The sequence below is a fragment of the Arachis hypogaea genome, chromosome 20, assembly GCF_003086295.3.
Source record: "Arachis hypogaea cultivar Tifrunner chromosome 20, arahy.Tifrunner.gnm2.J5K5, whole genome shotgun sequence".
In the NCBI taxonomy this organism is placed as follows: Eukaryota; Viridiplantae; Streptophyta; class Magnoliopsida; order Fabales; family Fabaceae; genus Arachis; species Arachis hypogaea.
This window is the reverse complement of record NC_092055.1, coordinates 137,423,763-137,495,851: the sequence shown is the minus strand read 5'-3', so window position 1 is coordinate 137,495,851 and position 72,089 is coordinate 137,423,763. Positions and strand designations below refer to the sequence as shown.

The following is a 72,089-nucleotide window of genomic DNA, read 5'->3' as shown; positions in this document are numbered from 1 at the left end:
TCTATCGTAACTATAAGCATATGTTAGAAAATAGGATGCATCTTATTTATGTCAATGAGAACCAAGTAGAGTTGATGATTGCTAAAGAAAATGTTTCTGGTTACATACTTGATGGATTTGATAACCTGGTAAATCTGAATTTGGATCCTCTAAATTTTAAATTTTTTACTTTAGAGGGTAAAGTGTGATCTCTCACCCTTGAATGATTTCTCTCTTATGTTTTCTCTTGGTCCCACCTATGAAATAAATGGTGAGAGATCACACTTTATCCTCTAAAGTAAAATTCAAAATTTAGATGATCTAAATCCTATTCCTAAACCTCACCATGGCTCCCTTCAGGTAACATTTCCCGCGTTAGGATCACAAATTAATCAGCCATTTGATCAGAATAGCATCTCCCTAGATTTGCCTCAATATCCAACTGCTACTTTGCCAAATGCTTTCTTTTAATCAGACATGTGATGTTCCAACCGTATGTAAAAATAACGATTCAATGTTGGTTTCTCTTAATACTCTGCCTAATAATTCATTACTAGTTATCAATCACAATCAAATTGTCGCTACTTCTCAAATGAAAAACCCAACTCTTTTGCCTTTAGCAACTGTTACTCGCTATCCATTAATTGAAAATTTTCTTCCACCATTTGCTAAGACTGCATATCATAAAAATGGAGTATTGACAAATGTCAAAGATGCATTCCTTTCGGAAACAACACCATTGTCTCGTAAGGTTGATAGTATCAGACATGTAATACTGAATACCAATCTTACACACATAAAAGCAATTGTAATATTAATGTGTTCACCTGCACGAAACTCCTGACATCAACAATTATTAGAAATAGTGCGGTGGTAAGCATTTCAGTTTATATATAATTGCATGTATACATATATTCATTTCAACATTTTTTGCTTTTTAAACTTTCTTATCTTAGATTTATAAATTTAAATAATTGGCTTTATGCATTTCTTATCTTATATTTGATATCTATACCTTCTAATGTTGATTTTCTAATATATGTTTTAAATTTTATAGATTATTCCTATTAAATTTGCACAAAATGCCTTTCCAAATAAGAAGGACAGTGTGAAGATTGTTTTAGAAGATGGTTGCTCTTATCAAATAGGATTGCAATGGAACAAAGGTAAGAAAAAAGCAGTTATTCTTGACAAAGGATTGGAAGAATTTTGCCACCAGTAATAGATTTAGAAATGACACCTTATTGAAGTTTTTTGTATCTCCTGATGATGAGTAGTCCACACTACATGTGAAGATAATGAATATATAGATCATGGTTTATTTTCAATTGAGTGCTCTCTCATGTCTTTCTGAAAGATCCTATGTTAATCATTTCATAAATTATAGTTCATTTTTTTTTCAATTTAATCATGTACTAAAATATGTGTTGCAATGAAATTTAAATTCTTGTTATGTTATATAATTTTAATTAACTAATAATTCAACTTGAGCATAATTCTAATATTAAAGCAAAACAAATAAAAGTTAGTTGAAAAACATATTTCTTTTAATCTAACATTGACTTATATGCGCATAAATGAACCACTGATTAAAGATAATCTGTTCTAAACCTATCAGATGAGGTTTTAGATATGAAAATTGTATCTTAATAACCAGTAAGCAAAAGTTATAATTGTCCTTCAATGGTTCAAGCATCTTTCTATGCTAATAAACTTTAATACATTTTCTTCCATATTACTTTTACGATTCGATTTTGTTTTCAATTATGTTTTTTGAGAGTTATGGCCTTCTGTTTTTGACTCCATACACATTAGTAGGATGATTTTATTTTACAATAAAACCATGATACTTCAATAAAATAGATAGTTTATCCAACTAAAATCAGTCAGTGTATGGAGGAGTATACCTTAGTAAATCTAAGTGTGTGTTTGGTTCAACTTTTGTAAATTGGAATTGAGTTCAACTTTATTCTATTAGAATTCATTTTGATTAAAATTGAGTTTGATTCAAAATTAATTATGATTTATAAAATGTTGTTTAGATAACAAAGACTAAAATCACTTTTAGATATGAAATTATCAAAAAGTTAAATTTTGGATTAAACTTTTAATATTATTACTTTAATAATTTTTATATTACATAATTTTAAATTATAATATATTAATATTATATAAAATTTATCTTAAATATTGTGTATATATTATGTGTAATCTACTTTAATATATATATATATATATATATAATTGATAATGTCTAATAATTATAAACTATAATAATAAAGGACAAACAAGTTAATAAAAATTAAAATAAGGTGCATAAAATACAAAAATACACTATAACATATGAATATAAATATAACACTAATTTAATTGTAAAAATGTTAAAATTAAGATGAAAATAAAATGAAAATAAAACGAAAGTAAAATAAAATGAAGATGAAAAATGAAAAAGATGAAGAAGGGTAGTTATGAAATTAAATTAAAAAAATCACCGTACATGTAGAAAAGATGAGAAAAGTAAAGAAGGGTAATAAAATGAAAAAATTAAAGTTAATACATTTTTCTTTAGTCGAGGATAACTAAATTCAGTAACTTACTCATCTTAAGATTGCACAATAGAATATATATGTATCCTCATTAATTTTGTTTATAGACACGTTAATTTAGTATTTTATATGTTATGTTATTTCCTTAAAAATAAATTTTGGATTAATTTAAATATAAATCATGCTGCATATATATTTTTATGGGTATTATGATATCAAAATTTATCAAAATCAAATCTGTTAATAGTCATATTTTGTTTTATCAGAATTTTATAATTTTTATTCTTTTGATATATTTCATATCATTACAAATTACATCCATCTGTTTACCTTCTAAATTAGTCTGCCATACAAATAACCCAATTGGTCATTATTCTGCTGCTATCTACCTTTCTACTATTTTTTACCTTGCTTATATATGCTATCGCCATATTATTTCATCGTGCCAATCTTTCACACATGCACAGTCAATATTCCATCACTTATATTTGATTGAGTGTGATTGTAAACTTCAAAAGTGGCCTTCCCTTGTACAAATGTTTTATGTTTCCAATGTATTCATTTTCTTTGGGAAGGTTTTCACATGTTCCAATGTATTATAGTGGAACAAAGCTATACCAGGGATAGAACGGCTGCAGGAAATTTATTTTCATGTTGTATATAGTGTAATTCCAAATTGGTCCTTGAGCTAAGAAGGAAAAATACCAAAAGGGTAGTGAAGAAGTGGATAAGCATAGTTGTATTTGGCTATAAACAGCTCTAAGCCGATGAGCTGAATGACATTGGATCATTATGAATTGGGCTTGTATGTTTGAAACAGGGAGTAGTGTTCAAGTGATAGAATATTGATTTTTCTTTTACCCAACTCTTTTTTTCTGTGGAACACATGAAGACTTCGTAATTGGTAAAAGCCCATGGTGTAGGAAGAAGTCTTTGTTCCTTCAATGTATTCAAGAGTATTGTTACAAGTTAGCAGCAGCTGCAGAGAAGGCAGGGGAGGCGAAGCTTCAACCAATACCAGAAATCGGGACACTAGAACGAAGGAAGCAAAGACGAACGGGTTAAGTACTGAAATCGTCCCTAACGTCTTGGGTAAAAATCAAAATCGTCCCCGACCTTTTTTCGTTATTAAAATCATCCTCAACGTTCAAAAACGCTTTAAAATCATCCTTTTTACCAATTTTATTTTTTTATTACCAAACTACCCCTCGTTAAAAAAATTATAAAATAAAATAAATATAATTATAAAATAAAATATATATATAAATTAAATTAAAAAAGAAAAAGAGGGAAAGAAAGGGATACAGAGAGAAACGGGGGGAGAGAAAGAAGGGGGGTGGGGCGCGAGAAGGGGGGGTGGGGGGAGGGGGAGGGAAGGGAAGCCGGGGGACGGCGGCTGCCAGGCACGGCGCCTCCTCCGTCTCGGCCTTGGCTCGCATCTTCTTCTCCCGCTCCTGCTCGCGACTCCAACGGCGGCGGCAAGGACGGGTTCGACGGCCAGATCCGGCGAAGCTGGCGGCAAGGATGCGACGGTGGCAGTGCGGCTTCTCTGCAGCGACGGTGGCCACCCCTCCGCCTCGGCCTTGGTTCGCATCTTCTTCTCCCGCTCCTGCTCGCGACTCCAACGGCGGCGGCAAGGACGGGTTCGATGGCCAGATCCGGCGAAGCTGACGGCAAGGATGTGACGGTGGCAGTACGGCTTCTCTACAGCGACGGTGGCCACTCATGCGCCTGACGCGACGGCCTCTAGGGACGGCGACCAAGCCGCCTGTGATCTGCCACTGTTCTTCTTTTCTTCTTCTTCTTCTGTCACTGTTCTTTTTGTTGTAGAATTTCTGAATTTTTTGTGAATTGTTGCTGAGTTTTGATTATTGCTGAATTTTGCTAAGTTTTGATTATTGTTGTTGCTGAATTTGTTGATTATTGTTGCTAGAGTTTTGATTATTCTGATTTTTTCAGTTATGATTTTTTGAGTTATGATTTTTGGGGTGGTGGCTCTGAGGTGGGGTGGTGGTGGGTTATGGGGGAAGGGGTTACGGGAGTGGGGTGATGGGTGAGGGATGTTACGGGAGGGGTGAGGGGTGAGGGTTGAGGGGTGGGGGGGTGAGGGAGTGGGCAGAGGGGGTAGGCAGGAGTGAATGAGGGAGGGGGGAGGGCGGAGGGGGAGGGTTGTGGGGTGGGAGGGGAGGGGGTTTTAATTTTTTAATATTATTTTTAATTATTTTTTATTAATAATGAAGGGTAATATGGTAAAAAAAATAAAATTGAAGTGGAAAAGGACGATTTTATAACGTTTTGTAACGTTGAGGATGATTTTAATAACAAAAAAAGGTCGGGGACGATTTTGATTTTCACCCCAGACCTTAGGGACGATTTCAGTACTTAACCCAAGACGAACAAGCTTTGGGGCGAGGAGAACTGTGGACTCAAGCGGTGACTCAACCCCTGAGGCGGAGCTTCTTGCCAAGGTGATGCCAACAAAGAGACCTTATGTAGATCTTATGAACCAAATCACGCCTTGATTCCAAAGCGGAGGATGAACCGGAAAGTGGAATTAAACATGATCATGTCGTGGAGGCCATGGGAGCTTGTCTCTTGGTGCTAGAATTCGACGCTTTGAGAGAGAAGATCAGATTGGGGTTTGGATGGGTTGGGTTATGGGTTCGGGTAGGGTTTTGGGCTTAGCCCAAGACCAAAAAAAAAAGGGTGTTGTTACAATAAAAAAGATAAGGATCTAGTAATGATACCTAGGCGACGACAATTTGTGAAATGAGATGAAACACATTGTCTGTTTGTATGAGAAGATGAAGTACTCAAAATCATCAGTGTAATTATTGTTTTTTCAAGTTTGTTTGTTTGTTGTGAACTTCACAGGCAGATTGGTTGTAATTGGAAAAAATGGAAGCGAGTAGCAGTGTCGCCGAGGACGCATGGTTATGGAGTGGTTCGAGAAAAGTTTCTTTGACGGAAGGCGATTTTGCTGATATTGATATGCAGGTATGTGTGATTTTTAACACGTGGACTTCTGCAAGATACATTCGAGATCTATTTGTTGTTTTGTTACTATTAAACAACATCTCGAGTCCTACAAAGGTTTGAGAATAGTGTTATCATGTATTATCTGAAGACATCCTTTATTTTCATAGGAAGGTTATGCATTGCGAAGGTTGTATCTTTAATTATATTCTATTATTATGTATATATATAACACCACACTAACAATAGTTGTAATGTAGAGTTACAACTTTTTGAAGAGCAAATTCTTAATCTAACTCTTTTCAAGATTGAGGACAAATTACAAGTTAATGGTAGATCACTTAAGGAGTATGATCAGATGCTTCTCCCAACTATTGATGCTCTAGAGGGCATAGATGATCCTCTAATAATGGATGAGGTGAACTTTGATTTATCCCTGCTGAAGGAAGAGTTGGAGAATAACTTACACACCATGAATTTGGAGCAGCGTGAAGCATTTGATAAGGTGATTAGTGCTGTAAATGATGATGTTGGAGGCTTTTTTTTGTATATGGATATGGTGGTACTAGAAAGACGTACCTCTACATGACACTGTCAGCTGCTATACGGAGTTGAGGTGAAATTGTTCTAAATGTGACATCCAGTGGGATTGCATCCTTATTACTCCCCAATGGCCGTACGACTCATTCAAAGTTTAAGATACCACTTGATCTAAATGAAGATTGTGTGTTGTATCAAGCAACGTACTTCGTTAGCCAAGCTGGTATGTAAAGCGAAGTTAACATACCTAAAGACATCCTTATTCATGACAATGAAGATGGTTTCAATTCTTTAGTTAATTTTGTGTATCCAAATTTGTTTCTAAATTTAAACAATGGGTCATACTTTAGAGACAGAACAATACTTGCCCCTACACTTGAGATTGTCAACGATGTTAACAAGCACATAATGAAATCTATAATTGGAGAGGAGAAGACCTACCTTAGCTCTGATTCATTGTGCGTAGAGGAAGGTAACATGGAATCTGAATTAGGTACAATTACTCCAAATGTTCTCAATGCTATCAATTGTTCAGACTTGCCGTCTCACCTGTTGACTCTTAAAGAAGGTGTACTAGTAATGTTACTGCGAAACATTGATCAATCAAATGGGTTAGGCAATGGCACAATATTACATGTACATAGATTAGGTAATCATGTTATTGAATGCATCACATTAACAGGAAATAAAACAGATCGAATGGTTTTGATATCACGGATGAACATGATACCCAATCATGCTACTATTCCTTTTATGTTTCAAAGGAGATAATTTCCATTAGTTGTTTTATTTTCTATGACTATTAACAAGTCTCAGGGTCAAACTTTAACAGCTGTGGGATTGTACTTGTCGAAACTTGTTTTTGCCCACGGTCAACTATATATTGCTCTGTGAAGAATAAAATCAAAATTCAGTTTAAGGGTATTAATTGAGAATAATTCATTCAAGACAAAAGCTACAACCATCAATGTTGTTTATAGAGAAGTATTTAAAAACCTCGGTGACCATGTATAATTCTAAAATTTTGTTGAGAATATATAATAGTTACAAATTTTCCGTCGTCTATTATATTAAAAACCTCGGTGACCATGTATAATTCTAAAATTTTGTTGACAATATATAATAGTCACAAATTTTCTGTCGTCTACTATATTATTACAATATATCCTGCTTATTATTTAACAGAGGCACTTTTATCATAAAATATCTATATTTTTTTTTTTTTGAAAATTAGGAGTGAGATTCGAATCTAAAATCTTTAGATAAAAATGAAAATATTATATCGTATAAAATGTCCACGGTTTAATTATGTATATGTATAAAACTTTATTTTCCATGGGGCACTTACGTAGTACTAAATAATATATAGCTTTAATTTGTTTTTGGACCATTATTTTCTTTTGAAAAAAAAAAATCCTCAGTTCTTACGTGGCACCAATAGAAAAAGCGTGGCATTGACGGAAAAACAGCTTCATTATTAAAAAGCTGGTCACTTTGGGCATAGCCCCACCGCGATCCTCGTCGTCGGTAGTCCACTCTTCGCTTCTTCAATCCCTCAGATCCTCTTCTTCCTTCTCATTATTTCAATATTACGCTTTTGCCACAATTCGGGGTTTTATTTTCTCTCTTTTATTCTATCTATCTCCTACACAAGAAACAAGGGCGGATGGTTATTATTTGAAAAGAAAAGAGGAAAAATTGAAAAGAGGCGAAGGCAATGAAGGCAGGGAGTGCTGCCAAGTTAATCGTTGATGCTCTTCTCCAGCGCTTCCTCCCTCTCGCACGACGTCGTATTGAAACCGCCCAAGCCCAGGTAAGTCTTTTAAGATCCTCACCATCTTCGAATTGACCTAAGCATCTCGTTTTTATTTATTTATTTTTTGCGGGTCTACCGTAGGATGGGCAGTACCTGCGACCATCTGATCCCGCCTATGAGCAAGTCCTCGATTCACTCGCCATGGTTGCGCGCCACACCCCGATGCCTCTATTGGAAGCTCTTTTGAGATGGAGAGAGGGGTTTGTTTTAGTGTCTCTGCACTATGGTTCTACTTTGTTTTCCTGAAATAACTCTAGTAAAAGAAAATTGCTTTTCTTTTTCTTTTTTTTTTTTATTGTAGTGAATCTCCAAAGGGTACGAATGATGCATCTACATTCCAAAGAAAGGTTTGTTACTCTTATCTGTTTGTTACTTGCTCTTTAGTTCTCTTTTGGCTCCGTGTTCAGATGCATGAATGCATACCCTGGAAGAGGTTTTTAAATTGGGTTTGTTCGGAAACTAGGCTTTATGTGTTTATCGCAATATTCTACCTAGAAATGTAGGTAGGTTATATATATATATATTTCATGAATTAAAATTGGTGAAATTCCTATTTTGGCTTCTGAGTTCTTTGTTTCGTTTAGAAAACCTCTGCCGATTGATTCTAAGATTTAATTAATGCATTTTTTTTGGTTTAAATTCAGCTTGCGGTTGAATGCATATTTTGCTCAGCGTGCATTCGCTTCGTGGAGTGTTGTCCGCAAGAAGGGCTTACTGGTTTGTTCATTTTTAACAATACCGTTGGCCTGTTGTGTTATTTTTGTTTCATGCTATGTGCATTTGTTGTTCGACGAGTATTGGCCTTATTATAGCCCTCACTTATTCTTCACTACAGAGAAGCTGTGGTCTGGTCTTGAAAGTTTTGCTTTTGACTGGCTGATAAATGCGGACAGGTAACACTGTAGTTGATAGATGATAGTAATAGGAGCCTTTTCACATGCTACAACATAACTAAAGAAGGAAAGAACTTTAAATGATAGAATTTCAATTATAGCTTGCTAACAACATGCCATTGTTTGGAGAATTTGGTTGGAGTCTAATTCCTTTATCTTCAATGATATTTTTCAGACAAGCAATTTTTCTTGGGGTAGGGATATATGCTTAGTCTACATATTGGGTAAAACCGTAAACGTTGTCGTGTTTTTGCTCTCGTATGGAGAGCTCTTCATCTTAATATCTTCTATTTCCAAAAAAAAAAAAGAAAGGTTAAACATAGTTAGACCCAGAGTAATAACATTATATAGGCATAATATCCTCGTGGAGTCTGTAAGTATGTAATAGTTATGTGATAGGACCCCAAATATTAGTATTGTTAGTAATTTACATTCCAAGTAATTTTGTCCAATATGAGAGTATTTTACTGTTATGCACCTATTAGGAAGAGTAGAAAGTGGACTGGTGTCAAAGGGGACTTAATTGTAATTAAGTGTATAGGTTGGGATGAGTTTTGTAATTGACAGGAGAGAGAATGTTCATTTGGAGGGAAGGTGGATTGTTATATAGGGAAGGGGAGGGACATTGACCGGGATATCTCAGAATTATAATTGGAACATGGGAGAGCAGCTGGGTCTCTTTAATACCTGGCTACTTTTATTCTCTTGATGAGTAATACAAACAGGGATGTTTTGATTTCTTGTTCATCTGATACTAAGTTTCTGTCATTATGTAATACTCAAGCAACTATGTCCTCCCATTTGATTTTTAAGATACTCCACTAGTCAAGATTGTAGTTGTTTTCAATTTAATATTTTGATTAACCCAAGGGACAGAAGATAAATTGAAAGTATTATTGTCCTCATTTGGACTTGACTATGTTATACCAGAAGCACAATATAAATATTTATGATTATTCTTTTATATTCTGATATGGAGATTTGGTTTGAACTTAATAATCTCTTATTGCAGGGTTGTTAGCCAGGTTGAATATCCATCGTTGGTTGATTTAAGGGGGCTTCTTCTGGACTTAGTTGCTCAATTCTTAGGTGCTTTATCCCGCATCAGGTATCTGATTTATTGCTGAACTACTGTTGAAACATGCTCAGCATGATAAGAAATGTCTGACCATCAAGAAAGATTGTTTTAAGAAATGTTTAAAAATTATTAAGTTAAAGAGTTACTCGTAGTGCTTATTTCGTAGATGATGGTAGAAGCTTATCTTTGGTGGTTTGGAAACCTGAAGAGGCTATAAGGAGAGTGGAGCAGATGAAGGCATAATTCAATAGCTAGAGGCAGAGCTAAACCTGGAAAAACCATAAGTTGGTGGTGGAACTATTAATAGAGATTTAGATGTTAATGTTTTAGATAACGATAGATATTTGGTAGAGTATTTCGGTGTTGTCTAATCCGTGTGGCTGATTTGATGTTGTAGGACAAGATTAAGTTATTGTTGGACATGTATAGATGTGTGCTTGACAAGTGGTGTGCACATCTTAAGCTATGTACCTGTGTTTGGTGTATGTTGAGCACAAAGACACACACTTAGGTTGCCATGTCTTTGCTTTGTAGGTTTTGATTCTTGATAAACATAAACTACTGGTTTTAGGAAGGAATTCAATCTTGAGTAAATTGTAGCATCTACACTTGGTGAACTTTGTATCCTATGTCACTGTTCTCATCTTTGTGGGTTTCTGTGACTTCTTAGTTGATGAATCTATAGCATTTGTGGTTTAAGCAATGGTATTATATATTCTGATAAAAGCAATAAGGTTACTGGTACACTTAGATGTTCTGTTGAGACTTGAATCCCCATCTGATGGTGCATGTTTTAGTTCTCATCCTAGAGCTAGCTCATCTTGTTAGGAAAATGACTTTGGATGCTTATGAGTTTACTTTCCTACTTTCTTTTGAGGGTATACTTCTAACTAGGTCTTTCATACTCCCCCTCATTTTGTATTTGGATTTGTATTATTCTTTTACTACCTGCCATCATTTGTCTGCTTAGTTCCAGCAGGGCAGGGACTAAAGAAAAGGACCTTTGTGAGTTGTGTGTGTGTGTGTATTTTATTTTATTTTATTTTTAAAAAATGATTATTGACTAATTAGAAAGAACTTATGTCAGTTCTCCATTTCAGATGTAACTTTCATGTTTTAACCCTGAAAAATAAAGCTTTGTAATTTTTCATGGTTACTAATTTTTCTGCATGTGTCTCTTAGATTTAATGTTTGAGGGTTTTCTTTTCTGGAGCTATATATTAATCACCATTAGATGTGTCAGGTTAATAATGAGAAGTTAAACCATTAGTGTGCACTTTGCCTTGTGTCTAGACTGTGAAATGTCCTGTTAGAGTTAATGGTTTTTCCTGTCTTTCTGTTTCAGATTTAGTTCTGTTACTGAGCGTTTTTTCATGGAACTTAATACCCGTCGAATTGACACCAGTGCAGCAAGAAGTGAAACCCTCAGTATCATTAATGGCATGCGATACCTGAAGCTTGGGGTATGTTTCAGAATTAGTTTTTTTTTTTCCTGCAAGGTATTGCATGATATGTTATTGTTATAATTATGATGTTCTTCTCAGGTGAAAACTGAGGGTGCATTGAATGCATCTGCTTCATTTGTGGCTAAAGCAAACCCTTTAAACCGTGCTCCTCACAAACGAAAAAGTGAGCTTTACCATGCTCTATGCAATATGCTTTCAAATATCCTTGCGCCTCTTGCAGATGGTGGAAAAAGCCAGTGGCCACCTTCTGGTGTGGAGCCAGCGCTTACGTTTTGGTATGAAGCTGTTGGACGTATAAGAGTTATGCTTGTGCATTGGATGGATAAACAGAGCAAGCACATTGCAGTAAGTGGTTCTTCTACAATTTTTGTTATTTTTCCCTCGCCTTAAAATGCTAACCATTTATATCTTATGTTGTCATGTAGGTTGGGTACCCATTGGTCACTCTTCTTCTGTGTCTTGGTGATCCTCTAATATTTAACAACAACTTAAGTCCTCACATGGAGCAACTCTACAAACTTCTCAGGGTAAGTTCAAATTGTGTAGGCTCTGTTTATAATTGAATCATAACTGTGCTGAGTTTATCTTATGATATGTGGATGGAAGAATGCTTATGTTTTCGCACAGTTATTACTTATATTTTTTCAAAGGAGAAGTTCAATCACCCATAATAAAATATTTGCTTAAATTCATTTAGAATTATTGGATATATGTATTTCCTTTCTCTATTTTTTTGACTAATCACATACAGTTTTAACAACTATTATTATATGCCATAGGAAACATAAATACTGAAATACAAGCTGTTTTTACTTTTAACTAGAATCATTTGTAGGCCTTCCCCTAGCAGTATCAGCTTTTGGGTTGAACCGGTAACTTTGAATTGGTGATGTTAGTGTGATTGGTCCTCAGTTTGTATAATTGGGTAACTCACTGGAGTTTGTAGTTACTTTATCATCTCTTTCCATTATGGTTTTTTAGTTATATGACAGTTCGATTCCCTGGTTGGATCATACAGGATAAAAATCATCGATTCATGGCTTTGGATTGTCTCCATCGAGTTTTAAGATTTTACTTAAGTGTCCATGCATTTAATCAGGCTCCAAATCGTATATGGGATTACCTTGACAGTGTAACTTCACAACTCTTAACGGTTCTAAGGAAGGGATTGCTTACACAAGATGTCCAACATGATAAACTTGTTGAATTTTGTGTAACTATTGCTGAACACAACCTTGATTTTGCCATGAACCATATGATACTGGAATTGTTAAAGCAAGATAGCTCTAGTGAAGCAAAGGTTATTGGTCTTCGTGCCTTGCTTGCTATTGTGATGTTGCCTTCAAGTCAGCATTTTGGCTTGGACATTTTTAAAGGTAGGAGCGGTGCTGCACCTAGAATAATTCTACATGGTTATATTTGGTTGAAATAAAATACACTTGTTTCCTGCAGTAAATGTTAACACTCTGGATGAATGAGCAGGTCATGATATTGGTCATTACATTCCAAAAGTGAAAGCTGCAATTGAGGCAATATTGAGGACATGTCATAGAACCTATAGTCAGGCACTTTTGACATCATCAAGGACCACTATAGGTAATTGCTAACTTCTATGATATGCAACTGCAAAGAGAACTTATATTGTAAATAGTGAGAGCAATAGGATAGTTGAATTAAAGCTCAAGTTACATTGTCGAAAGCATGGTTCTTCAATTATTGAATTATTTAGTAATGGTATCACTTCGATCACAAAGTATGCTTGACTTCCTTTAATAATAATCTGATAATTTTAAAATTATGCTTAATTGGTCTTACAGACATATGTACTAGAAGTGAAACCTTTTTTTTAAATTTCTTTCTTGTATAAAAATAATGAAGGTATGACCTACATTCACAGGATTCAAGATTTGTGTTCCTTTGATCCCTTATAGTTAGTTTATTATTTATCAGTTTAGAAAATTCTTTATTTGCTTTTCTGGTGAATCTCTTGTGCATCATGACACACTGTTGACAAATACTATTTTATAGATGCTGTAACCAAGGAAAAGTCACAAGGTTATTTGTTCCGGTCTGTGCTAAAGTGCATCCCATATCTAATTGAAGAAGTTGGGCGAAGTGATAAAATTACTGAAATAATACCACAACATGGCATAAGTATTGACCCCGGTGTACGTGAGGAAGCAGTGCAAGTACTAAACCGTATTGTGAAATACCTACCGCAACGTCGTTTTGCAGTAATGAAGGGGATGGCCAACTTCATATTACGACTTCCTGATGAATTCCCTCTTCTCATCCAAACTTCATTAGGGCGCCTGTTGGAACTAATGCGTTTTTGGAGGTCTTGTCTAATAGATGATAGGATGCAACTCGATGCAGAGGAAAAATCTTTGGGACATGAAACTGAGAGATTTGGAAAACCTTCTTTCCAACAATCAGGTGAAGCAATTGAATTTCGTGCTTCAGAAATTGACGCAGTTGGCCTCATATTCCTTAGTTCTGTTGATAGTCAAATTAGACACACGGCATTGGAATTGTTGCGTTGTGTTCGTGCACTGAGAAATGATATTCGTGATCTGAGGATACAAGAGCAACCAAATCATATTATAAAATATGAAGCTGAACCAATATTTATAATTGATGTTCTGGAAGAACATGGGGTACGCATTTGCCTTTATTTTGTATCTTAGGATACGAATTCGTCAATGTTATTTTTTTTACTTTTGGGGCAGTCTTTTGGTTATTGAGTTTTTTTTTTTTTTCTTTAAATGTTCAATCATGTTAGATTAAGCTTTTATTTTCCCCTTAAAAGTTTAAAATCTTCAGTAATTGCAGGATGAGATTGTTCAGAACTGTTATTGGGACTCGGGGAGGCCTTTTGATTTGAAACGAGAATCTGATGCCATACCTCCTGATATGACGCTTCAATCTATAATATTTGAGAGCCCTGACAAGAACAGGTGGGCTCGCTGTCTAAGTGAACTAGTCAAATATGCTGCCGAGCTTTGTCCGAGCTCTGTTCAGGATGCAAAGTAAGTATACATTTATTTTCTGTTATGCGGTTATCTCTTCATATAAGTCCAAAGTATGTACCACCAGTGCTATTTTAAAGGAAAATAATGAGCTTTAATAGTGGAAGAGGACAAGTCTCGTAATGTTTAAATATATATATATATATCTTGAATCTTTTGTATATACATATGCTGTGTCCATGTCTTCCCGTGTAAAAATGTGGGGCGTCTCCTTGTTAGTGTTGGTGGTGTTGTCAAGTGTCTATGTAAGTGTCGCTTCTTATACATACACTGATACATAGAAAGTAAACTAAGGTGCTTGGTTTGTGTTCCTGTTAGGTACTTGGGTATTTTGGGTGCTGAAAGTCTCGCACTGAGTAGTATGGATGGTTGATGTTATATTTAAAGAGTGTAACTTTTAAGGTGTGGTTCCCCACTTTCCTTAGGTACTTAACGATTTTATCAGAGCTAGGTTTGTCGGCGATACGGAAAGGGGTACCTATAGGCTGGATTAATGTGAATACAGAATACTAATAGCCGAAAGCCGAGGGGTTATGAAGATATCGGGTGTACCAAAAGTACCATATTGAGTAGCATCGAGTGTTTGATGTTGTATTTAAAGAGAGCGGTTATTCCCCTTAATAGATAGCTTTAGGGTGTGGTTCCCCACTTTCCTTAGGTATTGGATAGTTTCATTTTCAGTTTGTTCTGTTATCAAGATTTTCTTTTAAGGTGAATACAACAACAACAAAGCCTTGTCCCACTAGGTGGAATCGGCTACATGGATCAAATGACGCCATTGAGCTCTATCATGTATCATGTCTACAGAGAGACTGTTTACATGTAAATCTCGTTTGACCACCTCATAGATGGTCTTCCTCTGCCTTTCACCCCTTGTCCATCTTCCATCTCATCCACCCTCATTGGGTGCTCTTTCAGTCTTCTTCTCACATGTCCAAACCACCTGAGATGCGATTTTATCATCTTTTCCACAATAGGTGCTACTCCAACTCTCTCTCTTATATCTTCATTTCTTATTCTATACAATCGCGTCTGACCACTCATCCATCTCAATATCTTCGTCTCTACCACACTTAACTTTTCTTTGTGCTCCCTTTTGGCTGCCCAACACTCTGTACCATAAAGCATAGCCGGTCTGATAGCAGTGCGATAGAATTTACCTTTAAGTTTTAAAGGCATTTTTTTGTCACATATAAAACCAGTCACACTTCACCATTTTGACCAACCTGCTTGGATCCTATGATTTACATCCTGTTCAATGTCTCCATTATCCTATATGATGCACCCAATATACTTAAAACTTAAAACTTTTAAGGTGAATGCAATGAAAATAATAAAACCGTGTTTTCTGTTTTTATTTCCTGTTTTCACTTGTTTTCTTCACAAAACAGAGAACTGAGAAGGCTAAACTGTCTGTTTCTTTGTGTTTTTTCCCCTGTTAAATGTTTTGCTTCGTGTTTCTTCCCATTTTGGTTTGCTTTCACGAGCTATAATAAACATGATACGGAAATTGGATTTTGACATAATATAATATTAAATTGTTCCTTCTATATATTTAATTGATCTTGGTACTGAGTTTTTGAGGCTAACTTGGACAAATATTTATTTTTGCCACTAATTTCATAACCAGCATCTCTTTATCTTCTTTAAACTCTGCATTCATGCATGATTGTAATTCAGAATAAAAAGTGAGTTTTACTCACAAGTATTGCATGTTGCCTTTAATCTGTGTTTCTGAGTCCTAGCTAAAGCTTTGTAGTACCAACTAACTCTGGGCAGGCTAGAAGTTATGCAGCGTCTTACCCATATCACACCTGTTGAGCTGGGTGGAAAAGCTCATCAGTCACAAGATGTTGATAATAAACTGGATCAGTGGCTTATGTATGCAATGTTTGTCTGTTCATGCCCACCATCAGCTCGAGAATCAGGCGGAATTGGAGCAACCAAAGATCTTTACCATCTTATTTTCCCTTCTCTAAAATCCGGATCTGATGCTCAATGTGTAAGTATATTCTGTCAAACTACCGAAAGCTCTCTTAAGTTCTTTACAAAAGGAATGTTGATAAAGATGAAGAGTTCCATTCCGTGCATAATTACCGTTTGTTCAGGATTTTGTACTTATTTTTTGTCCAAATGAGTACATGAAAAGCTGAGACTTTCTGTTAAGAAGGAAAATAGATAAAGCCAGCTTCCAGCTATAAAGGTGTCTGAAAATATAATTGATAAAGTAATGTAATACAACCTTAAACCTATATTCAATTTATTTTATGTTCTTTATATTTAAAAATAAGAAGAATAAGAATAACCCAATAATTCTAATATCTTCATAAATATGATGCCTTGAATTTATTTGCTCTAAATTTTCTACTGTCATTTGTTTGCTTACCACTTTTTATTGGTGATGATGTTTTTGATATAGCAAGCAGCCACCATGGCTCTTGGCCGCTCACACCTAGAGGCATGTGAAATCATGTTTGGTGAACTTGCAACTTTTATGGATGAGATTTCTTCTGAGACAGAAGGAAAACCAAAATGGAAGGTAAATTCCCCAAAAAAGTGTAGATTTAGTTCTATGAACCATTATTTATAGTAGTATTAATGAATTATAAATGACAAGGATAATATGATAATACAAGAAATTTAATATCATTTTAAGAATTTTGAATTCTCATATCTTAACCATTCCTACAATTCAAACAATTTTATTGATAATACTCCATATTTAAACAAAGACGATATGGGAGTTTTCATTTTTTTTTATTTTGGTTAAATATTAATTTGGTTGCTCGATTTCTAATTTTCGAATCATAAGTTCGCGATTACGAGTTATATTTCATGAATGCAGAGTCAAAAGGTTCGCCGAGAAGAACTTCGTGTCCACATTGCAATATATATCGACAGTTGCAGAAATATTCATGTATTTTATTTGGTTATTCAATTTATGCCTGTGTCAAGATCCTCCCCAATTCGTGATTCAAATCAAATTTGATGTTAGAACTAGAAAGCGTCTGTTTGATCTTCTCCTCTCATGGTCCGATGACACAGGAAGTGCATGGGTCAGGAAGGTTCAATGACTATCGACGTGAGTCGATCGTTACAAGTCTTCTCAACATGCAAGATCAAAAGATTCTGTGGATAAAATATCATTTGACAAAGAATTGAATGAACAATTGAGGCAATCCAGTGGGCGTCCTGATGCAATAGCATCACTTTATATGGCCATGCTTTGATGACAATCAGGAAATGAGTGCCTGTCATATTTGGATAATCTTTCTTTATGACTACTGCAAGGCTCATTTGATTTTCACTGCTGATCCAAGAACTCCATCATATACCAAGTATCAAGTGGAAGGTGTCGAGAAATGCTGTCGTGATAGCTAAGAATTGTGAAAATATTGTGCTCACAATTGGACATTCCGTGTGCATTGATCATTTTTTTCCATTATTGGATGAATCTGAAGAGCATTGGTTCATGTATCGTGAGAAAGCAAGCAAGGTTAAAGGTGTCCAATCTTTCACCGTATTTCTTTTCAAAGACTATCCAGATCATTCATCCTAAGCAACATAAATTTGGTCACCTTCCATAATCATTTAAACATACGACATTGCAGTATCTTCGGTTGTTCTGTTCTGACAGGCTTCTGTATTAATGTGCCTCCTGTTTAGATTCTTTCATTGCTCTCCATTATTGGATTATTAGCCATGAGCATGTTCAGTAAGCTTTGTGGTCATTACTTAGACTTTCATGATCTAATTGCATTCTATCTGTATTCCAACTGTTCAGTCAGTAATTTATGCAGATCTATTTGCTTCCATGCATAAGCTTAGACATTATCTTTCATGTACTCTATCAATCTGAGTACTTATGACTTGCATGAATGGTAAGAGATCAACTTATCAAGCTCCTAATTTGATCTTTAGTCAAGAATGTAATATCAACATTCTTAGTGCATAGAATTATCAGATATCTTAGATTTCACATTCAGTATTCTTAATGCAGATTCATTGAACTCTTAGTTATCTAGGATGCTAACTTCGTCAAGGTTACTATTAGACTTAGTACTCGTAATATTGCCATTGTTGTATACACAACTCCTAATTGTTGATTAAATGGATACATGCTAGCAAAATAAGAATATTAGCCTGTTTAGATCTTGACAAAAGCTATTGACTGTGATTCATGATCACTATGAATGTGCTTCTGGATATTTCTGTGCATAGTCTATTTCCATTCTACCACCATAGACATGTTTTCCTGTTAGCATTCAAGATCATTGAGAGTTCAACTTCAATGGTGAGCCAGTTGCACATTTGATAGCTTTAGATTAATTGCTGCAGCAAATTAAATCTATATCCATAGACCTTCATGCTGCAAAGTTACCTTGATGTACATTAGCAAAGTATACTAGACATCGCTGAGATCCACCAACTTATGGATCAATGTTAGCATTGTAATCTGAATTCCTGTGATGCACCAAATACTTGAAACTTTTATTCGTAAATGCTCAACTCACTAATTGGTGCTTTGGGCAATACATTCCAAACGTCTTGTCGTATTGCAGATATCTTTAAGCACCATAATCATCTGTTAAATTTCTTGATCTCTCGTATGGAGATACATTGAAAAGAACTAGTCTTGGCATAGCATCAATAGCTTGCCATGAATATGCTTTGATCTTCCAAGATATGAAATGTAGAAATTAATCCGTTAATATCCATAACATTCCATGTCCATTGTTTCAATAGTTGAACATTATACTGTAATTGCAGAATTATGCGATGCTTACTCTTATCTTCCAAACTTCCATAAGAGCAGATTGAATTTATCATACGCATTTTCCAAATTAAATATTACTATAAACATTCAGCATCATTTACAGATATGAGCCTTACTGTTGCAAAAATCAAATAGCCTTCTTGTGCCTGTATCAGCTATCGTTCTATCACCTTCATAACTTCATGGAGAATGAGCCTTGATGCTATGAGTGCAACTTGAATCCCTTTATTCTTTAGATGTACCAGGCCTTCCAACTTAACAGAATATTATGGGTCCATTCCTTACATTTTTCATTCCAACCTCTTACTGATTATTGATAGGAAAATTTGATCTTCTTCTGTGCAAATCAGGGCCAAGAGTATTTTGTCATCAATATGTGATGCTCTTCACTATTGATTTCTATCTTGAGCCAAAACATTCTTTGTCCTTTATGACTACTGATCCAGTTTCTGTTCTTTTTACAGCTCTTTCATTTTATTATACATCTTCTTCGTATCCAAAGATGTAAATCCTCATAGCTCTGTTTTACTTCATTAAAAATTTTATCTTTTTAGTGCATTATATTTTCCAATATTTGCATTTGGATAAACCTCTTTTGAAGGGACTTACGTCAAATGTCAGCCACAGTGTTTCTATTGATGTCCTGTCCCGTATAACAGTGCATTCATGTGATTCTATATTTGGTGATGCTGAGACAAGACTCCTTATGCATATTATAGGATTGCTCCCATGGCTTTGCCTTCAACTCAGCAAAGACCCAGTGATAGGTTCTGCTTCCCCACTTCAACATCAATATCAAAAAGCTTGCTCCGTTGCAGCGAATATTGCAATTTGGTGCCGGGCAAAGTCCTTGGATGAACTAGCTACCGTATTTATGATTTACTCTCGAGGTGAGATCAAGAGCATAGATAATTTTCTAGCCTGTGTTTCGCCCCTCCTATGCAATGAATGGTTTCCAAGACATTCAACTTTGGCCTTTGGACACTTGTTAAGGCTACTAGAGAGGGGACCTGTTGAGTATCAACGCGTTATTCTACTTATGCTCAAAGCTCTCCTTCAGCATACTCCAATGGATGCAGCCCAAAGTCCGCAAATCTACGCAATTGTTTCCCAATTGGTGGAAAGCACTCTGTGTTGGGAAGCACTAAGTGTGCTTGAAGCCCTTCTACAAAGTTGCAGTTCATTGAATGGTGCTCACCCGCATGAACTTGGCTCGCTCGAGAATGGAATTGGTGGTACTGAAGAAAAGTTGCTTGTTCCACAGACCTCATTCAAGGCACGCAGCGGCCCTCTGCAGTATAGTATAGGATCAGCATTCGGCACGGTGTCTACACTGACACAGGGTGGACCAAACGAGTCTGGGACGTCAGCAAGAGAGGCAAGAGAGTTAGCTCTGCAGAATACTCGCCTGATTCTAGGGAGGGTATTGGATAGAAGTGCATTAGGTAGGAGAAAGGACCAGAAAAAGTTGGTCCCTTTTGTGGCCAATATTGGTAACCCGTGATCTGCATAGTAAGAGGAGTTGTATATATTCTGTCCAAAGATGTAGTGATTAATCCATAATAGGGGGTTTGTATATAGGCATCTAAATATTGGTTTCACAGTTTGTATCTTTATGTGTAGTTTAGCAGCACGCTTTTGATGTCAATATCATGCATAATGTATCTGTCTTAAGTAACATTTATATTATAGTATTAAATCCCCATAGTAGTCTCTGAGATTGATGTCGTGCACTAAAATTGTCCCTGAGATTCCAATTGCACCAATTACGTCTCTGAGATTGGAAAAATTGCACCATATTGGTCTCTGACTCGTTTTCCATCAACGACGCGCTTTCCATTAACGACGTGCTGACGTGGTTTGATGACATGGACTTTTGGGGACATGTGTCACTTCATGGTTTGGCCACATGTAACGGTATGATGACGTGTCGGTCAACGACACGTGGTATGCTGACGTGGATGGTTATGTCACGTGTCACAATGCTATTTGTCTACGTGTTATTTATTATGTCATTGTTACGTGTGTATCAAATTGGTCCCTTACTTTGCATCAAATGACTCATATTAGTCTCTGAAATTAAATGTCGTGCACCAAATTAGTTCCTTCATCAATTTTTTCTCATTTTCTTTATAAATTTAAAATTCTCATTATATATTTGAATACACTAATTTTAATTTTATGATTTTATCTTTTCACAAGTTATTTAAATACAAGTGTTTTTATAAAATATTTTTAAAATTTGTTTTAATTATACAATTTTTTTTTACAATATTTTATTAAAAGAACTATGTGAGATATTGATATTGATTTAGTAAAGAGTGTAAGTTAAGATAATAATAATATTCTTTAATACAATTTTTTTAATATTTAACACTTTAATAAATGTTTTAAGAATATTTGATAAGTCACTTGTTAACTAATATAAATTCATTATTCCCATCCATTTTAAAAATGTCCGATTTTTCATATAATTAACTTCTCACTAAATTAATAGGATAGATTTATACTGTCGATTATAATAATTCATTTTATCTATAACTTAGCTAGGCGGTTTTTTCATATATTACACTATTAATCAATATAAGTTCTTATTGTAACCATGACTTGAACAGTATTAAAACAGATACAAATAAACACAAGAGGCAATAATAAAGTTTTGATTTTAGTTAACATGTGTTTTAATGATACAAGTTAAAATTATTAATTAAAAAATTTATTATAAAAATTTGTATAATAAAAAATATAATTAAAATTAGTGTATAAAAAAATATCGAGAATTTTAAATTTATAAAAAAATGAGAAAAAACTGATGAAGGGACTAATTTGGTGCACGACATTCAATTTCAGGAACTAAAATGAGTCATTTGATGCAAAGTAAGGGACTAATTTGATGCACATTTAACGATGGCATAGTGGATGACACGTGGACAAATAGCATTGTGACACGTGGCAAAACCATCCACGTCAGCATGCCACGTGTCGTTGACCGACACATTATCATACCATTACACGTGGCCAAATCATGAGGTGACACATGTCACCAAAGGTCCATGTCATCAAGCCACGTCAGCGCGTCGTTAACGGAAAACGGGTCAGGGACTAATATAGTGCAATTTTTTCCAATTTCAGGGACGTGATTGGTGCAATCGGAATTTCATGGACGATTTTGGTGCACGGCATCAATCTCAAGGACCACTATGGGGATTTAGTCATACTACTATACTGTTATTCTATTGTCCTCTCAATATTTTTTCTCCAAGAAAATTTTCGTTTTATGCCCGGATTAAGAAGGAGGGTTGTGTTAGGCTTTCGACAGCCAATATAAAAACCTAGTCGAATTTTCATGACTTAGATAAAAAAATGTTATTACGCTAAAACTAGGTCGTTGTTCGGAAGCAATGCGTTGTATGGCTCACTACAGTGTCAAATGAGTAAGAGCCACTGCATCGGTGCCCGGGTGTAGTGTTAAATGAGCAAGAGTTTTCACGTTTTCGTGAACAGACGAGGATAAATTAGCTAGTTCACAAAGAAAAAGGTAAAAGTAAAGGACGGAGCGACAAAATGTTGAGATTCGGGACATGGAACATAGGCACTCTAACAGGAAAATCCACTGAGGTGGTGGATACCATGAAAAGGAGGAAGATTAACATCATGTGCCTACAAGAAATAAAATCGGTCGGTGCGAAAGCTAGGGAGTTGGTATACAGGAAAGGTGAAGAATAGGAATGAGGTAGATATTATCATGGATAAACAGTGGAAGAAGGACGTAGTAGATGTCAAGAGGGTGGGAGATCGGATCATCTTTATCAAACTTGTGGTGGAAAGAGGTACTTTTCATGTGATTAGCGCCTATGCACTGCAAGTGAGTTCGAATGAGTAACACAAGATAAGGTTTTGGGAGGATATAGAGAGTTTGGTCTAAGACATACCTTCGGGAGATATGATTTTCTTAGAAGGAGATTTAAATGGCCATGTTGGAAGAAAAATGATTGGGTATGGAAGTATTCACGGAGGCCATGATTTCGAAGTGGTTAATACTAAGGGTAAAATTATTTTGGAATTTTTCTCAACCTTTGACCTTCTCATCACAAATATATGTTTTAAAAACAGAGACGAACATCTTATAACATATAGGAGTGACATGACAAGCTTTCAAATCGATTTCTTCTTATTGAGGAGAGTCAACCGAAAATTTTACATTAAATGTAAAATTATTTCGGGAGAGCGTTTAACAACATAACATAAGATGCTCGTTATGGATTTTCGCGTTAAACAAAAGTTGAGAAAAATACATCATACGAAGAATCCAAGGACGAGGTGGTAGCGGATGAAAGGTAAGGAACAAAGATACTTCCTAAGATGGGTAGGAGAAAAGGCAAACTGGGATGGGAATGGAAGCGCGGAGGAGATGTGAAGGGAGATGGCAGAAGTTATTAGAATAACAGCAAAAGAAAGTTTTGGTGAATCTAGATGGATAGGACCAAGAGACAAGGAATCCTGGCGGTGGAATGCGAGTGTACAAGAAAAGATAAAAGCAAAAAGGGAGTGCTTTAAGGAGTGGTCTTTGTGCCGCAATGCAGATAATTGGAAAAAATATAAGATGGCTAAGAAAGAGACAAAAATGGCTGTAAGTGAAGCAAGAACAAGAATATATGAGGGTCTCTACCAGTCTTTAGGTACGAAGAAAAGAGAAAAAAGTATATATAAGAAGAACGAGAGACTTGAATTAGGTTAAGTGCATAAAGGATAAAGACGTAGAAATTTTGGCTCAAAAGGAGAAGATCAATGAAAGGTGGAAGAGATACTTCTACGAGTTATTTAATGAAAGACAGAAGACTCTTCTGACCCTTGGTCGGTTATGCACGAGGGAAGAAGATAAAAACTTCCACTACTATCGAAGATTCGAGATTCTGAGGTAAAAGAGGCTCTAAAGCGGATGAAAAATGGCAGGAAGTAGGACTCGATAATATTCCGATTGAAGTTTAGAAGGGTCTTGGAGAAAAATGCATCAGTTGGTTAACCAAGCTTTTTAATAAAATTTTAATGTCAAAGAAGATGTCAGATGAGTGGAGAAAGAGGACCTTGGTACCTATCTAAAAGAATAAGGGGGATATACAAAGTTGCGAAAACTATAGAGGGATCAAGCTCATGAGCCATACCATGAAGTTATGAAAAATGGTGATAGAACAGAGGTTGAGACAAGAGACACAAGTAACAGAGAACCAATTTAGTTTTATACCAGACAGATCCACCACTGAAGCGATATACCTATTAAGAAGGATGATAGAGATGTATCATAATAATAAAAGGGATCTACATATGGTGTTTATTGATTTGGAAAAAACATACGATAGGGTGTCAGGGGAGGTCTTATGGAAGGTTTTGGAACGAAAAAGAGTAAGAATCGCATATATTTGTATAATTAAAGACATATATGATGGGGTTACAACTAGTATGAAGTGTGATAGAAAAATTTCCTATTAGTATAAAATTATACCAGGGATCATCTTTAAGTCTACCTTTACATGTTAGTATTGGAAGTACTCACAGAGCATATCCAAGAGTTTGTGTCATGGTGCATACTTTTTGCCGATGATATCATCCTCATGGTAGAGTCAAGAGAAGACCTAAATAAGAAGTTGGATTTATGGAGAGAAGCTCTAAAAGTGTATAGTCTGCGCATAAGCCGTAACAAGACGGAATATATGGAATGTAAGTTCGGCCTCCGAAGGAAAAATCCTAATACAGAGTTGAAGATCGGAGAAAACATCCTACGAAAAATTAAAAGTTTTAAATATCTTGGGTGCATCATACAGAATAATGGAGCGATTGAACATGATATAAATCATAAGATCTAAATAGGTTGGTCAAAATGGCTGAGTGCGTCTGGTTTTATATGTGACAAAAAAAAAGTGCTTTTAAAACTTAAAGGTAAATTCTATCGCATTGCTATCAGATCGGCTATACTTTATGGTACAGAGTATTGGGCGACCAAAGGGGAGCACAAACATAAGTTAAGTGTGGTAGAAATGAAGATGTTGAGATAGATGAGTGGTCATACGCAATTGGATAGAATAAGGAATGAAGATATAAGAAAGAGAGTTGAAGTAGCACATATTGTGAAAAAGATGGTAAAATTGCGTCTTAAGTAGTTTGAAAATGTGAGAAGAAGACCGACAGAACACCCAATCAAAAAGGTAGATAAGATGAAAGATGAATAAGGGATGAAAGGCAGTGGAAGATTTAGGAAGACCATCCATGAGGTGATTAAATAAGATTTACATATAAAGACATGATACATTATAGAGTTCAATGACGTCACTTGATCTATGTAGCTGATTCTACCTGGGGTAAGATTTTATTATTATTTATTATTGTTATATTTTCTGCCAAGTTTTGTAGAGCAGGGAATTTAGACTGAAATGTATATTATTAGACCTCGTGTAGATTATAATTTTCGGACAAAAAGCTTCACACTGATGTATGTAGATGAGTCTTTAAAGTGAGTAAAAAATAATCATTTTTGCTAATACTTATGAAAATTAAATTCTTATTTGATTTCACATATTAGTATAGATAAGAAAATATGGAAATTCAGTATATCTAATGAATTTATGGTAATTGTTTGGAAAAGTTGTTTCGTGGAAACTTATGATATTTTGCCTCGCCTTGGTCAATGATCAAAGTTAACATATGAAGTAAATGGTTAAATTTTTCCATGAAAAATCATCTATTTTTTAAATTGTTTTTTAAATAATTTTTTTTAATTAAATTCGTCTTTTAAAAATTTTAAGTTATTCACGTTAGTGCTTTGATTACTTCCATTACTAATGTCAAAATTTGCATTGGAGCCATACTTAAAATTACTCGTCCGTGAATGGGTTAGCCATACATTATAAAGCAATTTTAATTCAACTCCAGCAAATTTCTTTTTCTATTTCTCTCTCTTAAAATTTTCAGACTTACCTTTGTTTTGCAAATGATAGATGATGAGTTAATATGAATGCTAGATTAAAATGCTACTGATATTTTATTCGGTACTTATTTTTGTGGGATGATATCATTTACCATTTCACCTTATATTTTTGTAGAATCTTTAATTAAATCTTCACACTAAATTGAATTTCTTCTGCTGAACTGCATACTTGAAACTTTTTCCTAGATAATTGAAAGTAAACAGTATCTATTAGTAGGTTTAGATATCTTTCAACACTAATTTGATTTCAGGATCATTGTCATTTCCTTTAAAATTCACCTAAGTTTCTTCCATTCTTTCACTTAAAACAAACGGAAAAGCTCGTCTTGGTTATTTCGTAAGATCTTAATCGAGTCGAACTGATTTTGTTGAATTTCTGAAAATAAAATTTAGATGCTAGTGATTCTATTGTTAAAAAAATAATAAAAAAAAAATTTCGACTATACTACGTGTACACCAAAATCAGCCACCAGTATAAAATACATGTTAGAATATAAATACACATTAAAAATAAATTAAACTACATATGTATTTATACATAAATACATTAGTAAAACCGAATAAAATAGCACATTACATATGAAACTGAATAAAGATAGCTGGGTAACCTCTATTTTCATTCTATAATTTACCAACCCACTAAAGCCTGTGAGAAAACCCATGATTTTCACAATATATTTTTACAAATATTCACTCCTATTCTGATCCTTTCTTCTAAAACCATGAACATAATGTTGAAGAGGTCATTCACGTGAAGTTTTGCTTTTATCCTTATTCACCAAGGCAATGGCATCACTGTATATAGCCACAACATTTGAGAATACTGCCAATATGATCATCATAACCGAAAGAATCTTGTCTTGTTTGGTTGCAATGTCGTATCGATCCCTGTTCCAAAAGAAGCTATTTGATGATCAATTCATTTAAGAAGTACTAGAAAGAATTCAAAAGACCAAACTCACCTAAGAGTGACGGCAGCCGGGAAAATAAACCCTACAAAAACGGTGGCGGTTGCTCCAGTGAACTGAAAAGCGTCCCAAATGCTAGGTATTAAGGTTGCACCAAGAAATATTAGAAGAATAAGAGATAAGGTTAGTGACGTGAATCTCAAGTTATCTTGAAGCAAAGGCCTTGAAGAAGACGAAAAGATGAGGCCATCTAAGTTGATTCGCAGGGGATAGAAGACAACTGGAAAAACAAGCATGATGTGCGCGGCGTAGCTAAATCGAATGGCGTCGTTAAGCGCAGGGCCGAAAGGGATTCCAAGATCAGTGTCAAAGTTTGCTAAGACATCTTCAAGAGTTGATTCTCCAAATAGGAGGAAACCAAAGAAGCTTGTTAATAGGTACACTGAACAACACATTGCAAGGGATGTCCTTACAACTCCATGCATTTGAGAGGAGTCCTCCATTTCATTGTCTATGTTGTGAACTGCAAAGATAAGTTTCAACCATCTCTCATAATCACATATTCTAGCAATGGAATTGAGCTCTTCATAGAGATTTAAAACATATACATACCGTTGTAGTGACATATATAGGCAGTGACAAGAATAGGAGTTACAGTGAAGAGTTGGAAGAAATCTGTCAAATCATTAATAACTGGAAAGAGTCTTGGCATTCCAATGCCTCCACTTATGATCTTGAAAATTGCTATTCCCACAGCAACTACAAGAAACACAACTGCTAGTGCAATTGATAGTGCCGATGTAAAACTCAACGAATCTGCATACAGTAGTTTTACACGATCATCCAATCAGATTTATGTTCTAGATAATTTGAAAATTAGTTACTTTAGTTGATATAACAATACACAATTAGTTGTCTGCGTAAAACAGAGCAGAGTCACTCACCAATTCTCTTAAAGCTAACCAAAGGAAGAAATATAGCAAGTGTAGTAAAAATAAGAACAACTGTACGGCCTGTCCACCAATGTACACCAAACCATCCTTCAAGTATTCCATAATGGTGATCTTCACTTGAAGATGTTCCAGATAGCACATCACCTGAAATTAAATCTCATAAATAAGACATCAATAATCCATACTGAGAACAAGACAGAAAAGACAAAAACACAAAAGTTAATGTCTTTTGTTAGTGTCTTTGTATCTTTTTTGTCAAATAGATATAAAATATACTAATTCAGTATCTTTGGACACAATATCTCTGTCTATGTCATGTGCGATTTTGTGTCTCTGTGTCCCGTGATTTAAACAAATGCAACCATATATATACCAATAATAATCATGGTCTTATTATATATACCAATAATAATCATGTAAACAATAAGTATGCCAACATTGTTGATTATGACACTAATTTGAAGCACAGCTTTTCCATATCTCCCAAAGGCATCCCCCATGAGATCACCATAAGAAGTAAGGCCGCCGGCGCGTGAAAATCGGATCATGAATTCGATTGACTTGTCCGTCAAGAAAGCCATGAAAATGATAGTAATAAGGCCAGGGACCATCCCCAACACTTTGAGGGTTGCAGGCAAGGCCATGATCCCAGCACCAATAATTGTGGTTGATAAATTGAAGGTCGCACTGGCGAATGAGGATCCTTTAAAATCATCATCATCGTTATAATTTTCTTGAGATTTTGGTAACAATGGTTCATTCTCATTAGCACCAATTGCATTGCTCTTTCTTGATCTTTTCTTCACATGGTTAGGTGTTGGGCCTCCAACCATGGTTTTTCGCAATTATAAGGCTTCTTTTTCTTCCAAAATGTTCAGATGGGAATGATGATTTTAATAATAAATACGAAACAAAACACACCCAATTTTTTTTTCTTTGAAAGGATACAAAATTGAGATGACCTAAACTCTTAAACACACAAAATTTCAGTCCCAATGATCATCAATCGGCAAGGATTTAGAATCCCAAAATTTCTTTGCCAAATGAGGCGCACAATAGAAAAAAACTGAAGAGCTATTTTGGATTTTTTTTTTTCTTTTTCGTCCAAAAATCATGGAGACAAGGGAACCAAAAAATGAAATAAAGAAAAAATGGAAAAAATGAGAAGCCAGAGAAAAAGTGTATGGTGGGTATTTAATTAGTGCGTTAGTCACAGTAAATACGCGTGACATTCAGTATACTACGATGTTTAGTTTACACCCTATTAAGATCGGCATATCTCAAATGGCATAATCTTCTTATACTCACTTAAAGATTGCAAATTCGAGTCACACTCCTAATTTTAAAAAAAAAAAAAACCCGGGCATCATCGAACGAATCTAAAGATATTATATAATATAAATTTAAAAATATTATATTATTTAAGATTTAATTATCTATTTAGTGATATTTTTTAGAAGATAGTACTTTATAGCGTAATTTTGACTTTTTTTTAGTTGTCTGTGTTTAGAGATTAATTAAAAAAAGAAAACTAAAAAATATATTAAAAATAAAAATACAAAAATATAACATAAAATTATAAATAATTTTATTAATTATAATATATTAGAATATATACATAGTAAATAAATGTTGTTATACTAAAATTAAACGCAATTAAACATATTTTAGACAATTTATTTAAGGAAATATAAGATGAAGTCATAATAACAAGAGTGTTATTAAACATATTTAAATAGTCTACATTTTGAATATTTGAAACTGAAATTTATCATTATTATAATTTTTATTCGGATGTTAATTATATTTAACTATTATTTTTTAATTTAACTGAATAATAATAAGTATTAAATTTAGTTAATTAACATGATTAAAGTTTTGTATAATTGTATGTAAAACTTTATTATATTTTATATTAGAAAATTAATATTTATATAAAATTACTGACATATTATAATTACAAACAACAATATAATATAAGCTCATTTTATAATAAATTTGCATCAACTTTTATATGATATAATTATGAATAGATTTATCGATTATGTTGAGTGTGTAAGTTTAATTAAAGCACGTCAAAAAACATATAATAAATATTCAAATCGTTTCCTTAAATTTTATGTATAAATTAAATTAATTTTTAAATCTTTATTAAATTAAATCGGCCTCTAAATTAATTAGCATGAATTACATTAGTCCTTTATTAGACCACTTTTTGTTTTTATGAATGCATATGCTCACGTGGACTATTGAGTTCTGATACGTGACCTTATAACTCGGTGCATTATGAATTATAACTCGGCGTTAATTATCATTTATTCTTTGCCTGTAACTGACACTTTCATTACCAACTCAATGACCATCATTTCAATTTTAATGACCAAACGGTCATAACATGAATATCACTCATCAATTATATGCCTATAAAAGGAACTTTCTATATCTAATCTCAGGAGGCAACATGATAAGTTCTATAAGTTCTATATCATATCTTACATTCTATATTCATAGAATTATTACACACAACACATGATAACTTCTATTTCATGTTTTACATTATATATTCATAGAATTATTCTTATACCTCTTAAACACTTACTGACTTGAGCGTCGGAGTGTCTTTTGCAGATACTCACCTCCTTGTTCTCTCCTTACCAAGGTATACTTCATTCTAACGGAAAGCTTATAAATATTCATCGGCGGACGAGTTATACACCGGCCAATTTCAGCAAGAACAAATTCCATCATAAAGATGTTATTTTATTGCATCCTACATTTCCTACCTGAAATTTTAACACACCACATTAATATGGATCAAACTTAGGAAAATGAAAACGTATAGAGTTTAACTATATGTCCTAAAAGCACGAGATAATATTACAAATAAAAAAAATTGTATAAAAATATATAAACTTTAAATTTTTAATATATTTATTATTTATTTATTAAAATAAAAATTTAAAAATTTGTATTAATAATAATCTTAATATTTATCTTTTATAACATATAAATTATAATAACTAAACCCTAAAAATAAATTTAATTTAATAAAAATCCAAAAGATGAATGTGATTTACGTGTAAAACTTGAAGGACTAATTTAAACATTTATTTGTAAATAAAGATAATATCAATTTCTTCTTTTATAATGTTTATATAGTTCACCAACATTTTTACTTTTTTTATTTATATTGACAGAAAAAAAAAACATTTAAATATAGAATTTTATGTATACGGCATTACTACTTAAAACTTTTTGCCATTAATTCATTCAATTCCTACTAATTACTTAATAAAAAATATTAAAAAAAGTTGAATAACATAAAAAGTTAATTAAAAATTTATAGTATAGATGATACGCTTTAATCCTGTCGTGTGAAGAAACAATTAAACATTTTAAACTTGTTTTTTTAGATATTTGGTTCATACTCGACCCAAATTTAGAAGTAAAATTTTTTATTTGTAAATCATTCATTCGACATTGACAAAAGACAATTACAAAATCATACTAAAAGTACCATAAAATCTAACATCTAAGACACACATAATAAACCTCAAACAAAAGACATGAGAAATTGTTATATAATAGTCTTTGTTATGCTCTCATTCAACCACGAGTTTTTCAACATGTCTCCCTTCCCATTGCTATGTGTTTGTTTCCTTCACCCCTGTGTCTTCAAGAACAAATTGGCTAATCCAGTTAGCAGAGCATCTCCTCTTGATTTTACTTGTGTTAGTTCTCCTATGGTGCACCTTGCCTTGCGGTTTATACTCTTTTATAATACATTCATTTTTATTTACTCTCGTTCGAATATACCACTGACTCACAATGATTTTAATTTGTTCCCACAAACTTACCACGTAACGTCTTTGTTATATCAAATATTTTTTTATTGGCCAGTATGTAACCAGTAAAAAAAAGTGAGTCATTGGATGAAATCTCACACTAATCTCACACCATTAAAACTATTTTGATGACTATTTGATGGCTACAAATCACAAAAATTGTTAGTCCGTAGTATTTCTCTTTTTTTATTGCTACTAATCCACACAATTCATATAATAGCAAAAAAAATATCATAATCCACCTTTTTTTTGTAATTAATCTACCTTTTACTCATGTTATACACTTATTGATTGACTCGTTAGGTCCAACCCAAGTAACATTAGCCTCACCCATAACCCCATCCGGAATCTAGAAAAATATATTGATAATATAAAAGTATGTGTGCTAGAAACAACAGATAAAATAGAATTTTAGAAAAAGATCTCGGAATTATTCACCGAAATATATTATCTAATTTTACACACTAAAGACTCTGCTTTATATATGCCACGTAGTAGTTAAGAAACTAATTGACTAAGAAAATAGGTTATAACAGAAAAATCAGAAAAAATTCTATTATTGTTGCTTTTTATTTTATACGTTAATAGAATTTGTTTGTAAATATATCTTAGCTAATAACTAGTGACTTTAATACAATAAAGAATGGTCAGGAAAATGATGAGCAGCAATTTGTTATCAAGAGCAAGCTAGTTATTGCTAATAAAATTTGTTATAAATAATATTCTAATGTATTAAAAAATTATAGTAGACAAAAATTAAAGAAAAAATGAGTAAAGATTTTATAACATGTATGATTTTATTATAGATTCTTTATATTTTAAAAAATTATAATTTTTACCATTTAATCATGTATTTTAATTATTATCCAAATCATTTGATTCAATTTTATCTATTTTTTATCTATAAATTTTAGTTGCCTTATTCCATTTTGTTAATTTTGTTACCCAACAAATTCAACTTCACCTCTCTAAAAATTTCTCACTTCAAATATACTACATTATATAATTGACATGAGGAGAGAGACATGAAAATAATTACTGCCCAAAATCAAATTGAAATAAATATTTTATATTGTGCATGCTATGATTAGGGGTGGCAACGGGGCGGGTTTTTGCTCTACCCGACCTCGCCCCACCATACAACAACCCGCATAGAATCCGTCCCACTTCTACCCGCGGATAATAAAATATTGAACCTTCCTGTGGATACCCGTCCCGCCCCTACCCGCCCATATAATTATTAAAATCCAATAAATTAAATTAAATTTTAAAATTTATATAACTATCATCACATACATAACATAAATTAAAGTAAAAATTTAAATATAAAACAATATTATTAATCATTTATTAATTATTTTACATATATTATATATTAAAATTATATATATTATATATATAGCGGGGCGGGTAGGGGCAGGTATTACCTAAACCCGACCCCGCCCCGTCCCTCTCAAGAACCCGTCCCGCCAAAGACCCGCCCCGAACGGATAGAGGTGGGGTGGGTACCCGCGAGTTCGGGTGGCATTGCCATCCCTAGCTATGATGCTATTATCCTAAGTATATGTCATTCCTACATGATTTATACACATCCAATTAATTAAGGATCACAAAAAGAAAGATGCCTGAATATTAACAAGACACATTTGCTATATATTATGAAATAAATCAAATAATAGTTGCTTTATATTTCACGGTGAAATATGATTATAAATCAACGAAAAAATAATATGTAATAAGCGTTACATTGTTTTTTAATTATTCAAATTTAAACTAGAGAAAAATTAAAATCCACCCCAAAAAATGATGGGAATATTACAGTTAGAGTTGGAGGAGTTCTTGAAGGGTGAATGGTGTGAGAACAGATTTATCGGAAATCATTCGCTTTGCAATAATTGAATATGTGGCTTCTGTTGGATGAGCTCCATCCCAAAAGAATTTTGCTTCTGGATCTGAGCATGGCGTTTTTAATGGCATACACATCAAATTAAACGATGTTTCGCAACATTGGCTTCTCACATCACTAAAACCTGCAAATTAAATACATAAATCAAAGGCTAATCCGTTGCAGATCTAAACTCTATTTAAGAGTTTATTGTTGACCAATATATTACTGCATAGTGCATGCATAAGGCAGAATTCAAATTCTCGACACTTATTTAAGCGGACGAGTAAGCTGATTACTCTACTAACCCAAGTTAGTTTATTATATTTCAGAAATGTTTGGTAACCAAAGAAAATCAGCCAAAAACAGCCATAACTTGTCTTATTTAGCATTTATTAATTGTTGCAATAATTCTAAATAAGACAAATTCTGACTTTTTTTTTGTCTACCTAGCATTATATTTATAGTTATAGTTATTAGCTCATTTATACTCAAATTATTTTTATTGACCATCTCATTAACATCATTCAAAATCTCTTGAATTCCAACGTAATAGTTATCAAATTGTAAATTTGTAAAGACATAACAAAGGAAAAAAAAATACACCAATACTTTTTTCTTATTTTCGTCTTACATTTGATTTGATAGTAGTCGATTATTAGTTTTTTACTAAAAATATTGGCAGCTAAGATTCTCTAAAATAATAATGCTAAAAGTAGACTACATGTTCATTATAAAAAATTAGGTAGACACTTATATGGAGTTGTTTTTGTTTGAAGTACATAGTTAAAAATCATTTAATAAATTTTATTAAATTATCATATAATAATTTTTAATTATTAAATTCACATAAAAATAATGACATGTAAACTTTTATCAAAAAATTAATAGTATGAAAAAATTTAACATTTATTTTAAATATTAACAATAAAATTAAATCAATTAAATGATAAAATATTTTTAAAACTTTTAAAAATATTTTAGAAAAGAAAGCATAACAAGAATATATAAACATGATTAAATCACAGTTATTGTTCCTAATAACTTTTATATATAGATATCTAATGCAACCTCAAAGTCTCAAGGAAAAATTGATATAAACTATTAAAATAGCACTCAAAATTTTACGCTAACAAAAATAATCTTAAATATAATTTTTAAAAATTATTTTTTTTTATAATATAAATTTTTGAACATCATTTTAGTAATTTATCTTTTGCACAGATAATCTCATAAATTTAATATAAAAGAAAAAAATTTAATGCAACCTGTTACAATATCAAGAAAGACAACATAACAAACTTAAAAATTCATGCAGAAAAAATGAAAACTAACAAAAGCAGCCGGAATAATAAATTAAAAAAAAAAAAAGAAAAAGAAAAGAAAAGGTTTACCATATTTGGTTGGATTTAAGATGATCTCAGTGGCGGTGGCATAAATATTACCCTTAACGAAGACGGCTCCGGTAAGGGTGGAAGAGAGACGTTGAAGCATTGAAGGTAGCCTTTTGTTAAAATGTTGAACCAATGCGTTTATTTCATCAACACATGCACCTTTGTGGGGACGTGTATTTAAGTACATTGGGATGCACCCTAAGGGGCATAGATCGTTCAATATTATCTTCCTAGCTCCCAACTTGTATAGTTGCTGTCACATTCCGAGATAATTTTTTAAATAATAAATTTAAAAATTAATTATTTTTATCAATATAATAATATACAATTAAATATTTATATAAAATTTAGATAATATAAAATTAAAATTTATTTATATTTATTTATACAAATTAGTTTTTGTGATAAAATTGTTGAATCAGGAATACTAATTGAATAAGTTATTTTTATAATTAAATTTTTTTATATTATTTTTTTTAACTAATTATTATATGTTAAAAAATTGTTGAACTAATTTGATTAAACTTAGTTACTAAAATAAATTGATATATAATATCACCGTGAATGAATTATAATTGCCTATCATAAAAATTATTTGCATTTAATCTAGCAACTTATATTTATGGATATTTTAAAATTTTATATTATTACTATTTTTTTAAAAGTTTAAACTAATAAGAAGAGGAATATGAATGGTTATTTCTATCGCGTTTTTATAAGTAAGAGTTTTTTTGAATTTGTTTGTTTTTTTAATATATTTTTTTTGTTAGAGATATATTTTTTTTTATTTAATAAAGATCAAATTCTAAATTTTTCGGTTATAAAAATTTTGACATTATATTATAATATTATTTTTTTTTTAATTTAAACCGATAAAAAGAGACATACGAATAATTATTTCTATGACAAAAATGACAATAATTGTGATTGGTGACTACAATGATGAGATGACATACCTGCAATTGTTTTTCAAGGGTGTTAATGAGAAGTTCAGCAAAGGGTTCGGGTGCGTAAACAGTGGATGTGGCACTTACGCCAGTAAAAGCTCCAAGATAGTTGATGAGGTAGTCATTGTTGCCTATTGACAATAAATATATAGCTTTTGATACATGCTCAGATATCTCACTTTGGCTCATATATATGGGCAAATCCCTTGTAATTGTCATCTGAAAATTGGCAAGTTGTTCGTCCAAAGGAACCACCATTCCCTACAAAAAAAAAAGATTCTATGATATAATATTTTGACAATGGTGTTCATTAACAATGAATCAAGATCAAAGCAAAGTTTAAGAAAGTAGTCGAATAAGTAGGTTTCTGAAAATTTTGAAATGATTTATAAGTTTAGAAAAAAAAAAAATGTAATGTCAATAGAAAATAATTTTATATGTCAATCATATATCATTATGCTTGTTAGAAAGATAAGAGAGAACGATAAAAAAAAGTTTGAATGTATTCAAGTTGTGTGAAATGATACAATATAAAAAGGTATTTATAGATGTTAAGAGACATAATATCTTATAATAAATATCCATATATGTTAAATAATTCTAATAAATGCTAATTGATTCTAATATGTTCTAACATTCCTCTCAAACTGCTGCAACAGAAGCACAGAGGAAAGTTTTGCAAAAAAGCACAGACGAAACTGTCACAACGAAAGCATAGACGAAACTATTGTAAGAAAAATGTAAACGAAACTGACAAAAAAATGGGAAACTGATGAAAAGGTGGAAAATTGTAAAGAGATGATAAAATATCAGAGGATGACAAACTGTCGAAAGTGATAATGTTTGATTCATTAGACTCAAAAAGACATAAGTCAGAAAAAATAGACTAATCGGTGAGGTGAAAAAGTATTAAAAGAGTGACAAAAGATAAGAAAAAAATGACAAAGAGAAAAAATGTGAAGATACAGTATAACTATAGTGTTGTAATTCTTTGGAGGCTTTTTTTTTTTCTACAAAATATTTTCAAAAACTTGTTTAGATTTTGTTTCTTAATTTATAAAATATAAGTTTATCACAAAATTTTCAGGATCTATTTGTCTTATTACTCAAAACAACCACAAAGAATCATTCAAGAATCAATAATACTTCGGAAATCAAATCCAAATTCAAGAAAAATATGAAAAAAATATTCAGAATTTATTCCAGAAGAGAAAAAAAAAAAATATATATATATATATATATAAAGGAAAATCAAGGTCTAGCAATTTATTAATTAGTACTTACAGCTTGTGATCCAGTACATTCAACAATTCCAGCAGCACCAGATGCATAATTAATTCCGGTTAATGAAGATGGCCCTTCTTTGCTTAAGTATGGTGGAGGATATGGCAATCCCATATATTCAGCTGATCATCAAAACAAAAACACTAATTAGTAATTAGCTTATTAGGAAAGAAGAACATGCAGACTCTTATCAACATACTCAAAAAAATTATTCTAGATATTTTCTAATTCAGTGATACTAAAAAGATAATAATTTAAAGTTATCTTATTTAATTTAATATCTATAATTTTATGCATATAATATCTACAATTATATATTTATTACTTCTAATATTATGAATTTATTTCAGAAATTATTAATGAATATAAAATAGAATAAAATATTTTTTCTTTGAAATTTGGTAAAAAATTTTAAAAATATTTCTAAATTTTATTTTGTTTTAATTTTGTCCCAAAAATTTTCAATTTCCATCGAATATATCCTTGATAGCTAAATTTTCAAAAAAATAAAACCAATCTAACAATGATGTATAAAAATTATACTTGATTTGTTTGTATGTGTTAAAGATTGTTCTTATGAAATTGTTATTTAATTGATCCTAAATTTTTTTAAAAATTAACAGTCACTAGTATATTTGATATAAATTAAAAAAATTTAAAATAAAATTAAAATAAAATAAAACTTAACAATCAATTGTTATATTGTAGGACAAAATATTATTTTTTGATATATTAGTATTCTCCTGTACATGGAATAATTTTTTTTAATTAATCTATCATCTATTTTGATATTGTTAAACACAGAAATGGTTAGAGAGGAAGAGTATGAAAATTCTCTCAAAAGAAAATAATATATATTATTACTATCACCAAAAAAAAAAACACTTAAAGATACATAAAAATTAAAATAAAAAGAATCATGCAACAAAAAATGGGGCAAATGTACAACAACAATAATAATAATACAAACAAAACAATTAATTAATGTGATAAGGAAAAAAAAACCTAAAAAGTCGACAAGGTTTCTTCCATTAGAAAATCTTCCAGTGGGGCCCGCAAAGAAATTAGAACCATAAGGATAGTAATTTGATTTTGCTACATCAGGGATCCAATTGTTGTTACCATTATCAACCAATGAGTCACCAAACACATACAATGCAGGTGCAAGGGGTTGTGTACAGTAGATTGTGGCGAAAAGATTTGAGATCAAAACAAACAACAAAGCAAACATAGTGTTTGATTTCATCATCTTTTCCATTTTCTTGTCTCCCCTCCTTCCAACAAATAAGAATAGGGTGACAGGAAAATGAAAAGTTAAAAAAAAAATAAAAAATTAAAAAGTAAAAGAATAAGAACTTAAAATTTGTGTTTGCAATTGGATTAATAATTCCCTGAAAGTTTGTAGAATTTATAGTAACAAAATATGGCGCATTTTATGGCCTTCATGACAAGTACTATGAATAAATTAACTATGATGAGTAACGGATATTTCGAGTTTTATCTTTTTAGGTGTGTTTTGACTTTTGAACCAAAAAATAAATGGATAGATGAAGGTCGCAAATTACAACTGTGTCTCTTCCTATGTTTGAGAAATGCTCACTCAATAGCAAATATTTAATGTTTTTATTTATAGAAAAGAAAATTGTTCTTCATAAAAATTATTAATAGGTTAACACTTGTCAGGAGATTACCTTTTAGAAACATATTCTACACACATGATGAATTACTTCCATCAATGTTCCATACAATATGTGAGGAGAATCCTTATATAGAAATTGATTAGAAACGTTCCAAATGCATTTGATTCAAGTTTCAACAGAGATGATTTCTGTTAAGAGCGTACTTTACAATGACTATTAACAAAAATTAAGACGAATTAGTCATTATTGTCTATTAGTTTTTATATATTTGTCAAAATTAGTATTTACTCGTGGATAATTTTATGTTATTTTGTTAAGAATAAAAATTACAATAATTTAAATTTTGAAGGTTCTAATTTTAAATGGAATACTGTAATTCAAAGTCGTCAACAATAAATATCTTGTTGAAAATAAATAAGTAAGTTTTTGATAATATTTATGTATTTAAAATATATTTTCATTATGTTAATGTGTTATGATTTATGTAACACCCTATCATATAAAATTTTATACTATAGTCATAAAACTGAAATAGCGATATATTACGACCTTTAAAATAAAATGTATATACGTAGAATAGTTGAAAGAATGTAATATACGAGGAGCTTTGAAAGAATAGCTAAAGCAAAATCACCAAATTTAAAAGTGCAATGCTCAAGATGTAAGATTACTTGCGTACGAAGAAATTAATATAAACATACAGAAGGTAAGAGCAGAGAGTCAAGAGTACAAAATAACAATCTTCTAATTCAACCTGCGAAACTAAGGCTGGTCGGAGAATATTTACATACGTAGATATACTTAACCCAAAACCCAAAATACATATACATACTACAAAATAAATCCTGGTTCTCCATAAACCTCTAAGAGATGCAAAATAAAACAAGTTATCAGGAAAGTTTTATATATATATATATATATATATATATATATATATATATATATATATATATATATATATATATATATATATATATCAAAGTAAAGCCCCAAAAATCCACTTCGCTGCAGAACTTCAGACGCCTAGCGAGGTGCATCTTGAACTGCATCTGAAAAATAACAATATCGTATGGGATGAGGACCGGGAGTTCTCAGCATGGTAAAAGTGCCACGTACATAAGATATAAGGTCCTGGAAATGCTAGAGGCAATCCTAGAACGCCGATACTCTAATTATAAAACTTAAAGAACTAAAACAGAAACCATGAATCAGGGTAGTTCTCTAAGGCTTTCTAAACTTAACTAATTCCTTAAATCTAACTAAAATTTAACTAGAACCCTAAATCTCTCCGCCTTCCCTCCGTTCCTCCATCTCCGGTGAAATTACAAAGACAAACAAACAGACAATGGCAAACACACGTAGAATACAAGTAATATAGATAGTAAATATAACAAATAGCATATTATAATCACTTAGGCAATCCCAATTAATGCACAAGCAAGCAATTCAAACAATATGCATATGATGCATGCTTGTTCTATGGCTGATGAGTCTCATCTATCGGTTATCAAGCTAACCCGACAAGTTCGGCTGCTAAACCCTGAAATGTCCCCCGACGCGCATCCCAAGAGTCTATGCATAGCTTTTTCTCATATATATATATATATATATATATATAATTGCTCGATGGGGGTTAACCTTCCCGGGAATTTATAAGTGCCCGTCACCTCTTACGTCGTAGGGTCAACAGAGTATCGAGTTTTAACCTGGAATACGTGGTGGCAAGCTACGGTACTTTACCCAAAGAAACTCGTATCTCAGATAATCATTCCATATTCATTCATAAACATTTCATAATCATTCATTATTGCCATAACATCACTTGTACATCATATAATTGCATTTTTACACATAACTCATCATAACTCGAAGTAAGTGGGGGCGAAATCACAACCCTTGCGTCTACCCGGAGAGCCTCTATACTAACCAACCTGGAGCAAGTGGGGGCAAAACCACAACCCTTGTATCTACTCAGGAAGTACGTTCTCATATGCTCAAGAGGAACAAAGAAGGGGATCCTAACCTCCCACAATCTCGTTGGGGGCGATTTTACAATACCAGGAGGAACAAGGAAGGGGATCCTCACCTTCCACCATCTCCTGGGGTCGCACTTTCAAGAAAGAGTACTCAGATGTAACATTTATTCCTTTCTTTAACCAGTTTCATAATTTAAGTAGTATATATATATACATATACATATGCACCCTACCTCCTCATACCTAAATCATCACTTTTCAAACTTTCTTCATCTTCAAGTTACCACCTATTCCTAGATTCATCTTATTACTAGGCATACTACTACGATCTAGGGTTAAAAGAATGAAAATAGAGGTTTAGAGGTTTGAAATTAAGATTTAAAGCACAAAATCCAAGTTCGATGAAACAGGGCCCATGCGTACGCATATACGCTGGACAGAATCAACCGTTCGCGTATCAAGCCCCATGCTCGCGTACGCATAAGTATATATCTTTTTGTCCATGATGCGTACACATACACATTCCCACGTACACATACATGCCAGACAGAGACGACCCTTCGCGTACGGAGGGGTATGCATACGCATGCAACGCAGAACAGTCAAAAACGGTTAAGTCTGCAGAATTTCAACTTTACATACTAAACTTTTGACGCGCATAACTTTCTCATTTAAAATATTTTTCGCCCATTCTTCAAGCGGCGTAAACTTCACGAACCCAATTTTCATATAAAATAAATTTAAAACAATTTGAGAGTCAGGAAGCCAAGTTATGACTCACCAAAGTTCGACCAAAAACTAGTTTTTCACAAAATCTTCCAAACATCTGTTTTTACAAAATATAAGTTACTAGCCATATTCACTCAACAATATCTTGGACCAAATCTTACCAAAATCATAACAACACAGCCCCCACACCCTACCATAACTAGTCATACCTCAATTGTACATAATTTCATACATAAATTTCCTCAATTAGCCAACAAAATTATCATATATCACCACTTACTCATATATATCCATATCAACATGTCAATCTTAGTTAACTCATCACTTAGAATCTTAATTTCATCATAAATAATAATCACCCAATAATTACTCAATTCATATAAACAAATATCATCAAAGGTACTAAGCAATTAACATTCTCATTCATTCACACTTATCCTAAGGTTATCTAACCTAAGTTTTCACAAGACATTATATATTAAATACGAGAAACCTAAACTATACCTTGGCCGATTTTCTCGTATAACCCAAGGCAAGCCACTTAGGCAAGAAGCAAGCCCTCAACACCGATTTCAGCAACTAGCACCAAAACCTAAACTTCCAATTGAGCTTTCAACATATCCAATTGCTTCATATCACTTATATACAAACACCTTATCCAAGCGCCATATAAGTAAGAGTGAATGTTTTCCTCAAACTAATTGGACATTTACAATGTACTGAGTTTTGTAGAGTTTGTCACTATGGACGCATGGTCGCAAACGGCGACCGAAGCTCGGAGCGAGAAGTTATGTGGATATAATCTTGGGCCCGTTTGATATAATCTTGGGTCAAATTCTTTAAAATTAGCGTCAAAATTCTTATTTTAATTAGTTATGTCCAATTAAACTATAAAATTTGTATTTTTAATTTTTTTATTAAAAATTAATTTAATGATTAATTATTCACTAATTTTACGAGTTTACAATTTACAGTTTTGTGAAATTATTCATTGTAGATCTAACTAACTACCTATCTATAATTCAAATTTTAGACTTGAATAATGAAATTTGTAACATGGAGCATGTTATACATAGCTACTGCTTTTCTGATTAAGTTGGTGAAACGTATTAGGTTGTGAATCAACTTTCAAAACCCTTTGTATAAAATTTAGAGCAAAGTTGAGATGCTAAAAAACTTGTGCATGCTCTTATTATTTCAGGTGTTTTTGTGATGGTCCAATGATATAAATTCTTACTTCAAACTTCATGGTTTTATTTTTTATGGCGATATCAAAGGGATACAATCACAAATCCTATAATATCTATGTATGCTTCTCCTTATTTTATGTCGAATATATAATGAACAATCTAAAAATAATAATATAGGACATATTCACTATGTTTGATGATGCTAGTAAGAATATAATTAGCCATTTAGTAGTTAAGATTTAATTATTCTGTTAATCTTTATATTTTTATTAAATTTTTATTTAGGTTTCTATTTTTAAAATGTTTGTAAGATCCCTGCATCATATATAATTTTACAATTACATCTTTATCATTCAAAAAGGATTTAATTTAATAGAGTATTCTTAATTAAAAAATATTCTTTAATACTCATATTGAAGGATAGTGACTGCTTGGAACTATAAAAAAAAAAGTATAATAATAAAAGTATATTTTTTAATATTTTTTATAACGTTAAACATTAAAAAAATCTAATTACAAAATAATATATAATGCAGGATATAACTACATATGTTTTAAAAATAAAGACTTAATTATAAATTTAATAATATAGAATCTAACAGAATAATTAAATATTTATTTAATTTATATCATAAAAATTAAACATTATTAAGGATAAGAGAAATTAAAGTACATGATATCTCTCACAATTAAGTTACAATTTGACAAGCTCTTGAATATTGAGTGGTGTACAGACCTTATTACCATTTAGACATGCAGAAGCTATGTAAGAATACATTGCCTCTGTAAGATGATAACCATCCCAAAAGAAATGTTCAAATGGGTTCATGCATGGTTTTGTCAATGGGATACAAGCTGCAGTTCCATTTTCCCAAGCATTGCAACATGGACTTTTTGCATCCGTTAGACCTGCAACATAGTGGTACTAGTTTGGATTAATTTCTTAAAACAAGGTTCTATTTATTTAAATGTTTCTATCAAAATAATTTTTTATTATTCTGGAAAAAATAATTTATTTTTATAATAGAATCACAAAATTAAATATGCAACATTTATATGATTTTTGTTTCGTTTTTTTTTCTGAATTTGTAATAGAAAATATTAAGAAGACAATATTTTATTAGAATTTGGGATTTATAAGATAATTTTTAGTATTTAAATTTAATCAGGTATTATTAAAAATAATAATTTTTGTTGGTCATGTAATATTAATTTGTTGATCAAGTACTATACGGATGAATTTAAAAAAAATGACATTAATAATTGTGATTTCTAATGGTTAATACTTTTAGTTATTTAATCAATGTTGTACATCAAAACAAATTTGAGGTGATAATTAAGGTAAATTGTTTTCAAATGCCATACATATGAAATTAACGAAAATATTTGGTAACCAAAGAAAATCAGCCAAAAACAGCTATAACTTGCTTTATTTAGCATTCATTAATTGTTGTGACAATTAATAAATATTAAATAAAGTAAGTTTTAGTTGTATTTTTTGTCTACCTAACATTACCCTGAAATTAAATATATAGGACCTGACATATATATATATATATATATATATATATATATATATATATATATATATATATATATATATATATATATATAATATTAAAATTCTAAATATTAAATTCTGCAAATAACACAATTGCATAATGTACAAGTTTTAAATAGTAAATAATGTGTTTGATTTACCATAAGTGGAAGGATTTGTGAATGCATCAAGTATGGAATAGGCATGACCAAGAACAAAGGAGGAGTGTGGAAGAGTGAATGTGAGATTGCTTAGCAATGAAGGAAGCCTCTGATTGAAGTATGACACAATTTGGTTTGTTTCCTCCAAGCAATCACCTTTGTGTAATTGTGTTTTTGAGATTGGTGGGGTGCACCCTATTGGTCCAATTCCAAACATCACTATCTTCCTAGCTCCCAACTTGTACAATCTCTACATATACATACTTAACATTTTTAGGGATTTGCTAACCATCAAAGATCTTAATTAATTAATATAGAAAATCTATTTTGAAAAGTTCAAATTTTGAAGTTTTAATACATTCATATAATTAGGAGCCTTTACAATATATATTTTTTTTTAAAAACTTAAGATTTTCCAATAAAGTAACCTTTACAAAGTCCACATTTTATTATCAAAGAATTGTGAAAAATTAGGAAGAAATTACCTGAGAACTAATAAAATAAATATAAAAATATACTATTTATACATTAAAATTAGCCATCGTGTATTTATATACAAATATATATATAGTTTAGTTTATTTTTAACGTGCATTTTATATTTTAATATGTATTCTATTCTGATAACTAATTTTAGTAATTGATCTTAATATAAACCTAGTATAATTGAAAAAAGTACCTATATATTGTCTTGAAAATATTCTTAATAACCAATATCATCATAAACACAAAGTAAAGTAAAAATGATGTAGAAAATTTTAATATACTAAAATTTTAAAAGGTAATCAATTCTTCTTTCATATCTAATTTGATCATTGTCCATTCCTCTAAAAGAAGATTACACAACACCTAACAAAACAAAAATAATGAAACAACCTCCAATTATTCATTCTTTGAGAGACATCAATAATCATTTTAGGATAATGGAGAAAAGAAATCAGAACACAACATTTTATCTGATCTAATTATTTTTATTCTTTTTTTTTCTACTTCTTTTATTTATATTTTAAAAGAATATTCCAAACAAAATTTCATAGGATGCATTTAGTTTGCGTTTTTATTTTTAATATTTTTTATTTTTTAAATTAAAAAAAAAAGTAAAAATAAGAGATAAAAATAAAAAATAAAAATACAAACCAAATACACGGATACTCAACCTGAAATTGTTCGGAGAGCTTGTGAATGAGGAGTTGAGCAAAGATGCGAGGCTGGTAGAGCTTGCTAGTGTCATAATACTTGGTTGCAAGGTAGTTGTTGATATAGTCATTGCTCCCCACAGCAACTAAGTATATAGACTTTGATAAATGATCATATACCTCTTTTCTGTTTTTTAGCTTCTCAGCCAAATTTGTCTCAACTGTCCTTTCAAATAAGTTTATTTGTTCACTCAAAGTTATACATTTTCCCTACAAAATCAGACAGTGTATATAGCATTTTTGATTAGTAATATCCAAGAACTAGTGTCGTAATATCACTTCTTCTAAAAGTTTAAGTTATAAAAATAAAGATACATAAATAGTTATATCTTTAAATTTGTGTGAATTTTTTTATATATATTTTTTTATTTTTATCTTATACTAATTTTTTTTCTTTTGAAGCTTAACAAAGATCGAATTCTAAATCTTTCACTCATTGAAGTTCCAACATGATATTACTTTTTTCAAAAAATTAAACTGATCAAATGAAACACGTGGATAATTATATATCTCTAAAATAGTAATAATAAGTTTTGCCATAACTACCTTAATATGTCACCAATAGAAACTAATTATGACATTGGATAATGACAATATAATAATGTCAAAATTTTGAGATTTTTACGTAAAATCAAAAGAATAAATTAAATACATACAATTATAATAAAATTTAAATTATAAAATCGTTAAACATAATATAAATTTTATAAAATCACTTGATTAATTCAAAATTGTAAAATTAAAAAATTTTAATATATAACTCAATAGTATATATATATATATATATATATATATATATATATATATATATATATATATATATATATATATTATTAATTAGCTATATAGTATCACGGTTGCTGTTCCACTTATAAATTCATGTTTGGCCATATGAACAATATTCTCGATTAACATAAACATATTATATAACTCAAAAATGACATATACATATATATTAAAATAAGTCATAGTATATTATTTATATATTTATGTATAAATATTTATATTATTTAATTTATTTTAAATATATTTTATATTTTAACATATATTTTATATTAGTAACTAATTTTAATATACACTTAACATAGTTAAATATAACTAATATAGAGTAAGAATGAAAAGAATTAACAAGCATGTGATTAAAATACGTAAAAATATATGGTCACAGATATAAAATCAAAATTAGAAGGAAGATCAGATTCAGTCGCATATACTTACAAGTATATTACCAGTCTCTGGCAGAATTCCACAAGAACCGGATGCATAATTGATTCCAGATAATGATATTCCACCTTTTAAGCTCAAGTATGGTGGAGGATATGGCAATCCAAGATATTCAGCTGATCATCATCATCAAAACAAAAACTCAAATTAAGAAAATAGAAACTCTTTATTTCCATTCTCTTTTTTTAAAAAAAATAATACGAATGTCCAAAATTTTTTATGAATAAAAAAATTAATTATCAAATTAGTAACCACATATTTGTGTGTATTTATTTATATGTTTGTTTAAAAAATAATCAGTCACCAGATAAAAAAATATTTCACAACAAAATAATAAAATAATTTGTCATTTTAATTTATCGGAAATTAATTTGTTTAATATTGTGCTAAAAAAAACACCTATAAAATCTGCAACAGTTCTTCCATTAGTGAATCTTCCGGTAGGACCAATAGCAAAATTAGAACCATAAGGCAAATAATTTGCTTTTGCAATAGTTGGGAGAAAATTGTTATTGCCACTATCCAATAAGGAGTCTCCAAATAAATACAATGCAGGTGCAAGGGGTACTATGCTACCGCATATTATTATTGGGGAAATTAAATACACAAAAATGAACAACAACAAGCTCATAATAATATTCATTATTTCTCATTGCAAAAAACAACTAGAATTTCCATGCATATATATATAGAGAGAAGCTAAGGAAAAGTGTGATGAAGAAAGAAACGTATATCTATATTATTATTTTGAACTATTATGCTACATGTATACTAAAATCAATTATTATTATAAAATATATATTAAAATATAAAATATATTTTAAAATAAATTAAAGGTCAAAGATTTATTTGTCTTTTTCTTAAATATAGAGAAAAAGATAAATAGATCCCTCACCTTTTACTCTACGAATATTTTTGTTTCTGACCATTAAAAAATATTTTTAAGTCCCTAACCTTCACAAAATTTGGATGAATCCGTCTCTGATTGAGGCATTTAGACGGAGGGATTAATCCGTCCAAGTTTTGTGAAGGTCAAGAACTTAAAAATAAATTTCAATGGTCAAAAATAAAAATGTCTGCGGAATAAAAGGTCAAAAACTTATTTATTTTTTCTCAATTATATATTTATACAAAAATATGTTATGATTAATTTTAAAGAACGATTTTAGTATACACGTAATATTTTTGTATATTGAATGGATTTAGACCAAGCACGTGGAAAATAAAGGGGGCCTCTCAACGGGGGATGCTCTTCTTATGATCGAATCATGAGCCATGGACAGATTAAATGCATATGTAAATGATCATATGCTCATATCTATATATATATACCAAACCACAAGATTTGGCACCGTTTAATACATTATTAGTAGTATGATGATTTTTTCTTTTAGAGTAATTATCAATTAATTTTTGGTGTTTTTAAAATTTGATACTCTCTAATACTTTAAATTTTAAAATATATAAAACAGTTATTAATAATTATTGTTATTAGACAATATAATCTTCATTTAATTTGATCTTTTAATCACTAACAATAACTATTGACGTAGAATACTAATTCACATATATGATCGTTAAGTATTAATGTGTGTGAACTGAATAAATTATTAGTCCTCAAGTGAAATATAAAATAGTCACTAATTAAAATTTTTAAAAATTTTAAAACAGTTATATTTTAGTAGATAATCAAGTTAAAATTTGAAAATAAATCCATATGTATCTTTTATTATGTAATATATTAATTTAATTTAATTTAATTTATGGATACTGAATTCCAAGATTATTCTTTAATGATAAAAAAAGAATGAGCTAAATTATTTTAAGATATTCAAATAAATTTTTTTCACAAAAACAACTGAAAATAAATATTTATGTAAATGTTTATGAAGGTAATATTTTAAAATTTGCATGCATTGAGAACCAAGTTATCTATGAGATCAAATTTGCAAGCTTTGATCAACTACAAGGTCAATAATATGAATCATTTACAAAATTTTAATATAAAGCTTTAATCTATTGAGAACTGTGTTTTATGTAATAAGGATGTTGAGTAGATTCATCACTTGTTTTTTTACTGTGATTTTGCTTGACAGGTGTGGAGTGCATGGATATCTGTATTTGGCCGGTACTGGACTTTTTCGGAATTAGTGAAGGACCATTTCTTAAGTTGGATAGATGAGCTACGAAGAAAAGACGATCGAAAGCAGCGGTTGAGGTGTTTCTGTGCGGTCATTTGGCACATCTGGATGGAGCGAAATAGGCGGGTATTTCACAATGACCATCCTTAGCTGCGACGAGTGGATATGTGTGTATCCCTAGGGTTGTTGATGGCTATGTCGGAGATGACGTGGGGTTTTTGTCTTCTTGGTTTAGGAGTTTGTTAGTTGCCTGTTGTTTTGTGTTGTTTGATGCTGTATGCTCCACCTTAGTGTGTTGAGCTCTTTTACTTTTAAAAAAATACTTTGCAACACTTAAAAAATGAATATCTTTGACAAATCCAAGTGTTTTATTTATGATTTTGAAAAAGTTTTAGAATTTATTGGTTGTAATGTTGAATAAAATAGACTTACAGTTAAAATTATTTATGCTACTACACTATTAGCAATTATGTTAAAAAAATAGACTATTTAATAATTTAAAAATATTTTTTTATGTTTACTTAGTGTCAATATCTTAAAAATTTAGGTACATAAATAATGACCTTAACTTCATAATACAATAACTTATTAAATTTAGTTATTATTATTATTATTATTATTATTATTATTATTATTATTATTATTATTATTATTATTATTATTATTATTATTCCTACATCACTTCGATGTAAGTATTATAGTTTAATGATTAAGTTAAATAATATTATTTTTTATGATATTTTAGTATTAATAAATAAAATTATCTTTTAATATATATTTTTTATTGTTATTTATATTTTTTATTTATTATATATTTTTTGGAGTATTTTATTATTCTGATTAATAAAATTATTATAAGACATTGATTTTTAAAAAAAAATTAAAAATATTTAAAGACATTGTTTTAAAAAATTTTATAATTTTTGAGAGATTATTTTTAGATTTTTAAATTTTTTGAGAATTATTTTATATTTTATTCTGAAAAATAATTTATTCAATCTATATATATAAACACTTAATGATTACATATATAAATTAATATTTTATGTCAGAGTTATTATTAGTAACTAATAATACATTAAGTTGAAAAGAAATTATATTATTTGATAAAGATAAATATTAAAAATTATTTTATGTATTTTAAAATTTTAAAATTAAAATATTTAATTTAAAAATTTTAAAGACTAATTTAGACAATTATTTTAGGAGAGAATTAGCATATTGAAAATTGGATGGATAAATTTTATTAGATGATGAGTGATCAGGTTGTTAAGTTCAAATTCTAGAAATTCCTTTTTGTAAATAGACCGTACCGTATTATTTATTATCCTAGATTGTAGGGGCTTAGAATTTTTTTGAGAGAAGTGTTAGGAGGTTAGTAGATTTTGTGATTTGTAGCTATTAATTAATTATTATTTATATTTATATTTTTAATGGTATAAGATTATATTTAATGGTATGAGATTATTTATTTTTTTTTGTTGATTAAGTATGGTAATATTTTAATAAAAGTGTTAATCCCTAAATTTTCTAGTCACCAAAAAAAAAATCCCTAAATTTTCTTTTTTTAAATCTATTCTTTTGTCTAGTTTTTTTTTTCCGAATACTCTTTAGTATAGTTTACAATATAATAAAATATATATCTATGCTTTCCTTGCTTTAAAGAAAATTTTTATTTAACATACTATACTCTTTCTATTTTGAAATATCTATTTAAATTTCGAAAAAACTATATTCTATAATCTTAAAATTTGAGAATAATTTCAATTTTTTCTCTTTTCAATAATTTTTTTAAAAATTTGTAAAAGAAAAAATATATTGTTTAATTTTTTTAAATCCTAAAAAAATTGAAAATAAAAATAAATAATATTTTTTTCAAAAAAATTAAATGAACCCCTAATTTTAGATACATTATTAAATTTATCGTAAAAAAGTAGCCTTCTTAAATTATTTATTTCTTATAGTCACCAAAAAAATATTTATTTCTTATACTTATTATCTCACGTTCATTTAATAGGATTATTAATAAAAATATTAATTAATATTATTTAGCTTTCTTGAAAAAATGATATATAGTATTAGTTAAAAAAATAGCTAAATATTATTAGATAGAAATTTTGATAAAGTTTTCTATAAATAAAATTAAAAGATAAGATATTTTTATCATTAAAATTTAATGATTTTTACAACAAATGAATTATGTGCAATTATTTGTTATCTAACAAACATCGAAATTTGTCTTAATTATTTTTCATATATTTTTTAAAATAATGAAATGTTTCAAAACAAATTTGGTCGATTTGCCTTTAGGTTTATTGGCGTATTTCTTGTAGTACAATAACCATGCATTTAAAAAAATAATCATACTACATCACCACTAAATATTATTATTTTAGATCAGTATTTTATCAGTAATAATTTATACCCATATTAATAAAAATTTGCATATAAAAAACACATGATTTACATAATTGCATCTATATTTAGTAAAATTTGCACACATAAATTAATACAATTTATTTTTATATTTTTTAAAATTTATTGACATAAATTAATAAATTTATTTGTTAAAAATAAATTAGTATTTATATTGGTCCAATTCCGACCAAAATTACTAAAAAATATTGATGATGGTTATGAAAGCACTCATCCCAAAAATTTAAGTTGATGAGAGAAGGCAACATTAATAGTTATATCTCTAACACTCCTCAAAGAAGAGCCTCTTTTTGGGTTTGTTTGATTTTGCATAAGCCTTTCTTTCTCTTTTATTTGCCTTATATATGCTATTTTTTTCACTTTTGGGGTTCACCAATGATCGAATTTTTGACCTTTCGGACATAGAGCTCTGATACTATATTATGAAAGTACTCATCCCAAAAGTTTAAGCTGATGAGAGAAGACAACATTAATGATTATATCTCTAACAATCACCAAGAATTTCAAAAAAAAAAAAAAAAAACAACCACCATATGGGTGAGTTGGAAGGGACAAGCTAAATTGGCTAATTAAGACACATTGAAAGGTTAAGTTTCAGCTCCTCATGATTAATTAATTTCTTTGCAGGCATTTGATGAGTTTGAGAATTTTATTCGCCATTCTCACTTTAAAGGGAAGTTAGAGAAGAGTGTTTTCAGAATTGCAGGATTTTTACCTACGTTTTCATTGCAACTTACAAGGGACATGTCCAAAAACATATATATACAGAGAATAATGTCACTTTTACTGTAATTTATTGAACCTCAAGTTATGGAGTTTTGCAGAATACAAAAAGTGGCAAGAGGGAAAACCAAGAACAAGCAATGCACATAAAACAATATGCCTTCAAAACTTTTACGCCATCCTTACTCATAATATTTCTACACACATATATAGTCATTTAATTTTGATATATGCACGATTTAAAATATTTTAGTCTCGTCCAATTATATTTATGTATTTAATTTTTTTTAAGAAGTAAATTTTAAAATTAATTATATGTTTTTAAAAATATATTTAGAACCTTTATTACTTGTGCCAATATTATTGGGCACATTTTAGATTTTTTTGCAATTATTATTTTTAATCTTACTAACGTCTTATTATAATGACGTAAAAAGAATTATTTACAGATTTGATTATATTCAAATTTCACTATTGCAGATATATTATAACTATTTATGTGTGTCCTTCAATTAATTTAAATTTTAAAAAAATGATTTTATGACAAAAAAAAAATTTACGTGAGAAAACATACTAGAATTATAATCATTCTTATGATATTATATTATTCGAGTTGGTATAGCTGTGTTCTTGATTTCTACTAATCTATGCATACATGCATCTATCTATACAGATTATAAACAATAATAATGAATGATTGAACGGTCCTTTTAATTTGAACGATCATTATTGTAAAATTAATATTTAAAAAAGTTTTCATATAGCATTGGTTATATCTTTAATGGAAATATGAAAACTTTTTAAATATTGGTTATATAATAGTTGTAAAAAAACGATTATATATTCATATACCATTATTGGATTATAAAAGGACTAATTAGAGTACTTGTTTGCGTAGGTATTTATTTACAAATTTGAATTAATCTTCTCACTCATACTAAAATTAAAACACCAATAAGCAACGGATTGAATGAGAAAATTAAAGTCTACTATTTATTTGTTTTCGTTTTCTACTTCTAATTATTTCTAAACGAGTTATTCATTAGAAAGATATAATGAAAAAATAAAATAAAAAAAAAACTTTTTATGTTTATATTAAGATGTTTAGGTTAATGGTCAAATTGTAATGGTAGCTTTGGAAAACTTAAAATTTTTGCAAAATCTCTGGAATGAAAGTTAATGTGGAAAAATCTAAAGCGTTATGCTCCAGGAAGGTTTCAGCGACAAGGAAAGAGATTTTTATCGGAGTGTCCTCTATTAGATTCGTCCAGAACTTGGACAAGTATTTAGGGGTGAACCTTAATCACTCTCGGGTGACACGCGCAACTTTCAACAATGTTCTGGACAAGATTCGGGGAAGGCTAGCCAGCTGAAAAGGGAGATTGCTTAATAAGGTGGGGCAGACTCTGTTTGCTCAATTTGGTAGTGGCTGTGATTCCTACTTACTGCATGCATGTATCTCTCTTCCCTAAAGGGATAACTATAAGATAGAATCCATGATGCAAACTTTCTATGGAAGGGTCAGGCTGATGGTAGAGGCCTGAATCTAGTTAACTGGAAGGTGTTGGTTATCCCTAAGAAGTTTGGGGGTCTGAAAATTAGAGATCCTTTTGTGCTAATATTTCTCTTCTTGGGAAGCTAGTTTGATAACTTTTTCACCATCCTGACAAGCTATAGGTTCAACTATGACGGAAAAATACCATTCCTCTAAGGATGATTGCTTCAGTCGGTCTCGAGGCAGAGGATCTTATGTTTGGAAGAGTATATGTCAACTTTGGGATATCTTAAAGGAAGGTTTTATTTGGTGCATTAGAGATTTGGAACAGAACTTTTGATTTTCTAAATGGAGAAGAGAGAGGTGACTGTGTCATGAGATGGACTATATTCACATTTCTGATTCAAATCTCCGGATCTTAGACCTTTGGTCATCTGGACAGTGGAACCTTGAGAATATCTATTCTCTTTTGAATCAGTCTCTGCAGAGCAACATTAACTCGAGGTAAGCATCAAAGTGGTCCTGAACTTATCTTCGAGGATCAAAGTAATCCCTGAACTTAAAAATTTGTCTAAATCATCCCTGAAGTTGATCTCCGGTACTCATAGTGGTCCTTCCGGTGAATTTCGTCCAGCTGGCACAACCTGAAAACTGACCTGGCGTCGTTGGTGACACGTTAGCAGCCCAAAACGACGTCGTTTGTGGGGTGGCGCCAAAAAGACATAAAACATCGTCGTTTTATGCGAAAAAAAACTCCCCTCCCTCAACGTTACACTAACGTCTCGTCTCCCACACTCAAACACACAAACACAACACAAAGCAGAGCTCTCTTCTTCTCCGTTACCCTCTTCACTGGCGCCAGTGCTATTGCAGTCACCGAAGCGTATTGATCTGCCAGTAATTGTTCTCAGTGTTGTTAGCAGCATAGACAAGCCATCCACAGTTCTCATCCTTACACACTGCTCTCATCCTTACATTATCATTCTTTTTAAACCAAATCCTCCGACCCTCCTGTATACAATACTCACGCACAGCCTCTTTGAACTCCATCTTTGTAGTAAATGTCATTCCAACAGCAAGCCTAAGCTCCCCAAACCTACCTCCATCTCTGAACACAGGAAAAACCTCATCCGAATCAACCTCCTCCAATTCATCCTCAGAGTTTGGAGGAGTCTTCAGTTCTTCTGAGTGCCATGAGTCTCCACCATCAGATTCCTCATAACCTTCATCTTGGGCATCATCATATGTTCCCATGGACCCGAACCTAGGAATTGGTCCAAAAAAACGTGCATCATCCTCAGAGCCTGAGTCAGCACACACGGGACCATCATCCTCAACCATTACAGCCCTCTTTTGTTTAGAAATTTTCTTAGCTATCCTGGTTCTCTCCTTCACATTTGTCTTTTTCTTTCCTGCTAATCTCTCCACACCCACATCTTCCTCACTAGACACTAAATCACCATCAGGCCGATATGGTTCATCCTCCTCACAACCATCACTCGCTTCACTATCTGAGGAATCCTCTGAGCTAGACAATGCCACATGTTCTGTTTGGGGCTGTTTTCCTTTACCGTTACGTCTTACACTAGTTCCACTAGCAGCTGCTCTTGTTAATGGCCTCCTTCCATATGGTTTTGGTGCTGCAGATTTTACATTCCTAGGACCTCTCCTTGGTACAGCAGACTTCTTGGTCTCTTTTGATTTCGACCATGGTTTAGGCATTTCAGTAGGTAGCGACTTTTTTTGGGTGGGTTTTTCGGCTTGGTTTTACTGGGTTGAGTCACTGTTTTTGGGGGGTGGATTGGGGTTTGACATAGGAATTGCAGTGGGGTGGGGTGTATTTTTTTTGCTGGTTTAGTAACAGTAATTGAAATAGGTGGGAGCTTTGTAGTTGAGTCTGGTTTTTGAGTGGGAATAGTGCTGTTATTTGGTGTAGAGGTTGGAGTAGATGTTGCTGTGGTGGAAATTGGCTCGGCATTATCATTGGTGGTGGGGTTTGGGGTGGGATTCAAATCCTGTATCACCAAGAGCTCCTTCCCTTTAGATGAAACTGCCTCTGCTTCCTCAATGTACAGAGGTTCTGAGACTCCATGTTCATAGTAAACATGAACAACCCCCTTGTTCTGCTGACCAAGGTATCACATCTTCAACAGCTCCTTGTCATTTGTTAAAGCCCTTAGACCATTTTGCAACGGCCTATTAGGAACCAGCCACCATGTTTGAGTGACCTTGTCATATCTAAGATCCTTGTGGTAATCTCGGACAAAGAAGACATCCAGTTTGTCTGTATCAACTCCTGGTAACTCAGAGACATCTCCACCATTGTAAGTCACACCTCCATCAACATCTGTGATGAATGATCCTCCATGGTGAAATAGGATGATAATCAAATCATCACCCATCTGCAATTTAAAAAATTTTAATCTTATATCAGCCTCCCTAAAATTCAACCACATTACCAACTTACTAACTCCATAACTAAAACTGTAACTGCAGTAAACCCTTGGACAAAAAAAAAACAAGTTTCCGTCTTAACAAAACCCCCCTTAGTTAGCCTAACCACTAAGAAACCTCCTCCTGATCAAACCCTAGCCAATACCCCAAAACAGAATCATGCATTCCGATACAAAACACTCCAAGAAAACGTTTTTTTCCCTTGTGAAGAATAGATTAACAACAAAATTCAAAAAACAGAGCTTCACCACACATTTAAATCTTTTATTGCGTACCTTTATCAGAGAAACCCGTCTTCACAACTCTCTGTCTGATGCAGATGATGAAGGCGATCCTTTGGAGCTTAGGTTCTCCACCGAAATACGCTCCAGTGACTGCAATAGCTCTGGCACCAATGAAGAGGGTAACGGAGAAGAAGAGAGCTCTGCTTTGTGTTGTGTTTGTGTGTTTGAGTGTGGGAGACGAGACGTTAGTGTAACGTTGAGGGAGGGGAGTTTTTTTTTCGCATAAAACGACGACGTTTTATGTCTTTTTGGCGCCACCCCACAAACGACGTCGTTTTGGGCTGCTAACGTGTCACCAACGACGCCAGGTCAGCTTTCCGGTTGCGCCAGCTGGACGAAATTCACCGAAAGGACCACTATGAGTACTGAAGATCAACTTCAGGGATGATTTAGACAAATTTTTAAGTTCAGGGATTACTTTGATCCTCGAGGATAAGTTCAGGGACCACTTTGATGCTTACCTCCATTAACTCTTACAACCCGGATGTTCAAGCTGGTACAGAGGTCGGTTGGTGTTGGACTGATGCAGCTTCAAAGGTTTATGACGCTCGTAGTGATTATTTGTGGCTCAGTAAGAAGATGTTTAGTTGGGAGGATAGGGAGAATTGGCTTTGGCTTTGGCATCAATATATTTCAGAAAAGCACAAATTCTTGGCCTGGCTATGTCTTCGGGAGGCTCTTTCTACTACTACATTTCATTTTAGGAGGGATATTTCGCACATGGATAGCTGTCCATGATGTTTCTCAGGTCAGGAATTGGTTTGACATTGCATTCAGGATTGTCCAAAAGCCCAGCTAGTTTGCCAAGTTTGGGAATCTCCGGTCAACCATTGAATTTGATGAGTTAGTTCTTATATAATAGCAAATAGCGCTCCTTTATATTCTTTTCTGGTCTCTGGTGAATTTGGCGTTCGAAGAATAATGAGATCTTTCATTCCCACGAGCCTTGGACCACGGACAAGGTGACTGGTATGGCTTTGTTCTTGGAAAAAGAGCTCCGGAATATTTTTGAGTTGCAACCAGTGTCTATCCCCTCCACCATTAGTGGCTCTTGGATTCTCCCCTCGGTGGGTACCTTTAAGATTAATTATGATGCTAGCTATCGTGGCAATGCTGCTCGGGTTGGTTTTGCCTGTGTTAGTAGAGATTGGAAGGAAAGGTGGCAACGAGGCTGTCTGAGAACAATTGAGAGTCATAGTATCCTGCAAGGAGAGTTGTTTACTATTTGGAGAGGCTTTCTTTTAGCCTGGAACTTGAGGCAAAGAGATATTATATGTGAGACAGACTGTGGAGGCCTTTATTATTGTCAATAATTTACAGGATTACTCTGGTTTAATTGATTTTTTGGTGTTGAAAATCCGAGATATCATGTCTTAGAAATGACGTGCTGATCTCCGGTTGATCTTGAGAGATGCAAACACAGTAGAAGGTATCATGGCAAAGACTGCAATGAGGATCCTTTCTCCCCAAGTGGAGCTTCCGTTGCCTTGGAAGAAGTTTAAAAGTAGTATTCAGCGGAACTGCCTTTCTTAAGCAGTTTCTTGTTGGTTTTTTTCTTTCTTGGTTGTTATTTGTTTTCTTTCCACTAACCAAAAGATTTTTCGAATGATTTTTTTAATCAAATTAGTCTCCAAAAGATTTAATATCAATTTTGTTTGTCATTCCATTTCTGGGCTAACAGTTTTCGTCATTGGATGTCCACGTGGGGCATTAACTGACAACTCAACAGTGACCAAAATTTTGCCGTTTTGCACAAATACCCTATTACTGAAGTAACTCTCCTATTAATCTACCACTCTTCTCTTTTTCACTACCACTTTTTTCCTTTTCACCCAAAACCAACAGAAATCACCCAAAACAGAGTGAGAAGACAAAGCTGCTCCAATTGGTCGTGGAAGCAATAATTGACGACACCGTTAGTAGTGCGACCGCTCCTTCTCGTCGCGGTCTGAGGGCCACCATTCTTCTACGGTGGTAGATGCCGTCTCGGGTGAAAGGTAAGCACCGCTAGTTCTTTCTCCTTTTCTTTGGTATGAATGTGTGGTATGATATTCATTGATTTTGAATGTTGATTGATTTTGGGTTAGGATTTTTGTGCTGGGGGTAGTTGCTGCTAGAGTTTTGCAATGGTTCACATATTTTGTATGTTAAAAAATCTGGATGCTCTGTTTTCATATGTCTGAATGCAATGTGTGTGGATAGATGAAATTTTTTGTTTTGTTTAGTTCATATAATAGGTAAGGTTTGGTGATATGGTGTTCTTTTTAGACTAAAGTAGTTATTGGAGTTTTATTGTTGAAACATAAATAAATTTTACAAAAATAAAAATAATAGAAAACAGAGTGCATTGTGTGATTTATTGTTGCTATTTTTAATTTGTAGATGAAAAATCATCCAATGACATTTGTTTTTTATCATGGTGAAAGGTTTAAGAATGATAAATGTGGATCAAAAATTTATGAACCAGAGAATACAAAGGTGTTAATGGGAGTTAAAGGAGATACTCTAGATGTTTTTTTCATAAAAGAATATTATAAGGAATTAGGATATTCATAGGTGAATAGTTGTTGCTGGAAAGTACCCAAAATGTCGCTTGAAGTTGGGTTGAGAAAATTAGAAGAAGTAGGTGCTAATTTATTGTAAATGGTGAAGGATTGTAGAAGGAATCGCAATTCGATCAACATTTACTTTGTGCATAGAGTCTCAGAGCCACACATGTTGGAGTGTATAAATGAGGATAATGATGAGTTAGCTATATTAGAGACTAACAGCACCTGTAAACACAAGGCCTCAAATACCCCCGATTGAATAAGAGATACTGTTTAAGACCCAAATCACATCAACTGTCCCATCTCAAACCACAACCTATGTCTAGGCCCAACAATACATCATCACAGCCAATGTCCCAGCCCAAATCATAGCCCATGTGTCAGCCAAAATCACAACCAAAATCACAGCTCATCTCTCAATCCAAATTATAGCATGAAACACAATTAATTATTCACAACCAACCCTTGAATTCCTCATCTCAGCCATCAAAGTCTTCTAGCTAACCCTTGAAAGCCCATTTCCAACCACCTAAGACTCATAGCCAATCCTCAAAATCTCATTTCCAACCCTCCAACACTCATAGCCAACACTTGAAGGCTTCTTCCCAGCAACCCAAACTTGTTCGGCTGCCCATTGCTCAGCCTTTTAAGAAGTATGTTGTTGGAGACAAAAACAAGAACCAGTGAAAGGCACCAATGTGACAAATACTGGTAGAGTTGATACTCTAACTCCACTTCAGGAGGACAATGACTCTCATGATTCGTACGAGAGTATCGAAGATAGTTTCTATAAGCCTATAAAGATCTTGGAAAATGGATATGAGAGTTCTAGTGATAGTGACAGTGGGGTTGTTGCTACCAAGAATTTAGGTTTAAATAAATCTGAAATCAAAGAGAGGTTTAAACCTGCATCTAGCAGAACCATTGATAAGACAATTGATACGGATGACTCTAGTTATAAGGATATTGAAGATGATGAGATATCGGATTTAGGTGATATGCAATGAATTTTGCTATATTGTTTATGGTGTTATGTAAAAATTTATTTATGAATTTGATTAGTAAATGCCTTTGTTATCAATTTTTCATAATCAGAAAGTAATGTAGAGTCTGATAGTGCATCTGATTGTGGGTCCTAGCACTCAGAATACATGAATCAAGCGTAAAATACAGGATAAAGTAAGATTAAGGCCTCCAAAATTTCACGTTGTTAAAGGAAAAGCAACAATCCCAACTTAACCACAACTGGATGCAGCTGCAACAATTCCAGTTTTGGCCGAAACAATCAAGAGTACCAGTTCTGCTACTGCGAAGAAACTAGCTAGTGTAATCCTTTTTATGCCAACTCTGGAGTTCAAACGCCCGAGAAAGAAAGACAAAGATGTGTGAGATGTGTTAGGTATTAGGGGCTGAATTATGTATTTTGTAAAGGGCTGAGAATTAGAATCTTTATACATTATAGACATATTGCTAAGTATTTTGTACAACCTTGTTCAGTTTGGAAAACTAAAACTTGATTACAGTGATGATCAAACATTATTGATTTTTATCAATTGGTTATGTGATGTTTTTGTTTAAGTGTGCAGGAAAATAATTTAATCAAAGCCGGCCCAAGAAGTAAAAGATCAAGCCCACAAACACAAACATATTGGCCAATACATATTTCAACCATATCACTCCATTCACTCAAATCTTGATCCATGAAGGATGGGACAAGATGAACCATAAGGAAGAAGGAAATCAACTTAGCCCAAATAGAGATCCAAGCCTAATTCTGTGGTGACATCCAAATCCATCTCTCTTCAACTTAGTATCTAACTGAGTAATCAACTCAAAATTCAATTGAATTTTGTTTCACTTTCACTGAATACAATCTCTCTCTTTTCTCTCTTCTTTTCCTTCCCTATCACATCAAGTTACTGAACCAAGATAGAAGAAAGAGAAAATCTCTGAAGCTAGGGCTCAGCGAGAAACCAAAAGCTTGTTCTCAATTTTAAGAAAGAAAAAGGGCTACAACAAAGAAGTAAATCCCATTCGGACAGAGCATCTTCAAAAGTTACTTTCCCCATTCATGCTTCAACAACAAACTGTGAAGAAATCTGCTGAGCTTCAAGCACAAATCAAGCAACCATGGAAAAGAAGAAGTCAATGGTGCTCTGCTTTGAATCCATGGTCCAAAACCAAACTTGGAGCCAAAGAAAAGATTCACGGTCAAGATCAAAGGAACTTGAAGAAAAAGGATGAAAGAGAAAGGTGTGTTGCATATCAAAGATTCGGCCTTCTCTCTCTCTCCACTAACCAAGCCGCTGCAAGTTATGATGAAGGAGGAAGAAGACAACCCAAGTGTAGAACTTTGTTCAAACCTTGGAGGCTTCACTCTTCTATAATAAGGGTAAACAGCTAAGGGTTGAGCAAGAGAGTAGAATAGAACACTTGGTTTGATTCTCATAGCTTCCTAAGCTGTTCTAAGTTTTTCTCCTTCATGGTTACTATTTTATATTTCTTTTTCTCAGTTTACTCTGTCTGAGTCTCATTGAAAAAGACAAACATATTGAGGTTTGTAAGAAAAAGCCAATGAGTGAAAAAAGGCAGTGAGCTAGACTTGGAGAAAAAGCCATAGTTATCTCAAAAATTCTTTGTATGTTTATCTATTTTGTGTAATGAACCTGTGGGGATTCTCTTACAAGTTGGGTTAGCACTTTGCTGTTGAAAGCTAGGTTAGAGTCCTAGTCAAGTTCGGTTTAGGTTAGAAATTGGACTTATCCCAGATAGGATTGGGTAGAATCCTAGGGAGAATTGATGATTGTAATCTATTGAAAAGATAATGAAATTCCGTCACTGTTGTGATGGAGACTGGATGTAGGCTACATTGCACTAGGTAGCTGAAACAGGATATATCTGTGTGTCAATCTCTACTCTCATATCTATTTTTGATTATGTACTATAGGAGACAAAACAAAAGTATCTCCTACTGAGTTAAGGACGAAACCAAAATATCTCTTGTATTTACATAACAGAAAGCTAGTTTACACGAGAAAAAAAAAAGGGGCCAAGATTCAACCTCCCCCCTTCTCTTAGCCACTGATAACCATCAAACCTTGTTTATCATTTGGTATAATCCAAAATTAGGTAACTTATGCTTGATATTATGAAGACTTAGTTAATATGATTGTGTTATTATGAATACTATGTTAGCATGCTTAATAGACATGCAAATGCTTCGATTTTAATATATATGATTGGACTTAATTTATCTTATAAGTAATTAAGTCTTTATTTTTATTTACTTGTTTCTAGAGTTGTGTAAACATTGGTTAAAGTAATGTCAAAACATACAGGTTGCTACTTTGTTAATGGAAAGAAAAAAAATGTCCAACTTCATTTACTAAATTTTTCAATACTCTTAACAAGATTCAACAAAATAATAAGATCATTAATACTTTTACAAATCTTTTATTTTCTCACAAATAACATACAAGGTGCTCCAACTAATGATTTTCAAAGGGATACTACAGATACTACTCTCTTCATAAAAGAATCTAATGATCATTTCATACTTGTTCAAGTGTATGTGGATGATATTGTGTTCGGATCGACAAATGAATCCTTGTGTGAAGAATTTGAAAAACTAATGACTAGTGAGTTTGATATCAGCATGATGGGAGAACTCACATTCTTCCTTGGTTTGCAAATCAAACAAACTCCTAGTGCTTGCACCAAGGTAAATATGCCAATGAATTGGTAAAAAAATTCGATTTAGGAAGTTCTAAGCCCATGAGTACACCAATGCATCCTAATACTAAAATTGACAAGGTTGAAAATGGAAAAAATATTGATGAGACTCAGTATAGAGGTAGGATTGGATCACTTATGTATCTAACATCCTCTAGGCCAGATATTGTACAAAGTGTGGGCGTGTGTTCTCGTTTTCAATCTCACCCTAAGGAATCACATCTTTTAGCTGTAAAATAGATAATTAGATACATAAAGGCACATCTGACCTTGGTTTATGGTATCCTAGAACTAATGATTTTTGTGTAGTTGGGTACTGTGATGCAGATTTTGCAGGTGACCGTGTGGAGAAAAGAAGCACTTCGGGGATGTGTTGCTTTCTTGGTCAATCCTTAAATGTTTGGTCAAGTAAAAAGCAAGCTACTGTTACTTTATCCACTGTTGAAGCTGAATACATATCATCCTCCTCATGCTATTCACAATTAATTTGGCTCAAAACTCAGCTTGCCGATTATAAACTGAAAATTAATAGTATTCCTTTACTTTGTGACAACATGAGTGCCATAAATATCTCTAAAAATTCTGTGTTGCACTTAAAAACTAAGCACATTGAGGTTAGATTTTATTCTATAAGGGAACATGTGCACAAAGGAACTATTGATATTCAATTTGTAAAATCGGAGGATCAATTGGCTGACATCTTCACAAAACTTTTGTGTGAAGATAGGTTATATAAACTAAGAACTGCCCTGGGAATGATCGATATCAAATATGTGGAATAACTGTGTCTAATATTTTTCCAGTTGTTTTTGTCTCACAGATCGCAGGGAGACAAAATTGGGCAAATGATAAACTCCTCTATAAGGCTTGAACAAGGCCTAGAAATCTTCTGAGATATGAGCTTGAAATAAAACTCAAAGTGGTCTCCAGTGATTCTTCATCACCGTTGGGCCTAAGTGAGATAAGCTTTGTTAAATGAAATGGGCCTCATACTTACCTTGATCATTAAAAATTAAAATTTTGTTTCTCTTTCTCTTTCTTCTCTATTTCAAGTCATATCTGCCAGTTATCTTTCAAATTCATCTTGTTATGTTATTTCAAAAACTACATAATTTTTTTAATTTTAAAATTCTCTTTAAAACCCGTTTTATTGGATAAATTTATGTTTTCAAGAGAAGTTTTCATTGTGCATTAAAGACGGTTTATTAATCAAGAAAACATCTCTCTTCTCCACTACTCCACTACGCCGTTCTCTCTCCTCTCTACTCACTCTTTTCTTCTTCATTATAAGAAAGAAGGTTGCTACTAGAAGAGATACTGGCACCTATATACCTCTTCGCAACCCTCCTCACTCACAGCAACCTCAATCACACACTCACATACACATTCATTCTCACTCATCTTCATCTCAGTCACCTCAACAGACGAAATCCATAGCAAGAAAGACCATTCATCCTAGGGCTTCCTCAGCACGAAAGGGGGCCGAGTCATCTCAAGCAAAGGGAGGAAAAGAAAAAGGTCCCATGCATGAAGAAGATCATCCACTATCTCCACCTCCTCGCTCTACACCTCATCCTTCAGAACAATCTGCCCTTTCTAGCCGCCCTTCAAAAGCCTCCAGAAGGCCAGTTCTCAAACCTACCAGGGAACCTCCTAACATTGACTCCCTTGACTACAAAACCAAATTTGGTAAACCTTCTCATTCTCACTATGATCCTCTCCACTTTTCTTCCTGTATGGATTATGAATTTCACAAACAAGTGCTTACAAAACATTTTTCTGTTCTACCTTTGTTATTGACCTTGAGGCTCTGGCTGAAAAAGAAATTGATTTTAAAGTTAACTTTGATCTTTTGAAATCGAAAAACTTTTTCAAGATTCGAAAACCAGTATATCCGAATTTGGTCGGAGAATTTTATGCTAACTTGCTCTTTTATGAGGGAGAAATCCACTCTTATGTAAAAGGTTGTCAAATTATTTTGAATAAGGAGACCATTAGTGATACCCTCGGTTATGAAGACATCGGAGTGAGAATATACATGTCTAGAAAATGGGATGACCATCTAGGTATCTCTCATCAGGATGCCTTGGCTAGCATTTGTGAAATTTTTTCACTTATGGATGGTATGATTCCCACCCATAAGGCTATAGGTCCTGTTATAACCCAACTACACTGAATTATCACTCACATAATTCTTTCTCAAAGTAGATCATATCAGCGAGTTACCATATGTGATATTTTAGTGTTGTATGCCATTCTGAATCTTACTCCTATTTTATTTGCCTACCTAATGATCCGTCATATGCTAGACTGTGTTAGAAGTGAGAAAAATATTTCTCTTTCTTATGGGATGTTTTTTACTTGCATCTTTGAATATTTTTCAATTAATCTGAGTAATGAGCCTGTCGAAAATAAAGTTTCATCTCTAAAGGGCGGTGGTGCAATGAAACAAGCCAAAGGAAAGGGCACCAAGACAACTAAGGATCCAGTCTTGGATGAAAGTAAAGATAAAAGCCTTCCCTCACCTTCAGTGGCTGGTACTTCTGACTCCCACAAGTACTTAATTACTGGAGAAGTCAAAGATGTCCTTCAAGAGTTTGTATCTATGACCAAACAGATGGTCCAATCAAGCAGGAAAACTCGAAAAATTGCAATTCAAACTGAGAAATCTTTGATGAAATCTCATGACAAAATTAAGGTCCTTTTGAAGCACCTTGATTCACTTGATGAGGACCAGGTAATGTCCGAGAAAGAAGAAGATATCTTGGAGACTGAAGAAGAGGAATTTGATGCCTAATTGTGTCCCCTGCTGCCCTTGGAAGTTTGACATTTTGTTGATTATGAATTATGAACTCTATTTTAATGGCACTGTGTTTCTTGGTACTTTGGATACTACTTTAAATACTATTTTATGGATGAATGTAATAGAATTAGTTTATTAACTTGTTAGTAATCTGCTTGTTTAACTTGCTATTTTGGATTGCTTAGTGACATTTTTTTCTGCAGGTTCCTTCTTTAATGACAAAAGAAAAAGAAAATGAGCTAAAAAATGGGCTGGTGAAAATAGATGCCTCTATTTTGAATATTTTGAACATGAGAAAAGGAACAAAGAAAAATGAACTGCAAAATGGACTGATAAAAATGTTTGCCTCTATTTTGAACTTGTGAAAATTCATGTTTTTGTCTCATGGCTGCCTAAGCTGATTGATGATATTTTGAAAAAGCCTTACAGGATGTAATATTTTAGAAATGTTTGCAAATCTTTTGGCTTCTTAGAAACTGTTTTCACGGGTTGATAAAAGCAGATATTTAGGGGGAGCTTAGTGATCTAAGAAAAGGGGGAGCTTCACATTAAATAAATTATCAAAGGGAAGTTTCTTACCCTCAATCTCTTTTAATTCTTTGTTTTAATAATGTTTGTCATCAAGGGGGAGATTGTTGAGTTTGGAAACTAAAACTTGATTAAAGTGATTATCAAACATTATTGATTTTTATCAATTGGTTGTGTGATGTTTTTGTTTAAGTCTGCAGAAAAATAATTTAATCAAAACCGGCTCAAGAAACAGAAGATCAAGCCCACAAAGACAAACATATTGGCCAATACATATTTCAACCATATCACTCCATTCACTCAAATTTTGATCCATAAAGGATGGGACAAGCTGAACCATAGGGAAGAAGGAAATCAACTTATCCCAAATAGAGACCCAAGTCCAATTCGGTGGTGACATCCAAACTCATTTCTCTTCAACCTAGTATTTAACCGGTTAATCAACTCAAAATTCAATTGAATTTTGTTTCACTTCTACCGAATACAATCTCTCTCTTATCTCTCTTCTTTTCTTTTCCTATCACATCAAGTTACTGAACCAAGAAAGAAGAAAGATGAAAGATTTGAAGCTAGGGCTCGGCGAGGAACCAAAAGCTTGTTTCCAATTTTAAGCAAGAAGAAGGGCTACAACAAAGAAGCAAATCTCATTCGAACAGAGCATCTTCAAAAGTTACTTTCCCCATTCGTACTTCAACAACAAACTGTGAAGAAATCTACTGAGCTTCAAGCACTAATCAAGCAACCATGGAAAAGAAGAAGTCAATGGTGCTCTGTCTTGAATCCACTGTCCAAAACCAAACTTAGAGCCAAAGAAAAGATTCATGGTCAAGATCAAAGGAACTTGAAGAAAAAGGATAAAAGAGAAAGGTATGTTGCATGTCAAAGATTCGGCCTTTCTCTCTCCACTGATCAAGCTGCTGCAAGTTCTGATGAAGGAGAAAGAAGACAACCCAAGTGTAGAATTTGGTTCAAACTTTGGAGGCTTCACTCTTCTATAATAAGGGTGAACAACCAATGATTGAGCAAGAGAGTAGAATATAGCACTTGGTTCAGTTCTCATAGCTTCCTAAGCTATTCTAAGTTCTTCTCCTTCATAGTTACTATTTTGTATTTCTTTTTCTAAGTTTAGTCTGTTTGAGTCTCATTGAAAAAGGCAAACATAGTGAGATTAGAAAAAGCCAATGAGTGAAAAAAGGCAATGAGCTAGACTTGGAGAAAAAGCCATAGTTATATCAAAAATTCTTTGTATGTTTTTCTATTTTGTGTCATGATCCTGTAGGGATTCTCTTACAAGTTGGGTTAGCACTTTGCTGTTGAAAGCTAGGTTGGAGTCCTAGTCAAGTTCGTTTTGGGTTAGAAACTGGACTTGTCTCAGATAGGATTGGGTAGAATCTTAGGGAGAATTGGTGATTGTAATCTATTGAAAAGATAGTGAAATTCTGTCACTATTGTAATGGAGACTGGATGTAGGTTACATTGCACTAGGTAGCTGAACCAGGATATATCTATGTGTCAATCTCTACTCTCATATCTATTTTTGATTCTGTACTATTGGAGACAAAACAAAAGTATCTCCTACCGAGTTAAGAGACGAAACTAAAATATCTCCTATATTTACATAATAAAAAGCTAGTTTACATGAGAAAGAAAAGGGGGCAAGATTCAACCCTCATTCTCTTAGCCACTGATAACCATCAAACCTTGTTTATCATTTGGTATAATCCAAAATTAAGTAACTTATGCTTGATATTATGAAGACTTGGTTAATATGATTGGTATTATTATGAAGACTATGTTAGAATGCTTATATAGACATGCAAATGCTTCGATTTTAATATATATGATTGCACTTAATTTATCTTATGAGTAATTAAGTGTTTATTTTTATTTACTTGTTTCTAAAGTTGTGTAAACATTGGTTAAAGTAATATAAAAAAACACAGGTTGCTACTTTGTTAATGGAAAGAAAAAAAATCCAACAATTCATTTACTAAATTTCATCAATACTCTTAACAAGATCACTAATACTTTTATAAATTTTTTATTTTCTCACAGATAACATACAAAGTGCTCCAACCACTAACATAAGCACTATTATTGGGGCAAACATGAAAATAATCAATATTTTAACTACTCTAACTACAATGGTTGTCTTTCTGCATATGTCAAGCAAAAAAAGTGAATCTCACATTAATGGTGAAGGAAATTTTAGAAACTATAGTTTATACCAATTTAAATTCACCCGATATCTTAAACAAGTGAGAACAACCTTCCTGAATTATCTAGTTTTTCAGATTTCTTAATCATAATTTTCAGCCCACAAAAACAGGTTCTATCCATGTTCATCCTCCTTCTTCGTATGAAGTAGCTAGAATCGAAGCTACCCAGTGATTGCGGTGACAACCCACCACTTCGTCCTCCACTAGCGCTCCACATCGTGACTTCTAAACCTAGGTAATGGCTCTGCACTACTGAAACACCACTTAGTAAGATAGATTAATATCTTCGTAGATTTTGGGAATTAGGGTTTATAAAATGAAATTAGGGACTATTTTAACATAATATAGTGAACATATTTTATCAGTTTTTATTTGGGCACACAGCTGTCAACACACGTGTCAGTTAACGCTTCATGTGTATTGTCGTTGACGGAAACTGTTAGCCCGAAAATGGAAGGACAAACGAGATTGATGTTAAATTTTTCGAGAATTAATTTGATTAAAAAAATTATTCGGAGACAAAAATGACAATCGAATTGTTTTTTGGAGATCAATTTAACTATTAATCTAAGATGTTTACTTTTTTATTTGTATAATTTAAGAATTATTAAATAGTAATAAGGAGCATATATATATTCTAGAATATGCTTGCACTATAATACCTTGCATTCTACCATTTAAATACCAATACACCCAAAAAAAAAAAAAATTGAATGGTTTAGATTTTTTTTTTGAATGTATTATAAAAACAATAAAAAAACAGACTCATCAACATCATATATATATGATTATAGGTTCATGTTCTTTTTCTTTCTCAACACTTGTCAACTTGTGCAAAATGAGAAGAAAGTAATATTTAAAAAATATAACATATACCAAAAGTTAGAAACTTAATTGAGCTGCCATTATGCATTGAATATTAAACACCAAATATTAGAAAGGACGAAATATACATATATTTGAAAAAAAAAATAATATTATTCGTATACTAAAATTAACTATCAATGTTTTTATATATAAATATAAATATAATTTAATTTATTTTTAATATATATTTATAATCTAATATGCTAATTTTAATATACACATAACATAATGTCTAAAAACATATATACAAAAACAACATGGAGATGCAGGCGTGAAGAGGCAGAAACAACAAGAAACGGCGGAAATGACTAAGTTTAGCGTCACAAACGCAAACAAAGACACTACAGAATATACCATATATATTTTGCTATATTTCAAAAAATACAAAACAACTAAATATTGCTAATAGTGCTAAAGGGGTGTATGTTTTGTGGGATTTTTTTCTTAAATAAAATAAAAAATTAAATAATTTTTCAAACAAAATATTTTAATTTTATTTTTTAGAATACGATTTTTTTAATATCTTGTTTGGAGAATTATTTAATTTTTTATTTTATTTAAGAAAAAAATCCATATTTTGTGTCTTAGTAATATAAAGATAGAAAACATAAAAACATATATATTTGGTCAAAGAGATCATGCAAAATACAAATAATAGTTGCACTACGTGCTACAACAAATTTACCCTATAGCTATTCTTAATAAATATATATATATATATATATATATATATATATATATATATATATATATATATATATATATAGCTAAAAGTATGTAAAAATAATGCCACCAAAATTTCCAAAATTGGTAGAACAATAGTCAAATTGTCCGATTTTATTTATTTTATCTTTGTTTTCACTGATTCTATTTCTGCCTCTTCCTCAACTTAACGCTGCTTCAAATTATTTGTTGAATTTGATTTTAAAACACTGAGTATAAAAATATTTTTATACGTGTATTTAATTATATAATAATACGTTACAAAAATAATTATTTTATACATGAACTACATATATGATTATCTAAAAGATTATATGTGATTTGACGATTATAAAATATTTTGTATTGTTCGTACCTCAAAATTAAACTCTTATTTGTTTAGGGAATTTAATTTTAATACACTAGCAGTGTAAACTAGTTTTACACGTGCATCTAATTACGTAATGACACATCAGCAAAAATAATAATCTTTTACATTGACGGCGTGAATGGCCATAAAAAAACAGATGTGATTGCACAAAGAACAGATGTGATTGTACGATTATGTAAAATGTTTTACAATATTCCTGTCAGTCTATTAAAATTAAACTCTTGTTTAGATATTATCTATAAATAAAAAGTTTTATGATTATTTATATAATAAATTGTTTAGAGATAGAGTTAATTTTTTAATCGTTCAATATAAAATTAAAGCTTTCTACATTAATTTTTAGCTAAATAATAGAAAAATTGATAAATAACCATTGTATAACAAGTAGCTAACTTTATATGTATAATTTTTTTTTAATTTTATATATTAGTACATAGAAATTAAACATAAATGATATAACTAAAAATTAGGAGTACAGTAATTTATAACGATAATACTTTTAAAAGTAATGCTTTATATACTCCTAGACAATTAACAAACACTTTTTTTTGTGTCAATTAACAAACACTTTTGTCAACAAAGCATGTCATTATCGAAATATTTTTATTATTATTTAGAAAGAATAATTTCTAGAAAAAAATACGCTAGCGAATATCATGAAAAGTTAACAACATTGTTGTAAAAATTCTAAAAAAGTTGTATGTACAATATAATTAATATAAAGATGGTTTGTACAAAAATATTTATAAGTCAGTTTCGATTACTATTAAATCAGTAATAATGATTATTATATATCTTTTTTTTTTTTACCAAAGATAAGAGACTCGAACCTGCAACTTCTTAATTGAGTATGGGGAGACTATGCCATTTGAGTTATAACTCATTGGCGATTATTATATATCTTGGTTACTAAGAAAAATAAATATTTATTTATTTGAATAAATAATCTTAAAATGAAACCAACGGCACCCACTTTATTTTCTTATTGTCCTTTTGTTTTTTTTTTTTTGTTTTTTGTTTTTTTTTAAACATAAACTTCAAAACGCTTAAAATATGTTTAAAACTGAAAACAAAAATATTATGTGAACATTAAAAATCAATAATTAATAATCATTGTGTTCTATAGATATATTTATAGATGTTAGTTCGTATATTTTTCCAGTAAAGACCAATGTAATCAAACTTTTACGTAATAGCATAATCAAATTTTCATAAACACAAAAAATAGTCTTTGTTGTATTTTTATACTTTATTATTTGTATTTTGATTATAAATGTAAAGCATAATTGATTATATTACTTATAAAATTGACTATAAATATAATCATTATATATATATATATATATATATATATATATAATATTCATATTTGGGTGAATGATTAGTTAGCAACTTTTAATGTTGATATAACATGGTTGTTGAAAAATAGAAACTTTCCCTATTATTAAACTGTGTTTTCATGTGGAGTTCTTCTTTTGATTTTTTCAGTTACAGGACAATATTAAGATTTGCATTTAAAAGCTCACGTATACCAAGTACAAAATTTCATCACGAAATTAGTTACATTAGTAAATTTTATGCAATAATGTTATACAGATACAAAATATTAGTTATTGTATAAAAATATTGGATTATGTTGTTATGATAAATTTGATTATTCCACTGTAAAATGTCTAATAATTTTTACTTTATTTTAAAATATATAATAATTAATTTAATGACTTATTTTTTATTCTTTTTTAAGAAAAAGAATTTTCTTGAGCAGCTCTTTGTGGATAAAAATTGAATAGTTTAAGAAAATATATGCGGTCAAGA

At 31.8% G+C, this 72,089-nt stretch overlaps 4 protein-coding genes across 4 annotated transcripts; 1 reads left to right on the top strand and 3 right to left on the bottom strand.

Moving 5' to 3' along the window:
* Positions 1-7,509: 7,509 nt before the first annotated feature.
* On the top strand, positions 7,510-20,818 carry LOC112786481 (uncharacterized). Its single transcript, XM_025829853.3, has 18 exons — positions 7,510-7,854; positions 7,939-8,057; positions 8,159-8,204; positions 8,502-8,574; positions 8,693-8,750; positions 9,763-9,858; positions 11,174-11,291; positions 11,373-11,639; positions 11,720-11,821; positions 12,313-12,670; positions 12,777-12,890; positions 13,323-13,951; positions 14,127-14,323; positions 16,103-16,325; positions 16,743-16,862; positions 17,169-17,240; positions 17,990-18,110; positions 19,655-20,818. Exons 1-18 carry the CDS (start codon positions 7,759-7,761, stop codon positions 20,602-20,604), a joined length of 3,759 nt encoding a protein of 1,252 aa, XP_025685638.1. The 5' UTR covers positions 7,510-7,758; the 3' UTR covers positions 20,605-20,818.
* A 5,491-nt stretch (positions 20,819-26,309) lies between these two features.
* Positions 26,310-29,298, bottom strand: LOC112784018 (amino acid transporter AVT6A-like). The gene is made up of 5 exons (XM_025827092.3): positions 28,344-29,298; positions 27,932-28,084; positions 27,600-27,803; positions 27,042-27,510; positions 26,310-26,967 (listed from the first exon to the last, which is right to left on the bottom strand). Exons 1-5 carry the CDS (start codon positions 28,771-28,773, stop codon positions 26,823-26,825), a joined length of 1,401 nt encoding a protein of 466 aa, XP_025682877.1. The 5' UTR covers positions 28,774-29,298; the 3' UTR covers positions 26,310-26,822.
* A 4,113-nt stretch (positions 29,299-33,411) lies between these two features.
* On the bottom strand, positions 33,412-38,683 carry LOC112782276 (GDSL esterase/lipase 7). The gene is made up of 5 exons (XM_025824620.2): positions 38,301-38,683; positions 37,296-37,417; positions 36,021-36,272; positions 35,065-35,317; positions 33,412-33,815 (listed from the first exon to the last, which is right to left on the bottom strand). Exons 1-5 carry the CDS (start codon positions 38,551-38,553, stop codon positions 33,607-33,609), a joined length of 1,089 nt encoding a protein of 362 aa, XP_025680405.1. The 5' UTR covers positions 38,554-38,683; the 3' UTR covers positions 33,412-33,606.
* Positions 38,684-43,426: 4,743 nt separating this feature from the next.
* On the bottom strand, positions 43,427-47,608 carry LOC112784175 (GDSL esterase/lipase 7). The gene is made up of 5 exons (XM_025827294.2): positions 47,350-47,608; positions 46,945-47,066; positions 45,688-45,936; positions 44,532-44,781; positions 43,427-43,739 (listed from the first exon to the last, which is right to left on the bottom strand). The coding sequence occupies exons 1-5, from the start codon at positions 47,591-47,593 to the stop codon at positions 43,525-43,527; spliced, it is 1,080 nt and encodes a 359-aa protein (XP_025683079.1). The 5' UTR covers positions 47,594-47,608; the 3' UTR covers positions 43,427-43,524.
* Between the last annotated feature and the right edge of the window lie 24,481 nt (positions 47,609-72,089).

Coding starts and splice junctions, on each gene's coding strand:
- LOC112786481 (XM_025829853.3), top strand. CDS start 7,759: ATGAAGGCAGGGAGTGCTGCCAAGTTAATCGTTGATGCTCTTCTCCAG. Junction 11,640..11,719: donor AACAGAGCAAGCACATTGCA/GTAAGTGGTTCT, acceptor GTTGTCATGTAG/GTTGGGTACCCATTGGTCAC. Junction 13,952..14,126: donor ATGTTCTGGAAGAACATGGG/GTACGCATTTGC, acceptor CAGTAATTGCAG/GATGAGATTGTTCAGAACTG.
- LOC112784018 (XM_025827092.3), bottom strand. CDS start 28,773: ATGGTTGGAGGCCCAACACCTAACCATGTGAAGAAAAGATCAAGAAAG. Junction 28,085..28,343: donor TGTTTACATGATTATTATTG/GTATATATAATA, acceptor ATTTAATTTCAG/GTGATGTGCTATCTGGAACA. Junction 27,804..27,931: donor GGTTAGCTTTAAGAGAATTG/GTGAGTGACTCT, acceptor TACTGTATGCAG/ATTCGTTGAGTTTTACATCG.
- LOC112782276 (XM_025824620.2), bottom strand. CDS start 38,553: ATGGAAAAGATGATGAAATCAAACACTATGTTTGCTTTGTTGTTTGTT. Junction 37,418..38,300: donor AAACCTTGTCGACTTTTTAG/GTTTTTTTTTCC, acceptor TTTGATGATCAG/CTGAATATATGGGATTGCCA. Junction 33,816..35,064: donor CTTAAATCCAACCAAATATG/GTAAACCTTTTC, acceptor TTTAATTTGCAG/GTTTTAGTGATGTGAGAAGC.
- LOC112784175 (XM_025827294.2), bottom strand. CDS start 47,593: ATGAATATTATTATGAGCTTGTTGTTGTTCATTTTTGTGTATTTAATT. Junction 45,937..46,944: donor CAGAGACTGGTAATATACTT/GTAAGTATATGC, acceptor CTGATTTTGTAG/GGAAAATGTATAACTTTGAG. Junction 43,740..44,531: donor CACAAATCCTTCCACTTATG/GTAAATCAAACA, acceptor ACTATGTTGCAG/GTCTAACGGATGCAAAAAGT.